This window comes from Lepisma saccharinum, chromosome 9, assembly GCF_977018435.1.
Source record: "Lepisma saccharinum chromosome 9, izLepSacc3.1, whole genome shotgun sequence".
NCBI classification, from domain to species: Eukaryota; Metazoa; Arthropoda; class Insecta; order Zygentoma; family Lepismatidae; genus Lepisma; species Lepisma saccharinum.
Genome location: NC_139237.1, coordinates 25,199,692 through 25,271,780, shown reverse-complemented (window position 1 = coordinate 25,271,780; position 72,089 = coordinate 25,199,692). Strand labels below are relative to the sequence as shown.

At 36.6% G+C, this 72,089-nt stretch overlaps 1 long non-coding RNA gene across 1 annotated transcript; it reads right to left on the bottom strand.

Annotated features, from left to right (window-relative positions):
* Nucleotides 1–52,896: 52,896 nt before the first annotated feature.
* Nucleotides 52,897–58,514, bottom strand: LOC145992597 (uncharacterized). Its single transcript, XR_014442179.1, has 2 exons — nucleotides 58,456–58,514; nucleotides 52,897–53,062 (listed from the first exon to the last, which is right to left on the bottom strand). It is a non-coding gene; the product is annotated as an uncharacterized LOC145992597 (long non-coding RNA).
* Nucleotides 58,515–72,089: the final 13,575 nt, after the last annotated feature.

Here is a 72,089-nt window from a genome sequence, read left to right as displayed (position 1 = left end):
TTACATCAATGGTTACAGAAATAAAATAACTCAATCTTGCAGGCTGCAGACCTCTTGGACTTGTTTCTATCTATGATGTAAAAGCCATTCATTTGTAGAAGGACGAAATCGAATTTCTTGCAAACCCGTTAAAAAAAATTCTCGGAGGTTTTATGAGTTCATATTAAAATACTTAATATTTCTATGGAGGTATGGCGTACATGGCCCTTCCTCTCGTATAGGCTTGCTTGGTAAGTAAGTACTGTCCGTCTCAAAATCGTTAAATGTTTTACAGAAACTAATTTAATAGCGACACCAAATTGGAAACGCAGTAAATATTTATTTTGTCAATTTTAAAATATTAAAAATTATTGATTTCCGTATTTTCCCCTCAAATTCCTATCTTGCTTCCGTAATAAATTCTGCCGTTGAAATTTTCAAGCATGTAAATTTCGGGGCGAAAATAACCTTTCCTAAAGTTCCCTAGCGTTTTAACATGCTTGTAAATGGTTAACACCAAACATGTCAAACAACGAAAGCATTGTTACACCTCTAAACATTTCATTAAAACAGCAATGATTGGGTTATATTTGTATCTTGAGTAATAAGTTTGACGTAGATGTTTATCTGATATCTTGGTGGAATCTTCTTATGTTTGTGCTGTGTGATGCACGTTTTAAACTAGGAATTGGATCATCTGCGTATTACTGATATCGAGGTAAAGTATGATAAAAAAAATGCTGTATTTCTCAACTGGAAACTCAAAAATGGCATTAGGGATTTTAAAAATGGGATATTTTAGCATTAGAAATTTATTAAATGAATACATTTAACTTTTCTCGCGTTTTGAGTCTATTTCGTGGGTTGTCGTAATGGAACCTCTTTCTTATGTTTTGCATCTAGCGATTCCTTCATGGAGAACCTTTATGTTAATGAGTGAATTAGTGCAAATGGTACTTTATGTAGTATGGATCAATTTTTTATATTAATGAGAGTAAACCATGCAGAAATAGCGATATATATGATGAATACATAAATCAATATCTTATTACTTAAGTGCAATTTAGAGAATGCCTCTTGATATCATATAGTATATATCTTTAATTAAAGGGAATCCCCATAACTTACAATGGTAGACATGCAATCATTTCAGACCGTAAAACACGTAATCATATGAGTAGTAATTTCCTTGGACCTCATTTCCATGACATTTAATCCATTTCTCTGTCATTAAGCATGAAATATTTACATTTTCTTTACAATGTTTACAAATAATCGATATTATCTCTTTCTGAATACACATATTGTGGTACTCTCTTTACTCATATTCGAGTATTGAATATTTTTTGTACATGTCCTGTCCTACATTCCATTGTACTTGTGTTAGTTAATTGCCACCATTAGTTACAAACTTCAAAATTTTTATTTAACCGTACTGTGGAACAATAACTAATGCAGGGTTTTATTTTGAAAATTGAAGGGAGAAAACAAACGAAAGGAAACATAAGTTGAAAATACGTAGAATGAAAATATTGAAGAAATTGTATTCACATGCAGTGGAGAACATACAGAACGAGAAATAAAAGAAAGATATCTTTGGAACAAATTTTAAAAAATGCATAAATAATATAGATGCAAGTACAGAGTATGTATCAGCAAATCACAACTAGTGCTTTGAAGAATATAGAATGGGTGTATTGAAAAATGACAAAAGAACCGAGAATAAATTACAAACAAACTACATAATTTGTAAGTTATTATATTTTCTGCAAACTTCATTGTGACAAAAAGGAGTATCACTTGATTAGAGCATGTATAATAACGTAATTTTCTTCATATCGATAGCAATATCGATATCCGAATTGATGTTAAGTAATTGCACATCCATTTCAAGATTACATTATTCTGAAGCTGTTTAATGTTATGCTTTTTCATATTATGTCAGTTCGATATAACAGGAATTCAACATATTTTATTTTTGTCTGAGTCTTATAGGAGAGATCATAAGGAAAAAAGGGTTTTCTGTGCAGCGTACTTTACTTGTACGTACAAGAAGAGTTGGGACAATGCCAATTTATCAAAAGCTTAACACACGAAGTACAAAAGGGGTCATTTTGACCCCTCAACGTAATTCACCATTCTTTAATTTGAACATTAATTAAAATATGCTCAACAGGTGGCGTCACATTTCTTCTCTCTAATCATTGTGATTACACCAAAAATATGATATTTAAATTATTATTGGTTTTCTTTAAAAATTATGATTTTCCTAAAACTACCAGGGGGGTCATTTTGACACCTGCCTATTTTTAACCCTGGATAAAAAACACGACTTTTTCGATTCTTGTAGATACCTTTTTATGAAGGTGTATTATAAATGCTCCTGAAACAATTGTTAACAGCCATTGTTGTTTTGAAGCAAGGTGTTTTAGTGTTTGTAATTTATGGAGTCTGCAGGGAGTAAACGACTTACAGGGGCAGAGATTCTAGCACAGTTGCAGGATATTGACAATAGTGTTTCTGGTGATGAAGGCAGTGACAGCTGAACTGAACACCAAGATGTTACAGACCTTGACAATGTTGATGTCTCCAGTAGTTCTGACGTAGATATCGAATATACTGATTGTGATTCAAGTGAAGAATCTGAACAAGTAAATTCTACTCAAATTAGTGGTAGTGAAGTGACTCCGGATCAGACTGTGTGGACGGTATTGGATGTAAACAACAACCCATGCGGAAGATTACAAAAACATAATATATTTCGTACCAAATCAGGACCCTACGCGTAATGTGGATGATACTTGTGCAAGTGTATTCAGACTGATTGTAACTGATACCCTGCTGCGAAATATAAAACAGTGCACAGAAACTGAGGCCCGTCGAGTTTTAGATGATCCTAACTGGTCGATTTCTCTAGATGAGCTTGATGCATTTATTGCCTTGTTGTATTTTCGTGGAGCAATGGGGATGAATGGCGTAAGTGTAAAGTGTTTCTGGTCTGAAAACTTGGGCTGCAGCTTCTTTCGGAATGTCATGCCCAGAAATAGGTTTGAAGAAATAATGAGATTTATAAGATTTGATCTTAAATCCACGAGAAGCGAAAGACGTAAAACTGAGAAGTTTTGCTTATATTCTGATATTTGGTATCACTTCATTGAACATTCCCAAAGGTGCTACAATCCCGATACTTATTGCACTATTGATGAGCAGCTCTTTTCTATGAAATCTCGTTGTCCGTTTATTCAGTTCATGGGTAGCAAACCGGACAGATATGGCGTCAAATTTTGGATGCTTTTTGAAGTGAAAAACAAATATATTGTAAATAGTTTTCCATATCTAGGAAAAGATGAACAGAGGCCAACAAACATGTATCTTTCTGAACATATAGTTCTACAGCTTGTGAAACCCTTCGTACACTGTAACGTGTAGCAGTGTTCACGTTACAAATATGTGTATAAACTTAAAATTTTCTTTGCTTTGTACTTATAATTATGTATGTAAATGGTTAATTACCAAGGAATGTGGAACACAGCTCGTATATAAAAAACTATTCATCATGGAGTTAGATATAGACTACGGCCAGACGTGCGATATTTACTGCCAGAATTCTGCCGTAAATGTCGCAACTACAATTATCGCAAGTGGGTGGTCACACGGTAGCTGTAAATGTCGCTCTACTCTGCGTTAAATATAGCAACCAAATTTCTGCGCCGGCCAGACGAGCGACATTTACTACGAAAAGCATTGTGTTCAAAACGTGTCTTGAGTTTGCTGAAAGAAATTGCTCCATTCATAGTGGCATGTAACAATGAATTGCCAGTCGAAAGCAGCTCTGTGCTTGCTTCTGATTCGTCGTCGTCGGCAAAAGCGTAAGAGACAGTGGTGGATTCATCCTATTATTAGTAAAAGATCGTACAAAGGAAAGTTTGTGCTTCTTCATAGGAAACTGAAAGACTATCCAGATAAGTTTTTTGAATATTATAGAATCTACAAGCTCCTTTGAACTGCTACTTGCAACTGTGAGTGGTAGCCTGAAAAGAGAAGGCACAGTTATGAGGGACTGCATAAGTGTGGAAGAGAAACTCGCAGTTACATTACGGTAAGTTTAGAGTTTAGTTTAATATTACTGAAAGTAAAAAGGTAATACATACTACACAGACATTGATAAAACTAGAACATAAGATAAAATGTTCTCTACAAATCAAAGAAAGATAACACTGACTCTGATTCAACATCTGATTCAACGGTAGTTCTGGATGATGATGATGTGCATGAAGTTTGGGGAAGCAAATTTGTAGGGGAAACTGCTTGAAATGAACCCCTGCGTTCAGCAGCATCATCGTAAGACTTGAGCAACTGCATGACCTTTATCTGAAATTCTAATTTATCTGAAGGATGTAGTGTTTTCACAGTTGGTAGCAATGATAATAGAAACATTTTGTCAGGATCATTTTCATGTGGGTCGGGCCAGTTTTTTCCAAGAACGTCCAACAATTCCCTCTCAAATGAATCTCCAAATCTCCTCTTTCGTTTGGCAGGTACAGCTTTAAAGTGTTCCGTCGAAGAGGTGGCATTGCTGGTATTGGTCTGCGAGAGTTCTTCCTCTGTTTTGTGGTCAATTTGGTCATCAGTTTGATCCATGTTTCCGGACGTCCTGCAGAACAATATTGAAAAGAAAAACATTCATGTTACAAAAGCATAATACAGAAGAACAGATCAAGAGACAGGCGGGGCATAAGTGTCCAGCCATCAATTTCATCATATCATCACTCATTCCCATCATCGATAATGCAGTGTAATGCAAGGAGTGAAAATATAAACCCAGTCCATCAGGTTCGTTCTCAAACAACATTAAATAAAGGAACGTAACGTGGACCGAGTATTATTCCATGTCGTGAACACGAGACATTACTTCCGACAATCTTCATCTGGTATTTTTCTTTAGCATCACTGCTCAATTTACAGAGATGTATACTCGTGACTGGCATACAAGCCGAAAAATTACAATGTTGGTTGGGTTGTCACACGGCGCATGATGGTTAGACATGGAGGGCTTACTTCAGTGCTTCTTCAATAGGATCGTTACAACCCAGCAGTGCCCGTGACTGTACATACATACAACTTTGTTAGGTCCAGAACCTCCACCCCATCCCCCCGCTCTCCAACAAGTTTCAGATCAGCTGCGTCTCTGATTTTCACATATGAAATATAGCAACCCTAATCATACCAAAAGTTAACTCCCCCCCTTACGTGAACTATATATACGCCCATGCTTCAAGGAAACAAACGCAAACTGTTGATTTGAAATTTATATATTAATGTACTGGAATGTGAAACAAAATCTATGTCCAACAACAGTTTAGTGTAGTAATTAAATAAGGTAGTACTTACTGCCTAGATTGCAAAGTCGGAAGAAGAAAACACATTTGTTTGTGGTAAACGTAAGGTTTCCTTGTAGTCGCATCACTGCCACTACGTCCATCTTGTGATTTCACAGATCTTTCAAGCTTTTCCAACGTTTTTGAACCTCCTTACCTAAATTAATCATAACATTCATGAGGAAAATTCGAACTCTGTTCACACAATTGTTACAAGCAAAATGCTATGTCACAAATGTAACTTTAAAGGTACAAACATTTCAAAACTAGTGGCGTCTCCTGTGTACGTAACTAAATAAACAATTAAACCTGTAAATGATCAGTCATGTCTTTGAAAACGCTTCTCAAATCACTAGTTTCTACAGTTGGCATGTGGCGAAAGTACAATAACAAAGCTATTTGGATTTTAGTTTGAACATGTATTTTATATTGCGTTAACCTAATAAAATCGCCACTAGCTTTGAGATGGTTATAGCTACAATATACCACATGACAGTGTCTGAAAACAATTTATGCATAATTGTAACTGAAAGCAACTCTGTAAACACAACGAACATACTCATCTCAGTTTAAATCACAGGACATCAACTAGATGGTACTTAGACATTTGTTTTTACAATTAAATTACTCTATATTTAAGATCACTTCCTGCTTTTTTTCAGATACCTGGGTTCTGTATGCTCTTTCCGGACATTGCATTTCGATTTTCTAATTGGTCGTGCCACAATTGCTGACATTGTCAGAGAAACCTGTGTGGCCATATGGCATGGTCTTCATGCTGAATACATGAAACAACCGTCTGTGGAGGACTGGCTTCAGATTAGCCACAAGTTCGAAAGCAGAGCTAATTTTCCGCATTGTGTTGGCGCTATTGACGCCAAACACATCAGGGTTATTAAACCCTGGAACAGTGGGAGCGAGTTCTTCAATTACAAAAAGTTTTTCTCCATAGTACTAATGGCAGTAGCTGATTCTGAGTATTGCTTCACGTACATAAATGTTGGAGCTTATGGAAAAGAAAGTGATTCAAATGTATTAAAGGCTACAGATTTGGGGGAACAAATCTATTCTAACACATTATCTTTACCAGAGCCCAAGACATTTTCAAGTGAACATGCAGGTGATTCAATTCCATATGTGTTTGTAGCTGATGAGGCCTTCGCACTCTGCTCAAGTTTGCTGAGGCCATATCCTAACAGAAACCTAACACCTGAAAAGAAGATATTCAATTATCGACTTACCAGAGCAAGAAGATTTGTTGAATGTGCATTTGGCATATTAGCAAATAAATGGCGGCTGTTCCATCGCCCCATTGATGTTAGTCCGGAGTTTGCCGATTGTATTATCAAAGCATGCTGTGTACTACACAATTTTGTTAGGAAGAGAGATGGGTACAACTTTGAGGATACACTTTCATGTCCACTAGAGAGTATACCTGCTCAGGGAACAAGAGGAAATAAAAGTGGTGTTCGGATGAGAGATGCTTTCACTACCTATTTTTGTTCTGATCAAGGATCACTTCCCTGGCAAAACGATTGCTTGTAAAGCTGTTCTCAAAATGTTCAAAACTTTTTCTATACTATGCTCCCCCACCCCTGCATGGAACACACCATTGGCATTGGCTGTAATTATTTACTTTCGTTTAACCCACTTATGAGCATAGTAATACATTATACTATGTTTTCATTTACTATCAATATCATTTCATTTCGTCTTGTTCATTGCAATGTTTGTAGTAAACAAAAATCCTAACCTGCTAATTGACGTAATAGTGTAAAAAATAATAACTATGTACTTTGTATTTTCAATACATTTTGATTCGTTTCAAGTATTTACCTATGTCGTTTCTTTCTTCAGAGGTCATATCTCCCCACTTCTCACCAACCACATCCATTGTCACTTTCATCCACGCATCCATCTTCATGTTTCTGTTCTTGTAGTCCTCACAATTCGTGTCAAACAAACAGGGATACTTTTGGACTTCAATTATTACATGTTCACTGTCAATATAATCCATAGTTGTACAGTTCGACAGTTAAATTACCGCAGTAAATGTGGCAGCTACAAATATCGCTACGCGTGGCCACGCTCACGCGGCAAATACTGCGGAAAAAATGGCTCCCGGCCAGCGTTGCCAACCCCTCAGCTACGAAAAGTGCTGTTCGAACTGTGAAATTATGCTAGAATGCCACCCAATTGTGCTAGGACAGTATTATTATTATTATTAACAATATCTTTTGTTACTATTTTCAGATGTTATATTTTATCCAACTCTAAGATCTATATATTTAAAGTCCCTTTTATATTTTTGTCTTAGGGTCTCTGGCAGTAAGTACGACAATGAGGGTGAATGAAGAACTGATGAAATGGTCTATGGACTATGGGATGGAAAAAACATAATTACATGTCCATACCTTGCCAAGGGTCGAACTAGGTAATGTGGCTCAGTAAATTTGTAAAAATACTTCAAATATTTTTTTCTAGCAGATGGGGAGAGGGAAGATGACATGACACAGTTAAGCGTCGTTACCTTTCAATTACTCGCAGGGTGGGGGGTCGGGGGGGGGTGTATAATTCACAAATATCTTTCATATACAACAGCATTTTTTTGCGTTATATGGAACCCATTTCCACCTCCAACAACACCTTGTTAGAGACACACACTTTTGTGATAGTTCTTTACAACTTTCAAATGGTCATACAATGCATTTCTATGTAAACTAACAATTTTCAAAAAAAAAAAAAAAAAAAGGAAAGGAAAAAGGTACTCACCAAACGATAAAATAAAAACTGCCTCTTTCCCACTCGTTTCTATATTTCTGTTTTCGGGAGTTTCACAGTTACTTCTTTTGCTATTGGTACCCATTTTTCGAAATTGTTTCAAATGTTTATATTAAAAAAATTAGAAAGCAGGGAAAAAACGCTCGCAGATACACTCAAACATACGCTCAAAAATACACTGAAAGACGCACGCACGAAGAATTAAAATCATGGACAGGAACAACGCTTTTTTCGCCGCGGGAGACGGCTTCCGAAATGGTAAGTTACCCAAGCTGAAGACAAAGATGGTCAAGGGAGGGCGCCACATGAGCTTTATTTGTCAATCCAACTTTCTACTAAATATTCCTGGCGAAAATACAGGCACCACAAATGGCTGGCCCCTTGTTCCGTGCTGAGAATGGACAAACTTTGGAGGGTGTGCCGTCCCAACCCTCCTTTTCAATTTTATGGCAGGAAGATGCGGAAGAGATAAAAGGCGTTGGTGGGGGACGGGATCACTGGGCCGGTTTACTCTCTTTTGTCGGAAACATGTCCACTCCTGAAATAGAGATGGGCAGTTACTTTTATTTTTACATCTTCAGAGCACTTTCCTTTGAGTTCAATATCTACCGATCGTTGCACATTATGCTAGATTTGGCTGTTATGCCAAATACAGGGTGCTAGGTGCCAAAGACGGTTCAATTATGCTAGGTTTAGCACCATTATGCTAGGGTTGGCATCGCTGGTCCCGGCGCATTCCTTCGCGACACGACCTTGAAGACGCGCCAAACTGGCTACAATTACTGCTGCTTCTGGCCACTCCCATTTACGACCTAACGGTGCTTTTCTTCAGCTACATTTACGGCAGAATTCTGGCAGTAAATATCGCTCGTCTGGCCGTAGCCATAAGGTCCAAGAGTTTGTTTCTTTCTGCCAGCAAGCTGAGCTGGAAGTTTATTATCGGTGACAACAATGCAAGAAAACTAAGCCTATTGTGTAAGAGCCAGGCAGACTCAACCTTATGAAAACGTTGTCACAGGGAAAAGACGAAAGATTATGCTGTCTTTCCCACGCTATATCTGTCGTGTCCCTTGGCGGACAATAATGAGATTTATATTATAATAATCCCTGATTCTTTTACTGCAAGACAGTGTATTCAGAATTTAGTTATGCCTTCGCAAGACAAAACCTGTCTATAAATATTTTTATTTGCTTAACATTTTGACGTTGTAAATTTTCTTTCTTTTTCTTTGTTGTCATATCGCGTGGCCGTTGCAGGGAGAGAGTAACAATTAAAATTTTATTGCATATTTATTATTCACAAAATGTTAAAAATAGTAATTTTTACATGTAGCTAATTATGTTCCTCATTGATATTTAATTAATTTGTATTTTATTGTAATTTAAAATTGATGTTAAGATAAAAGTTGGTAAATCCTTCACGGCACCTAGAAATGCTATATAAGCAGCGAAGCTCGGTGGCCCGTGGCCTTTGTATTCGAACTTCTTATAAATGCGGAACTCGTATAACCGTCTTTTCTTTCAACGCTCGAACTTCTGCGTTTACTTCCACTTCGTTATTAGGAATTATTTCATTCTGGGATTACCTTAGGACAGTTACTTAGCTCTTCTGGTCAGAAGGCTTATATTCTCTCTGTTCTATGCTCCTGGGCAGGAGATATAATTGAGAGGGTTGTGATTTTCTTGAGATATACCGGAATTCGGGATCGGCCGATACTGTTGGTAGTCAACGTTTGTGACCCTGGTCAGGGTACACCTTTTCTTATTCTGTTGTCACGGATTAATTTTCGGTTCTCTGGTCAGAGGCTGAAAAGAGAAAAGGAAGTTGGATACTTAACTGGATATCGACAGAACCTAGTGGGAAAAAGGATTGTTGATTGCTTGTAGAATCTTGGTCAAGATCTATAAGTAGATTATGAACCTTTGACCAAGAATTACGAGGGACCTTACATCGAGGACTGAAGCAGCCGGATTGACCCGAACTTTGAGCCGAGGAGACTGAAGCCCCGAAGAGATACTGAGCGTGAAGCCGAGGCTCAATAGACCCATCAAACCAAGTACGATCAAGGGCTGATCGTTACAACACTCTGGATTGCATGTAACGTGTGACAACATTTTTACGTCTCTACACCTTGCAAGGGAACTAAACAATAACGAAATAAGTTTTCTTGGTACTATCCGAAGCATCAGGAGGGACATTCCAGCTTCAGTACCTTCCCATAATAAAGATTTCTATACCACAGATGTACTCAAAACCGTGGACCATATTACACTAACCGCATATGAATGCAAGAAAAACAAAAACGTACTGATATAGAACACTCTATACACTGACGTACAGGTAATGACTGCTCAGGAAAAGAAGAAACCAAAAACAATTTTGTTTTACAACCAGCAGAAAGTTGGTGTATACATTGTAGACCAAATGGTTCGTAAATATTCTGTCAAGGCTGCTAGCAGAAGGTGGCCGGTACAGCTCTTTTATAACCTACTTGATTTAGACGCCAAAAACTCTCATATCTTGTACAAGGAATAGGAAAATTAGTAGACAGAATTTTCTTATCAAGTTGGCTAAATAACTTTCTAAGAAAATGAGACAGTAGATATACTTGTACTACAACCAGGACGAGAAAGTACGAACTCCTCTCTAGCAGCTTTGGCCATATTTAAAACTTGTTCAATATGTTTATATGAGTTTTTGTTCAAGTGTGGAGCTCTTATAATTCAAGATTTTTGTAAAAAATGCCCTCGGGAATTTTTCAGAAAGTACGAATTTCTCTCTAGCAGATTTGTTATATTTAAAATTTGCTCAACATGTTTATTTGTTTAAGTGTAGCACTTGCTTAACCCAAGAATTTTATAATTCGGAAAATATCAAATCCCCCTCAAGCAGATTTATAAAAATTGCATCAGCCAGTCTATAAACTTGTATCCATACCCACCTATACATATTTACTTCAGGTTTAAGTTCAATTGGATACCATTCAATTTGCTTATCTAATATTAAAACAAAACAATATGCAGAGCTTACCTCTAGAATTGCTTCGTGCTTGCATGTTTCCCCTCTGTGGCAATGTGCGCAATTCCCGAGACGGTAGTATTGATTTTTTTCCTCAGCGCCAGTATTAACAGAAATTCCCGATTATTGCATCAGCCAGTTATGAGATAGTGACTGAGGGGAACAGACGTGTTGATACAGTGCTTCTCATACTTACTGGTTTAAATTCATATTGAACAATATAAAATCTGTTATTTGTTGTAATCCATTCATATTTAGAGTCAAGCTTATATTTGTCCCAGCCTGTTATACATAACAAGATTATTGCCATTCTATACATGCATGTTCGTGCAGGCATTTGCACCGGGTCAGTGTGAATGATTTTCCACTTGTAAGCTATTGGCTTTACAACCTGTCATATTATTAATATTAATCCATAGAGATTAGATTTGAATCCCAGGAAATTTTATATAAATACCAAAGCCAAAAATATTAAGTGTATACACACGTACATACATACACACACATACAAATCACAGTGCTGAACCCAACTGATATTTTTTATTCAGTATAAAGTTTTGAATTGAAACCCAGGAAATTGTATATAATAAACAACAACAAAAATGCCGAATCAAAAATATTGCAATCAGTGCAATAAAAATATATCCAGCTCTAATTGGGCCAAGCATCAAAAAATTTGTAATCCAGACAAATACAAAACTCCCACAAAAATTTGCCCCAAATGCAATAGAAAATATAATATGGAATATTTCACATATAAACATAAAGATACTTGCTCTGTACAGTCATCAGCACAACCATCTACATCTGGTCTGAAAAGAAGGCACGAAGCACCTGTTAATGCTAGAGCAGCAAAGCAGCCACGCCATGAACCTACCCGTAGCAGTTTTAATGGCCAATTAATAGATTACCCGTTTGTATCAGAGCCAAGATGTGGCATTGAGAATTTCTTGAACAGTGTAAATTCTGATCTGCAGGCAATTCTAAATGCACAAAATGGCTCTTATAAACTGTCCCTCAAATTGTTTGTACAATATAAGAAGCCAAATGGCACAAAATTTACACAGCCCCACATAACAGAAACTGTACCGGTATATTCAAATGCAAATTCAGACGGAATAATAAGTAGCTTGATAAATCAATTGAACATTAAACACTCTGAATTTGCAGCAAAAGAGTCAGGATGGAGCCTATGCGGCTCTCCGCACAAGTTATATGTTCATATTTCTGAATTCAGCCCATTACAAGGTTCCACTTATGTGCCATTGCCTGCTAATATCAAAAACAAACAAGCCGTGGTTAATATAAAAAATGCCGACCAGAAATGCTTTTTGTGGTGTATATTAGCTGCTTTGTATCCAGTTTCAAGCCATCCTGAGAGAATAACTTATTACAAACAGTATGAACATCTTTTTGACGATGTAATGGAGGGTTTAGAATATCCAATGTCAGTTCAAAATATTGATAAATTTGAAAAAAAGGCCAAGCATATTAATGGCAAACAATTATCTATTAATGTATTTATTTGTTCCACTGGCAATTGCCCGATAGCACCTCTCAGAATCAGTATACTTGATGATGAATCTGCTATTCCAATTGATTTGCTTTTAATTGAAGGAGATGATACATATCATTATACTCTGATACATAATCTTGAAGCTTTAGTGAGAACACAACTAGACAAAACTTATACAATATTCAAGTTGTGCAGAAGATGCTTAACTGTATTTGATGGTAGAAAAATGGTGAATGGTGTTTGTGAAAAAAATGCAGAAATTGCAAAAAATAAGTTAATTGAGCATCTGAAATACTGTGGGAACCATAAACCTGTTCATATGGTGATGCCCAATCCAAGTGAAAATTGCAAATTCAAAAAGTATGAAGCCTTGTTGGAACACCCAGCATATATTGTCTGTGATTTCGAATCGAACCTCAAACCTATTGCATTCTGTAGCCCAGATCCCGAAGAATCCTCAACTACACCGTACCAGCAACATGAACCTTCCAGCTTTTGTTGTGTGGTTATACGGGATGGTGTTGTTATTAAAAAATATATATACAAGGGACCAAATGCCATCAAAGAATTTGTACATATAATAAAAAATGTGTGCCGTGACATAGCATCTAACAACATATTAATATCAAAACCTATGTTGCCTTTAACAGAGAAACAGATTGAGGATTTCAACAATGCAAAAAAATGCCCGATATGTGATTGTGAATTTTCAGATACAAATATTAAGGTTCATCACCATTCTCATACAGATGGTAAATTCTTAATGGCCCTGTGTAATAGCTGTAATATTAAGATCAAGAGACCAAGATTTATCCCCATATTTTGTCATGGAGCATCCAATTATGATTTCCATCATCTGATCAGGTACGAGGGGTTTAAGAAGCAGAATTTAAATATTTTAGCTGAAAATGATGAGAAATATATATCTATTAGCAAGATAATTAAAGTTAAAGATGTTCCTTTTCACATAAGATTTCTTGATTCTTACAGATTTTTACCTGCTAGCCTGGCTATACTGGCCTCTCAATTATCTGATGATGACTTGAAAATCACACGTGCATTGTTTCCAAATCTGGACCTGAAATTAATTAGGCGGAAGGGTGTATATCCATATGACTATGTTACAGATTTTTCTAAATTTGATGAGTGTTCCCTGCCACCACAAGAAGCATTTTACAGCAGAATCAGAGGATCTGGAATCACTGATGATGATTATCACCATGCTCAGTTGATGTGGAACAATTTAAAATGCAAGACATTCGGTGATTATCACATGGCATATTTGAAACTTGATGTCACCCTCTTAGCTGATATAATACAGGCATTCAGAAAATCTTCCATGCAAAATTATGGACTGGACCCAGTGTATTTTTTCAGTGCCCCGGGCCTAGCATGGTCTGCAATGTTTTTCAATACCAAAAAGCAATTGGATCTGATCCACGATCAAGATATGTATCTGTTTATGGAGAAATGTATAAGAGGAGGGATGGTGCAATGTTCCCAGAGATATGCCAGAGCAAATAACAAGCATATGCCTGATTATGATCCAGCACGGCCATCAAATTATATACTTTATGTGGATGCGAACAACCTCTATGGTCACGCCATGATGGATAAACTGCCATATGCAGAGCTTGAATGGGTTGAAGATTTCAATATTGAAGATCTTCAGAATTTTGATGACAGTAACTATGGCCTCTTCTTAGAGGTTGATCTGACAATTCCTGATGATTTGCACAATAAATTTTCTGATCTGCCCCCAATTCCCGAGGTTCAGTGCTCACCTGGCTCTAAACAGAAGAAGCTCATGATGACTCTAGAACCCAAACAGGATTATGTCATATATTACAAAAACCTCCAGTTCCTGATGAAACATGGTGTTCAAGTGACCAAAGTTGGAAAAGTCTTAAGGTTCAGGCACTCAGAATGGTTGAAACCATACATTGATACAAATACAGAGCTTCGAACATCTGCAAAGAGCCAATTTGATAAGGGCTTGTTTAAATTGATGGTGAATTCAGTGTATGGCAAAACAATTGAAAATGTCAGGAAACATACCGATGTTAAAATAATTACTGACCCCAGCCGGAGCAAAAAATTGGTTGCAAAGCCCAACTTCAATTATAGAAGAATTTATGATGAGCACATGGCACTTTTCAACATGAAGAAAACAAAGATCAAGTTTGATAAACCTATTTATGTAGGGGCTGTGATATTGGAATTGTCCAAATTACATATGTTAATATTGTATTATGATGTGCTGAAACCTTTTTATGGTGATCGTGTAAAATTATTGTACATGGACACGGATAGTTTTATTCTTGATATTCAAACAGAAGATGTTTATCAAGATATGTCACAGCCTGAATTGTTTCAATACTTTGATACCAGTGAACATACAAAGATTCAACCCCACAACAAAAAGGTGCCTGGCAAGTTAAAAGATGAGACACTTGGTGATGTTATTGTGGAATTTGCTGGGTTAAGTGCCAAGATGTACAGTTTTAAAACATGTAGTGCTGTTGCCAAAAAGGCCAAGGGCATTGGCAGAGTAACTGTGGAAAAAGATCTCCAATTTGAAGATTATAAAAATTGCATCAAATCACAGAGTTCAATTAGAACATCAGAAAATAGAATTCAGAGTGAGAATCACTTGCTGACTTCAAATATTGTAAGAAAAGTGGCCCTGGACCCACATGATGACAAGAGATGCATTTTATCATGTGACATACATACTCTACCATGGGGTCATTGTGACCTGAGAAGTGATAAACAATGCCCAATTACAGAGCATGATTTGAAATAAATAAACATGCCTATGAACTTATTTGGGTTCAAAAAACAGGCTATTATGGACCTGCCTACACCACAACCCTCTCCTGATTTACAATCTGTAATGTCTAAACTGAGTGGCTTGTTAATTATTCATCTGAACAGCATACTTACAGATAATGATGAAGAAACAGGCAAAACATTGTACATATTTAACAATAATTTAAATCATTACCAATTACCTGTAGGTGGGCAATTGCAATTTATTACAACCCCTAAGGGTGATGTCAAGATTTCAGTAGGGAGAAATATTTATAGAATTAAGCACTCAAACATGGTTTCTGGCACTGTATATACTGTTTCTGCTGGTGACTGCTTATATATTGAGGTCCCGGGATCTTATGACAAGCTTATACCCTTTTTTATAGAATTAAGAATCAGATACTCTATAATAAATAACTAATAAACAAAATGCCTAATGATATATTTGGCCATACAAGACATGAAGATCACAGTGATGAGATTCTGATGCTTGATGTCAGAGTCAAGAAATTAAGAAGTGATTTACAAGCTTTACAAACCACACTCAATGCCAGTCTTCAATTAGAAATTACAAATTTACAATCACAATGCATGGACCCTCTTCTTAAAATTGATTCAGAACTCAAAGTGTTGCTTCAGAAATATACTGATCTGGCAACATTGGATAATTTTCAAAGTTTGGAAGAAGCTGTAGCAGCTCTTCAAGCCAGATTTAAGACCCAGGCTAACAACTCTGAGCAATTGAAACAACAATTGGAAGAGCAAATAAATAATGTCCAGACACAGCTCCAAACAATTGTCAAAAGCATAAAATCACAAGAAGATTTTGATCTAGTCATTTCCACTCTAAAAAAACAGATTCAATCACTCCAGATACCTAATCTGGATCCTCTGCACAATGCCATAGCCGAGGTTAAAGAAAAAATTGAGACACTTGAAAATTTTATGAACAATTTGCCATCTTCTGATGCTTTGAATGCAATAACTCGGAGTGTAGCAAACATCAAGCTGCAACTTGAAACATATGAAGATTTTGGCAAAATTCAAAGTACCATAACCCATCTTGAAGGTACCATAGCAGCAGTGCAAAGTGATTTGGCAAATGTACAAGAAACTCGCCTGCCCGGTATTGTAGATACTCTTGTTAGTGTCCAGCAACAAATCACAAAGCTTGAAAACCTCAACACTGAATCTGAGCTATCTCATTTTCATCACTTGATAGATGATATCCAAACAAAGCTTGAAATTTTACAACAATCAACACCCACTCAGGCAGATATAGCCCTGCTCCAAAATGCTATGCAAAATGTGGCTGATGCTTCTGAATTAAACAATGTGAAATTGGCACTTGAATTTTTGCAAAATACAGTATCAAATCTTCCCACATCACAGGAACTTAAAAATATTAAGAGGGCAGTGAATAGGATATTGAAATCAGAAGATATCAAGAATATCCAGACAGAGATCAAACAACTCACTCAGACAGTGGCCACTCTACCAACCAATCAACATATTAATGAACTGCATGCCCTGTTTGAGGATATCAGAAGACAGGTCCATGATCTTACTGCTCAAAATTCAAAATTGGCAGTTGTTGAAAATTTGCAACAAATTGTAGCCAATATCAAGCAACAGCTAGGAACCATGGAATCCAATCAAGCAAATGCTCTGTCTGTTTTTGCCACCCAGCTACAAGAGATTGTGCAACAATACAAGAAACTCGTTGTGGACATAAAAATTAAGCCAGGCCATGACGATGTTGTTAGAACTATCAATGAGCACCTTGAATCTGTAACAAGTAGATTGCTCACAGCAGAAAAGGAAATAACAGGCATAATCGAGAATCCAAAACATACAGTAATTCTTGAATTGTACAGCATCCCCAACAAAGAATATGATTCACCATTTACACCAGGCGGCAAAATATATATGCTGTCCCCTGCACAATTTTATTATCAATTTTTTGTTGGGGGCACGTTGAGACCAATCAAGATCAAATATTGGCTTCAACCACAGGCACACCACTACCCCACCTTATCAATAACAAATGCTGACAACAAACCAAAAATCACCAGTGTAGAGTTAGAAGATTTTACAGACCCCAATACATTAGAAACAGCATATACTGAAGATGATGGCTCTCTGGAATTTAAAATACAAATAGGGGACAAATTATATTTAGAAAATCCTGTAGTATCAGCTGCTGAACACCCCATAGTTGCAATATTCTTGTTTACATATTATGTCTAGAGAAATTATTGTTGATGAATTACACAGACAAGCCAGACATAATTATAAGAGACTCCCAGTAGTCACAAAGGGCATAGATGATTTATGGCAGAGCGACTTGATTGAGTTGTCAAGTGGGCAGTTGAAAAACTTAGACAAAATCAACAAGGGCTACAAGTATCTACTTACTGTAATAGACACATTTTCAAAATTTGCCTGGGCTGTGCCACTCAAATCCAAGACTGGAACATGTGTTACAGAAGCCCTCAGGACAATCATCAATCATTCAGGAAGATCACCGCGCTATTTGCAAACAGATAATGGCAAAGAATTTTATAATTCAGTGTTTCAACAATTTATTAAAAGCCAGGCAATAAAACATTACTCGAGTTACAGTGACCTCAAAGCCTCAATTGTAGAGAGATTCAACAGAACCCTAAAAAATCTTATGTATAAACAATTCACACTGCAAGGTAATTATAAATGGATTAATATTCTTCCAGAACTTCTACATAAATATAACAACTCGGTTCATTCCACAATCAACATGAAACCCTCTGAAGTAACTTCATCTGATGAGCAAAAATTGATCAGCACTGTTTATTATCCTAGATACCAGCCAACAACAAGAAAGGCCAAATACAAGGTGGGTGATCAAGTAAGAATCAGTAAATATAAGCACTTATTCAAAAGAGGCTTTACAAGAAACTGGAGTACTGAATTATTTACAGTGGTTCAAGTTAAACCCGGGACTCTTAACACATATATAATAAAGGATCATCGAGGAGAAATTCTCAAAGGCAGGTTCTATGAACAAGAGCTCAGCAAAACTAAACAGCCTGACACATATCTCATAGAAAAAGTCATCCGCAGAAAAGGCAACAAGTTACTTGTCAAATGGCTGGGTCATCCGGAAAACAGCTGGATCGATGCAAACAAAATAATAATATGAGCACCTGGGATGTTATAAAAAGATTGCCAGAACCTGAACAGCAGAATAAGATAAATGGAGTGCTGCTACCTGATAATATTAGGTGTCTTATTGTTGGGCCATCTGCTTGTGGTAAAACTACACTAATGGTTGATAATTTTTTATTGGCACCCAACTGGTTAGACTGGAAAAACAGGCACTTGTATGTCTTCTCTAAGAGCTTGGAACAATTAAAATATCAGCAGCTGATGAAGCTATATGATGGATTAGATATTGCCACTTTTGAACCAGATGTTAAGCCACTTGATGAATGTCTCGATAATTCTGTTGTTGTGTTTGATGACGTTATACTGGATAATCAAAACAAGGTTAGAAATTTCTTTACACAGGGCCGACACAAAAATATTGATTGCTTCTACCTGGCACAGACTTTTTCAAAAATACCGAAGCAGCTGATCCGAGACAACAGCAATTTTATATGTGTGTTTCATCAAGATCATACCAACCTCAAACACATACATGATGAATATGTAGGTGGGGACTTGAGCTACAATGATTTTTCCAAGTTTTGCAGCAGGTGCTGGAACCAGGACAGTTATGGGTTTGTCACTATTGATATGACAAGAACACCTAATACTGGAAAATACAGAAATAAAATCAACGATTTTCTAGACGTTGAAACATATATAAATAACCATGAAACGACCAGTTATTGATGATCTTAAGTTAAGAGATTATCTTGTAAAAAGATTTAAGGGATGGAAATCAGAGAACCGAGGAATTTATGAAAAACACAAACAAACAGAACAGCCTGTAATTGATGCTATTAATAATTTAGGTAAGAATATCAAAACTGTTACAGAGCAAAATCAAGATTTGATCACAGAGCTTGTACCTGTAGCTGCAAGGAACATATTAGATTATCCATTCACCCCACTTTCCAGTATTCATACACCTAGTCCTGTTGCTCCTAGAAGAATTGAGGCTAGTCAGGATCCTATTGAATTGGGTCTTCTTGCTCAAAAATATTTAACCACACCTAAAGACAACAAAGATGAGGTGTTTGGCTTATATGCTGACACAGAGCTTGATGGGAGCATCATTCATAGAATTGGCAATTTCAGAGTAACATTTATGGGAGATGATATAATTGTTTATTCAGAATCTCGTCTCGGAGAAAAAGGTGCTTTTGTTAAGTACACCGGCACACCTGGATTGTGGGAACTGATAACTAGGAAAAGGCCTGGCAGCTATACAGAGCAAGATTATGAGGATTACAAAGAAATATTAATAAAATCAGATGCTCTATACCAGAACAATGATCCCACACAAAAAAGAGTCAAGTCTAGCAGTGGAGCAAAATACAATAATTTAATCAAGCCCATATGGTCACAGATCAAGACAGGCAGTGGAATCAAACAGTACAACACCCTGCCTAAAGAATTTGTGTGGGTTGATGATGTCAGGAAACTTGTAGATAGGTTGCTGGTGATAGCTGGGGAGGAAAATGCTGGGAACCACAATTTTTACAATGAAAAGGTTGGAATTATGGACATGATAAGCACAAAATTGTCTAATTTTATAGTGAATGACCCTAAGGGGATTGGATACCTTATAAAAATTATTAATACTCTACCACCTAAATTTTGGAATATTTCTGAGGGTCGGGGCTTGGTTAATGACATTATAAACAAGCTGCCATTTGAACTACATATTCCAGGCTATCAGTATTGTGGTCCAGGCACAAAATTGGACCATAGATTAAACAGAGGGGATCCTGGTGTTAATCCCCTAGATGCTGCTTGCAGAGACCATGACATAGCATACAACACACATACTGATCTTGACAAGAGACATGTTGCAGACAAGAAATTAGAAGAGGCTGCATTTGGTAGATTTGTAAGCAAAGATGCTTCTTTGAGTGAGAGAATATCAGCATTGGGGACCACCATAGCTATGAGCACCAAACAAAAACTGGGGTGGGGGCTGTGAATATGTATATAATAAACCTACGATGAAGGCCAAGGGTGTTATGTATCAAATACCTTATGCAGGTCTCAAATCTCTTAAAACTATTGACAGTCTCTTGACCAAAAAGCAGTGCAAGAAAAAATATTCTTGTCTTGCAAAGGGACATGGTATGAAATTGTTGCTCAGTACCCCCCAATTAAAAAAATTACAGCAATCAAGAAAAAAATCACATACAGGGGGTTTCATATTTACCATCCCTGCCATCTTAGCTGCACTTGGGGCTGTTGGGAGCTTGGCTGGGGGTTCAGCCGCCATAGCAAAAACAGTAATAGATGCCAAGAAAAATAAGGCAGAATTAGATGAGCAGAGGCGCCATAACCTGGCCATGGAGAAAAAAGGCAAAGGTGTTAAGAGAGCCATGAATAAGTTTAAAAAAAACAAGAGCCGCTTACAAACCAAGATATTGAAGCTTTAATCAAGCCACTGGGCATCAAACATTTTAGAGGTGTGTACATGTCTGATTCTTTACCAGAACAACCACTCAACAAAGAGTGTGGCATTGTTAATTTGGATGAGTACAAAAATCAGGGCACTCACTGGATTTGTTATCTTAAATATTTAAAAAATGAGGCATTTGTGTTTGATTCATTTGGAGGTGTTCCACCTGAAAATTTAGTAAAATATCTAAATTCAGCTAATCTCTATTACAATAATGCCCGTGTTCAAAATTTCAAAGATGTTAATTGCGGACATTTGTGTTTATCTGTTCTCAGATATATGTCTCAAATAAATAAACCATCAATTGAAAATTTTCAAAAGGCCTTGTGGTATTTGAAACATCATGGGGGTATTCCATCTCACCAGCCAAAATTCAATATTGAAACTCAAATTGCATGATGACATAGTGTATCCCAAAACAATAGCTCTCAGGGCATTTTACGGCATGTACTTGATCCCTAATATTACACACCACAACAACAAAATTGCAATAGGGGATCAAAAAATTGTCATCACTCCAGGGCAATATAATCTGTCCACTCTAAATGCTCAGTTACCCAGAGGTGTAGTGTTAAGTCAAAATTCTGTCACTCACAGAGTAGAGATTGTATCTGCCACAGAGACAGTGGATCTGGGTAGTATAGGAGAGCTGTTAGGCTTTGAGAACAACACAAAACTTGAACCAGCCATCAAACACACTGCTATGAATATACCTAAATTCTTAGCCATAGAGACTCTGAATATTCACTGTAATGTGGCTGAGGGTATGATCACCAAATCAAATGGCATAGGCACTCACAAACAAACTGGCATCATTGCAACATTCAAACCTAATTCCGAATTCATGGAGCCAATCATCTACAATCCATCCCCAACATTATATTTTCCTGTGTGCCATAATAGAATAGATAATATTGAATTGATGGTCACTAATGAAAAAGAAGAATTAGTTGATTTTGCTGGAGCCACAACAACTGCTATCATAGAGATTAATATTTAAATAAAAATACATACAATGGAAAATATTGAGAGTTATGAGCTACAATCATTCCCTCCAAACAGAAGGACATTTGCAAATTTAAATCAACCCAACACTGAGATCGAGGTTGATCTTGATGTAGGGGACGGCTTTATACACCCCCACAGAGCAGATCTATACATCAAATTTGATGTTGTAAAGCTCGATGGTACAGATTATCCGGCAAATTCAAATATAAGATTGGTAGACAATTTTGTGCCGCATCTGTTCTCTGAAATTGAGATCAGAAAACATGGTGTTGTTATAAACAGAGTGGATTATCCCGGCATTACCTCCACAGCTTTTGCCACACTAAAATTATCCAAAACCGAAGCTTCTTACTACAAAATAGGGGGATTTGAAGCTGGTGAGAAAATATTATCCAAGAACCACACTGTGCTGTTCCCAATGCGCCTGTTGCCAGGATTCTTCTCGGATTACAAAGAAATTATGTGGAAAGGCGGGTTAAGAATTACATTTAGAAGAGCTGCTAATGATAATAATGTATTGATGAGGTACAGTACATTAAACCCTACAGGGGAAGCTATGCCTAATACCTTACCTGATGCAGGCAGATGCATTATTCAAACTTTGGAGTTAAGAATTCCAGTTGTTGAATACGAAGCCAGTTACGCTCTTAAATACAAAGCAGATATATTAAAAAATCCACAGATTCCTCTCCAATTTTACACATATCAAGCTGTACAGAAGCCCGCCACTGGTACCTATTATGAATTTGATGCAACAAGTTCATTCTCTAGTATTCAATTTGACATGCCTGATTTTGTGGTAGTACTGTTTCAGACTGGGAGACACAATAATCAGGAAAAAAATTCGAGCAAATTTGATAACTGCAACATCAAAAACATATATCTTAAAAATGGCAGAAATGAAGTCTTTCCTAGAGAAAATTATAATTTAGACATGTCAAAGGATGATTTTCTTAAATTATATGAAGCTTTTTCGGCTTTCAAAAGAGTCACTATTGGCAATACTGACATGTACTACACGCCAGATGAATTCAAGACACGTAGACCCATGTTTGTAATTAACACTTCAAAAAGGAAACAAGTTGTGGTGAATGACAGGACAAACATTAAAATTATCTGTGAATTCCACGAGGCCTTACCTGAAGACACCATATGTAGTGTCATTCTCATAGGGGAAAAATCATATCTTTATGATGTAAGAAATGAGCGGGTCACAGAGCAGTTCTAGAAGCACGATTCAGGGTTTCCCCCATGGCGCAGTGGTAGCGTCATTGCCTTGTAATCAAGGGGTCCCGGGTTCGATACCCGGTAGAGGTACAAGTGGTTCGGATCCCACTTTAAAACTGTAGGGCCAGTCCCGATTAGCCTTACTGTGCATAAAATGGACTTAAAACAGCAACTCGAACTAGAAGCACAATTCAAACACAGAAACCCTTTGGATATAAAACAATACTTTACCGTCAGAAAATATATTACCTACACATTTTATTGCACCTATGCTTACGAGCAGAAAAGCTTTTACCTACTAACACAGCACATTTGCCATTACAATTATTCAGCTGCGACAAGATCAAACCTTTGCAATGGCAATATCCGAGAAGGCAATTTCTCAATATGATAGATGGTCCCTAAAAGGGTACATAGTGTAGATAAGAATTTCACTTTGAGTTCCATGACAAATGACATATAATTTCCCTCGGAAAAGGCACAATAGAGGTAATATCAATAGATATAATCACTCAGGCATACTGAAAGAAGGCAATTACTATTTGATGATGAATAACTCTGAAAAGACGCAATATAGATTATATCTGGTGGCATACAATTCCCGGGCAAGCATTAATTCCTGGAAAAACATGCAATGTTTACTTGACCTCCATTCGTATGTATGTATTGATTATGCAGTTTCGGCCGTACTCTGGTGATTCTTAATAGAGAATAATTTTGCTCTGTTGTATAACATTTTTTACCAAATTTAAGATCTGGGAGCTATCAACAGAGCAAAATCTCACATATGGAAAGCCACATCTATCAGGACTCGAACCCAAAGCCCCTTTGTTTACAAAACAACAATATTAACATTTTGCCATCAGATTTTATGAGGACTCAAACCCAAAACCCTCCTGATTACAAGGCAATGCACCACACTCCACTCGGTCTCAGAACCCAATAGATATCTTCAAGATTCCTGGGATTTTGACAGAAAAACATACTATAAGCTTAATTTCTGGTGTAGCCAAAAATTGACAAGTTTATAAACAAAAATCTGGCTGATGCAACTTTTGTAAGTGTAGCAAATCTGCTAGAGAGAGGTTCGTACTTTCTGAAAAATTCCCGAGGGCATTTTTTACAAAAATCTTGAATTATAAGAGCTCCACACTTGAACAAAAACTCATATAAACATATTAAACAAGTTTTAAATATGGCCAAAGCTGCTAGAGAGGAGTTCGTACTTTCTCGTCCTGGTTGTAGTACAAGTATATCTACTTGAGACAAAGCGTGTTTCGAAAGAAGATTTGCTAGCAGCATCTACGACTTCTACCGGAAAAAAGGAAGAAGTGCCTGATCGGGAAGTGTAAGGGAAACAAAACTCCCGATCAGTGTTTCCGATGCAAGAAATTTGTCTGCGGATCATGCACTAATGTGGTTCTAAAGTACATGCCCTGAATAAAGAGGGGCACTGCGGTTTGTGATTTTTGAGGAAAGTACTAGAATATCTTTATGTTTTTGATTTTGATTTAAAAACTTTATTTTAGGAACAAAGATGTTTGTATTGTTCAGATACGCATTGAAATATATACCTATATGCCTCAACATTATCGTATTACTATTACTACTATCAGAACTTAAATTTCCTCTTGACACTCTAACATAACTTAACCTAACCTTGTACTCGTTTATTTGCTCATATCTTATATTTGTAACTAAATGTATAATCTATTGGTGTAATAAATATTCCTTAACTTATCTTTAAAAAGATTTCAACTGTATATATATACACATATTGTTCAACCGCCTTGGGTGTGGGAGACCAGAGTTTGAAATCTGGTAGAAGCTGGTGTGGTTTTTAATTCATATTGATTTTTGTAACCAGTCACATCAAGTCTTGGTTGCCAAAGGAAGGCTCAATTACAACCTAAAAAAAAATTTATAACACGAGAGGTCAAAATGACCCTTTTGGTAGTTCTTGTATAATCAATTTCCTGTTAGTGCTAGTTTTAAGGAACGCTTCACAATGTATTGTAAACTTACGTCGTTACATATCTGAAATCACATGAACCTACCAGGATCAAATTTTGTTCATTAGAATGTAGAGAATTGAAATGAAAAGCAATGGGAAAAAACAGAACTGGATAATTTTTAGTATCGTGAAAAATGTTTCTTTTCTTTCTTTCCAACTGAGAAATTAGCATTTTTTTGTATATTTTAAGAACACAATAGGTAGGTTTCATTTGACGACAGAATTCCGCAGAGTAGCCATGCTTGCGGTCAATTTTATTTGTCGTTTTCCAAGGAAATATCCACCACGTAGCTTTCGTTACATCTTCACCAACTGCACGTTTGATTTAAATCACAAATGTCTGTGTTATATGCTTACAAGAACTGGCCTGAACCATGGCTGCTCGAATACATAATACAATATTTTGTGACGAGGTGAAACACAACCTATAGCGTTTTACAAACAAGTACATATTTTCGATTCCATATTATTCCATAAACTTAAATAAATTAAACTAACAAGCATGTTTGAAAATTTATAGTTTCTTAGGATAAAAATAATAAATATAAACAAAGTAACCACAAGAATAATACAAATACATACAGGTCTCTACTTTTGGTATTTAAACAAAGTTCCTTCTAACTCTCGAGAGCTTAACTTCCGAGGAACCACAATACTTTTTACATGGAGGGTACACTAAACTTGATAAAACATCCCAGATCAAATTGCTGCTGAATACCAGTTTTTCCCAAGAGACTTAAACTCAAGTTAGATAATGTTCGAATCTTATTAAAATACTTATCTCATTGAAAATGTATCATTAAACTAAGTAATGGACTAACAGTAACTTAATAAGTGCTCCTTGTATTTCATTCATGTAATTAATATAACTATTATTGTAATCATATTATTTTGAATTTGAATTTGAATTTAACATTTTGGTTGCGTCAGCAGTTAGGCTATTTTGCACCCGTCACATTATACGGGGGCCATCCCCTTATCATTACACATAACAACTCCAACGTTGCATAATTAAAATCATAAAATATTAAAATCTTCTGACTTTCGTTAAAAGCTGAGGCTGTAAAGGAGCACTCAGCACACATAAGGACAAAACACAGGACAACACAAACGAAATTATACTGGCCATGGAGCCAGTCGCCAGAGCCTCGTTAGTCTTCATTCCAGGGTGTACTACGTGGAAGTGAGGTTGACTTTTGGGCGCCAGCGTGGAAGGTATCCCTTACACTCCTAATCATATTATTTGTATCATATCATTCCGCAATATTAATCAAAATTTTATCTATTTAAACTATATATCTATTATTATAAATAAATAACAATAAAGAAAGGAGAAGGAAGCGGAGGAACCGATAAATTTGGAGCAAAAGACGTCCTGGTTTATTTAATGGTACCAAGACATAAGTGCATATCCTCGAATGTATGCGGGTGCAGGCGGGCCTGCTTCGGGTGTTCCCCCATTCACTCCCTTTTCAAACAAATTCTGCCATAACTCAAATAATTTAAGTGTTGGAATTTACTATGTGTGGTAGCCAGCGATGAAAAGTTCATTAAGTACGAAATTTGTCAACGGAAAAGATCATGAGAAAAGCGCGGTGAAACGCTAGTAACAGTAAGAACCCTAAAGCTACAATCAAGAAACAGTTCTTGTGTTGTTCGTGGAGAGGCATCAAGCATTATGACCGGCTGCACGAAACTTTACGAGAAAATGGTCTATCCAGTGGTGACGATTGTATGCGAGAACTGGGGCAATTTACAGTTTACAGGACAGTTTACTTTTACTTAGTAGACGAGGCTTTTCATTAAGAGGCATTAGTGAGGGCAAAAGGGGACCACCACCTCCCTTGCACCTCTAATCGCCGCCACTGGATTTAGCATTTCTGATCCGCCGTTGTGTGATTCTGCATTATTGCAATTCAGCTCTCCAACTTAATTTTATACCAAAATTGTGCTTTTCGGTTGAAGCAGTTTCTAAGATACCTGTAATATACCCATACCACTGTAGAGATGGATGAATGCTATTTCTAATGTTCATTTTTCACTTCATTCATTCGTTTTATTAGTATATACTTGTTGGCTATTCTGTTTTTGCGTTTTGATTTGCCAACTGTTAACACAAATGTAAATCTTAAAATTTAAAAATAGAAATGCTGTCATGACAAACATACGAAATGGAAATGAAAACAATATAAATTACTTATTGAAATTCAATTGAACTCTAATAATTACAAAATATGATTTGTTACAAAACAGAACTAGTGTTTGTAAATGTTGACGTTAACAAATATAAGGTATGAAACTTTGTTTTTCGTAATATTTTGTATTGTACGTAAAGTCCAAAACAGCAAAGTGGCTAAATGTATAATAATCGCAATATATTATTTGGAAATAATTATTAAAGTATTTGCAACGTTTTACACATCAAAAAGAAATACATGGTGATTGAAAATTTAACGAAGCTTTTGTAAACTTGCTACTTACAGATTCCTGCGGTTCACAGCCTGGTTGATGTAAATTGTCATTGCAGTTATTCTCTCGTTGTCAACTTAACGGAAAACTAGTAAAAACCCAATCGGAATGACAATCGTGAATACTCCGAACACAGTCATTTTTCCAGCTGTTGCAATTTTTCCGTGGTGTTCCATAAATCACACTGAACCAGAAGTTATAGAGGAGTAAATATTTAAGATGTCAACGATTAACAAGTAATGACTAGTTTACGAGATTTAGTGGTATTAGCAATATAAATACAGGAGCATTTATGGCACAAAGTATATTAAAGATATAACAATAACAGCAAGGATAATTTACTGTTGACGAATGCTTTTATTTCTACATACGAAAGTCCGACCATCACCAAAGTACGTTAGTTTTTCAAAGTAAGCCACCACTGTAATCGTTGTTGAAGTCCCCCGACTCCTTTGGTGTAGAAAACAAGGCCTGATGTCGTAGCCACACATGACATATTTCTTCAGTGCCTTTAATTTCGTCCTCTCAGATGTTTCTAGGGAGGCCCAAACAAAATATAATCACTGGGGGCTACGTCCGGACTGTAAATACATGAGTGAAAACCTCACAGCCCATTTAGTGGAGTGTTGTTGCTCTCAAATTGGTAATGCGTGGACTGGCATCGTCATGGAGAAGAATCACATATCCAGACCACATCCAAGATCTTCTCTTCAGAATGCCATTATATCTGACTCCATTTCTCCAATATACCCACATGAAAATATATTACATTTATCAGCTAGTGGAATGAGTCAATTCGTCACCAACTATCGTTCTTCATCTCTTGACATCATCCGTACAGTCTTGCATGTGACTTTGCTTGTTCCTTATACTGCTTCCAATCTTTACACCAACTGGTTTGACGTCCTCTTTCACAAGAAGTAGGATTATTTTCTGCTGTTCTTCTACTATAGGCACATTGCTAGCTGCCAAATTTACTGCAACTGATATTCATGGGTTAATACGTCATTAGGGGCAATGGATAATCATGAAGGATTACGTTACATCTTCAGCACATTTTATCGTGTTACAGTTATTCATAGATTTTATATGCTATGAGAAATACAGTAATTTATGAATATTATAACTTCGTGGAGCTGATGCAATTAAGATGGAATTCCCTGTTGACACTGAAAATATGAATATTTTACATTTTTTACAATATTTCAGTAAATTCTAAGCACATGCTTCTAATTACATAATCCAAAACTAGACACAAACTGAGGGTGTTGATTTGCATCTAGTAAAATTGGATGGATTAGAACTCATAGACGGACAATAGTCGATCTCTGCATTTTTATTAGATATTAGTAGCAGATGTGTAGTGACATAACTTCTACCATCAAGTGTTGGTGTCAAGTAAGGTAATTGTGCGAGGTTAGCAAATGTCTTCAGGGCACGAAAGGAGCAAACGTGCTACGTCCAAATGCAGCTTCCTCTTAGTGATTCAATCATTGTGCTAGCAAAATAATTGACTGATGTGTTGAGATGGTGTACAAGGTTATCTGTTTTAAACGAACGGGGTATGTAAAACCATAGAGAGACAGACACAAAAAATGGCAAAACACAAAGATTTGAAATACTAAGTGCATAAGTAAATAATTTTCGTAAATATAAATTTCCCTTTGAGATTTATCTTGAATCTTTACTCTTATTACATATTTTTTAAAATACTTGATCATCTATAACATTATTTCCTAGGCTTTCCTCTTCACCAAATTTTTCCAAAGATACAGTAAGAAAAACGAATACATTTTCTCAATTGCTAATTAGAATAAAAGTTATTTAATTTAAAAAAACGATATAATGTATGACTTCACTTCAGTTACTCAAAAATGTTGAAGGACATTACATTTGAACGTACCTTCATGTACGCACGTGAAAGAGAATAATATCCCACTGATAGTGACAATATGACAAATAAATGACTGTGCAACTAAAACATTAATTACTTATTGAAATTCATCTTTATTGACAGAAACTAGCAATACATTAAGTAAACTGTGCGCTTCATATTATTTTAGTATGAAATTTTCCTCACCGTCCCTGTTTATTGTTTAAACTATTTTCACATTGGCTGCGGTAAAATTACAGGTTTTCACATAGTCGACGAAAATTGTAAAAATCGGCCGTCACTTGTCCATTCCAATATCCAGGTTGAGTTCCAGCGTCATATACGATTGGCATATCGGTAATAACATTGGCGTGCACTTAGGATTAGTGAGTCTAGCAGTGATATATCACTCAATGTTACAGTGTTTGTACGAGTAAGTGCATAGACGTAACTAGTGGGGAGGTCAGGGGTCCGGTCCCCCCGATATGTACGCGACTCTCCCCCCTGGAGAAGGTTCGGACCCCACTACATTAAAATGTGGGGGAGGGGATCTGAGCAATTGTTAAGATTCAAATCCTCGCTAATTCGAAAGACGAATACAAAGAATTAGATATTTGAGAAATTATTTCATATTGCAATCTTTCTATGTGAAGCAACCCTGTTTTGCCTCGAAGTAATTCTACGATGCAAGGCCAAGTACATTCACCCCCGTTAGGCGAAGGCGTCCACATGTAGTCTGGCATTATTCTGGAACAGAGCAGTATCAGATTTCTTCCGTCCTTGTGTACTAATATATCTCTAGGGACTCCTGCGGACAAACGTACAGGCCGTGCGAAAAGTTGCCCTAGGAATTTCAAGTGCCTCAGCTGATCCCTCCACTTTGCAAATTTAGACTTGGTCAGAGGATACAATCATTGTTCGGAGTAGAAAAGCCTGCAAGTAATAGGTATGTTTCGGCAGGAGGGAACGCGAGAAAAAGTTTGCATTCATTGTATATAGAAACCCTTTACTGAAAGTACCATATATAAAGAAAGCGAAGTCACTCTGGAAGATCACTTTATTGAAGTCTGTCGCCATGATTAATAATCATTCCACTGATAAGTCTTACTCCTCTCCTTGTTCTTTACGATTTCATCTGTGATAAATGGACAAATTGGTGTCTTGAGGGTAGTGGCGCAGTAACTAATTATCTCGAGAGAAGAGAGTGGATGTCTCTCTTTTTGGTTCCTTGATTCTTTGTCGTAGACGTGAGAGGGAGATGTCGGTATTTATTCTTATTTTCATTTAGATTTTTTTTTTAATTGGGGATGAGTGATCGACTGATCCTTGAAATATATGTAAAGTTGCGAGGGGTGAAAAACTCCATCGTATAACGTTTTGTGTGACATAAGTTTTCGCATCAAACGTTGTGTTTCAGTTTCATCAATAAAAATATCATTAATTTTGCATTAGTGAAAATTGAGAAAAATGTGCAAAAACATGATCTATAACAAGGAGAGAGAATTGTGCTTGAGAATAACGCACACGTGTAACAAGAATCTACAAGACGGAAATAATCAACCACATTAGCATTCTCTAGCCCAACTACGTGGCCGACTGATTAACATTACGCACTACGACGTCAGGGACCCCGGGTTAGAATCCTGGCCTGAGCATGTGTGTTCTTTGTAAGAATCCCTTCATGAATTTCTTCATATCATCACTCATCCTTATCGTCGCATCGATTAGTCAAATGTGGAAGAATAGCGACGTAAAATAACCTAATTTAATCAATCAATCAATCAATCAATCAATCAATCCGTTGTAACTTACATCTTTTACTGGAATCTACATCAAATTTCGTTAGTTTTCTGTGTATGATGTTGTCTTTATAAATAAAGATAATGTTAACAACGTGTAGCTAACAGTATCATGCTACTATTTGCACTTGTAATTTCGCTTTCTAATAAGGGTAAAGGTACATTGCTTCACAATAAATTTCGTGGGTCTTCGAATTCACTCGTAGAGCCTCGCGTCCGTTCAGTTCTTGAAATCTAAATCACTCCACAGCACCAGGTGTATTTTCGAAAGGGTTGTTGCAAGATGTTATAATATTAAAGAGGGTGTCTACCAGTCACGAAAGCCATGAATGTCAAGACAAAGTAATCAACATGTAAGTCAAGAAGTCAATAATAAGTCAATTAAAAGAAATTATACTTGTAGTCAAGAATTTTTACTATCACAAAGACTGATTGATCGATTTAATTTATTTTACTTTATTTTTCTTCCCCTTTGGCTAATCGTGAAGATGAGGATGAATGGTGGTAAGATACGATAAATGAAAATATGTAGTGACAACAACATGAGCCCCAGAGCCTAGTTATTCTTCCAAATGCAGTGCGGGATGCCTTAATAGATAAAGCAAGTTTAATTCTCTTGCTAAATACAATTTTAGTTTTCACCTTATCTGGCCTTTTGGTAGTTTTTTTTTATTAAATAAATATTGATTTCCTTAATTGCTATTTTCCAGGTTTACCTAAGCAGGAGTTGCATAAATAAAGGTTCAGGAAAACGAAAAAGAAAAGGTCAACGAAAATGAATGAAAATATCAAGAATTTCGGATTTGTTATTTTGGGAACACCCTGTTAAATCGCCTTGACTAATTTCGTTGAAATGCAACAACAGGGACTTACTTAACTAATGTGAAAACTTCAGATGAAAACATCGAAATTTAAGGCAGGTGGAGTAACCAAATCGTCAATGACTTGTCCCATACCTACCCCTCCTGGCCCTCTGCAAACACGCAACAATTTATTTCGTTAGCAGAAATTGGAGCTCACAACATACAAAATTTAGAATTATAAAGAGAGTTATCTTTGGGAGAGAAAGCAGATATAAACAGGCCACATAAGGAGCAAAAAGTACACTTGATTTATTATTTCCATGAATAATATAATTTCCTTGAAGTAAATGACATAAAGTTTTGTATTTTTGTGGGATGTGATTTATTCCATATAAACACTCAAATAGTAACTTTATGAAATAGTGTTCAATATCGTTTTAGCTATTTACATAGTAGTATTCAACTTTGATGTCAATGTGCTTACACATTAATAAGAAACAGTACCTTTCTGAAGCATTGTGAATAAAACCTCGACAAAGTACAAATCATTCGAAATGCTCAGAAATATAGTTTGCTCAAATACCAGATGAAAGAACTGGAGTTTCACCACTAATATCAGACATTCATTATGTGTTTCCGATACTTTACAGAAGGCATTGGATCTCATATTTGCTTCAGACTCCAAACAAAGAATTTACTGAAATTTTTCATTGACTTGTGAGTTCTTTGTTATTGGTTTATGACATTTTGACATTTTACTACGCCAATTAGAATCAGGCTGCTTTCAGAGCTCAAGGAGAAGCACACGGCAACGGGAGTCAGTGAAGTAAAAGCAAGACAGAGATTCTCAAGTGTACTGTTATAAGGTAAGTACAGTTAGCTTAAATTAAAGAAAAATAGAATATACGTACAGTATCTAAGAATATCTTGTATTGTGACACTAAAGTGATTTCAAGAAAATTTGTTGCCTTTGCAAGGATCAGAATTGTATGGAGGTGTGGTTGCATTACGTGCTATGCTTCTAGGGTCTGTGACGTAACAGTGTGGTCAAACGCGATCGCTCAATGTATTTAATTGGAAACGACTGGGCTGCGATCGCGAACAAAGGTAAAAAAAAAACAACTTTAATGTCCACACTTCACGCTACAATTTTTTTATCTTCTTGTGTCGTACTTCCTGCACCGTACTGCGAGAGTTTACGGGCAGCAAGCACAAGAAGCACGAGACAAAAAGGGGGGACCCTGAAATAAAGAAACTTATGAATTACGCACACTTACGTCATAGTTTGAAGGGTTCGTCAGTGGATAGCAATACTTGCCTTCTCCGCTGTATTCTAAGTTTAATACTTGCGTTGTCCCGATGTAATATCCTTTCTCCTTTTCCAACGTTGCTAAACGTATAATCTAACAATTGTCTTTTAACGTTAACTTCAATTTCGGGCTTTCTACCAATCTTTTTTTTTATGTAAATCTAGTTGTTTAGAGCATGCAACCAATATAATTAAAAGATCCCCACGATTCAATTCAACAAATATATATATATTCAAAGTTCCAATAATAGTACACTTTACAAGTACACACAATCCCCCAAATGACTAGAGTTGGGAGCAATTTTAACAAGCAATGTGATATTAACAACAACCCACGCGACCTGCGCGCTATTTCAATCTTCTCACATAAATTTTCATTTTTTTATGTTAACAAATCGCGAGCATGCACATAAAATGCAGTTTAATCACAACCTTGTTCTCGGCTAGGCGAGACACTAGAATAGTTGGCGAGAACAAATTGTATCTATAAATTACCTTAAAAAAAAAGTACAGTTTATAAAAGAAGCACACCGCTATTATTATTTAGATCAAGGAATGCCTCTCTTTTATTCTTAATCAAATGCCTCTCTTTTATGCTTAATTAAATGCCTCTCTTTTATTCTTAATCAAATGCCTCTCTTTTATTCTTAATCAAAAGCCTCTCTTTTATTCTTAATCAAATGCCTCTCTTTTATTCTTAATCAAATGCCTCTCTTTTTATTCTTAATCAAATGCCTCTCTTTTATTATTATTAGTTATCGCATCGGTAGTGCTACCAAAAGGCGGACAGGTAGGTTATTAAACTACTAGATAGTAAATTGGAACAAGACGGCAAGAATCGCGATTTTCTACTAGTTTGACTATCAAGTGCACACGTGCGTGCATTTAACTTCACTGACACAACTTTTGGGCGATCAAAAATGATATGCTTCACTATCAATCTTTATACGCTGCCTGTGCGTGAATAAACTTTATTAAATAGTTCAATTATGCAGCTATTCACGTTTTGCGTAGGATTCTTTGAGAGTATGAGATTATAAAACGCGTCAGCAAGATATAGTACAAGTTCACGCGTGCATACACACGCCTTCCTTTCTTTGACTCCTTTTTTTTTTGTTTAACGCGCACTCACCAATATATGCATTGGTTTCAAACACTTATCAGAAAGTTCATCGAGAGCGACCAAAAAGGCAAAAAAGGGGGGGGGGACAACTGAAGGAGAACTAGCGTTCGTTTTATAGAATTCGTTACTCAAGGTTCCACAAAAAGTCAAAGCAAATTATCAATCGTTATCAGCGAACGGCAAGATCGTAAGATGTAATCTCCATTCCCATATCACGGTCAAAGAGATTGTTTTTGTACATACCTCCACTAACGTTCAAATCACACCAAGACCCACGCCTTCCTTCCACTATACTCGTTCGACAGGCTTCTGCTTATTAACGGTTGGAATGGCAGGCTTCACTTCAGAAAACTGTGGTGGAGTAGTGTCTCTTGCCGACGAAGGACAAGACGTCGTGCCCAAGGACAGGCACCTGCCGTTCGGAGCGGGAGTAGGAAGTAGCTGCGAGAGGCAAATCGCACACGCCGACTAACTGGAGCAGCATATTTTACAAGCAGGCCAGTGCGGCCGAAATCGCCGCTAGAGGCAGCACCAGAAGTCATCGTGAGGTAAAACGACCTCCGATGGCTAAAAAAAAAGGGAACGTCGCTTTCTCTTTACTTTTTTTTGAATGTGTAATGTTTGTAAAGTAAAAATAATGCAAACGTTACAAATACCCCCCACTAGAAAAGAGAAAGGAAAACCCACTGATATAGAGAAGGCAATGCAAATTACCAAGAAAAATGTTAGCAGGCAAGTATATACCCATTATTGACCAACAATATAAGAAATGGTAAAGCAAATAACACTAGTAAAAGAAATCCCAAAAATTAACAAAACACACATTAAGCACACTAAATCGTAATCACCAATCAGAGTTCAACTCTGACAATTTTTCATAATTAACACATAAAGTTCAAAATTTTGAAAACCAATTCTGTTGTCGATCCTCCAATTTGCAGAACATCGTGCACACCTCCCGGTCGAAACACCTCGATGTCTGACAAAATTCAACTCTCTCCTGACTGAAACATATCTGCTACGTTGTCATTCCTATGCATGCATGAAAAGGCTACGCCGAATTGTAAAGAGAGTTGTAACTCTGAACCATTTCCCAAAAGAGCACCAGTAGTATCTCACGTCCTCGTAGGAGTAAAAACATAGAAAAGAAAAAAACCAGGAATCAAAAACTAGAAAAGAAGGAAGGAAGAAATAAGAAATAGGAAAGAAGAGGAGGGAAATTACTACAACAGGGAAAAGGAAGGTAGCACTATTACAAAGATGCAAAAGGCAGATAAAACCATAGGATACACAATATATACAGAGTCAAAATTCAAGAGAGCATAATGAGCAGTATTAACAAACACCTTTACAAAGAATGAATAAAATCATTCATAAATACACAAAAAGCCTTAATTTTAAGAATAATACCTGAGTGCATAACAATAACCTTGGGAACAAAATACACGATATATATATACAAGAGCTATCTAAGAAAAAGAGCTAGGATATACATCGGATGAACCAAGCACCACCACTTAAGAATATCAAGGCCCGTTATGAACAAGGGACGGGGGAAGATTGAAGCGTAACAGCAACATCTGAATCCGCTAAATCGACCGATTGAGGAACAACCTCCTCGTCACGAATAACATATGGCTTGACATGGGAGACATGAACCTTACGGACGATTTGCTGAGTGTCAGGGTCAACCAGCATGGCGGTAACCGGACCCAGCATTTTAAACACCTGGGCCGGACCCAACCAACGCTCTTGAAGCTTCGAAGATATGTGAAGCAATGCATTACTATGGGGAAAGGTACGGTAAAGTACCATATCACCTTGTTTCAAAGAAACCTGGGATCTGGAAGGATCATATTTAAGTTGGCGAGAACGCCAAGACTTTAATAGATGTTGGTAAGCCTCTCCCCAGCGCTGTGCCCGCTCCGGCGAAGGAGGAGCTGCCAATTCGGAATCAGTTTGTAACTCCCAAAAAAAATTCATCGGGCCGTCTATGTCTCGACCCAAAATAATTTTAGATGGAGATGTATGAGTGCTATCATGCTGGGCGGTATTGAAGGCAAAAGCTATGCTTTCCAGATGAGTGTCCCATTTGGAGTGATCCTTAGAGTGGTAACAAATTAATGAAGCCTTAAGGTTCCGTATGAATCTCTCCGCTAAGGAAGGATTGGGGTAATAAACACTAGTGTAAATATGACGAATATTTGACTCGAATAGAAAATTATTAAAGAGGTTAGAACGAAAATAAGAAGCATTATCCGAGACCAACTCACATGGAGCACCAAACAACAAAAACAAGGTGCGTAGCTTGTCAATAATATGATGGGATGTAGCCGACCTGAGCGGAAACAGGGACACCCACTTGGAAAAGGCATCCACCACCACCAAAATGTACACATTACCCTTAGTAGAACGAACAAGAGGACCAACCAAATCGATATATAATCGACGCCAAGGGTGTCGTATAACCTCAGAAGATAAAAGGCCAGGAGGTTTACGGACAGCTAGTTTGGCCCTCTGACAAATGTCACAAGAACGGACATATTTGCGGATATCAGAGAAATAAGTAGGCCACCAGAAAAGCGTCGCTATTTTCTTGATGGTTTTATTGACGCCTAAGTGCGCACCACCAACAGGAGTGTCATGATAATAACGACATAATAAATGTCGAAGCACGTGAGGAACAACAACTAAAGAAGAAGTAGAACGAGGCGGCTGCCAAATCAACAGATCCTGATGCAAATGATAATGCTTAACCTGTTGATTATCCTTCAACTGCGTAATAATAAGAGACAAATCTGGATCCTGGCTTTGCAGAACCGCAATATCTGATTTATTGAAGGGAATGATATTGAATTTGGGAGCCGCGCAAGCCAAACTGGTACAAGACGGAGATGTTACCATAAAATCATCAGAAGAATGCATGCGTGAAAGACAGTCGGCCACCGGATTTTTAGCAGAAGAAATGTGTTCTACATGGTAAGAGAAACGAGACAAATACAAAAGCCATCGACCAAACTTACCAAATTGTTCAGGGTGTTTTAACAACCAAGACAGAGCCTGATTATCTGTTTGGAGAACAAAGTGTTTAGAAGTTAAATATGTTTCAAATTTCTTGAAGCCAAACACCACAGCACAACACTCCGCTTCATATATAGATTGTTTACGTTCCAAAGTCGTACGCTTTCGCGATGCGAATGCAATGGGACGCAAGGAGCCATCCACTTCACGTTGGTTTAAGGTAGCACCCAGTGCCAAACTGGAAGCATCCGTTTGAAGAACAAACTCCTTTGTAAAATCGGGCAAAGCCAGAACCGTATGTTCAATAAATGCAGCTTTCAAATTGTCAAACCGAGTTTGATCCTCGGCAGTCCACACAAAGGTAGTGTCTTTCTTCCGCTTATCTGTCAGAAAAGACGTACGATCGGCGAATTGGGGAAGAAACCGGGAATAATACGAGAGTAAACCTATGACCTGAGAAACACCCTTCTGGCTTTTAGGAGCCGGAATATCTTGGATGGCTGAAATCCGATCCGGATCCATAACCATCTGGCCCTTACGAACAATATAACCGAGGTACTTAATTTCTGACGCCATCCAAATAGACTTATCCGGGTTAACAGTAAGACCAGCCGATCGCAAAACCTGAAGGACCTCTCTAAGATGTTCCATATGGGACGATTCATCAGGTGAATATATCAATAAATCATCTGCATAGGTCAAAAGGAACTTGTATTTAAACTTTCCCAACACCTCATCGAGAACTCTTGACAATATCTGAGTTCCAAGGTTGATTCCGAACGGAACGCGAGTATATCGATACTGGCCAAAGGAAGTGACAAATGCTGTCAAGTCTTTACTTCTCTCATCTAACCGTATCTGATGGAACGACTGGCAGTGATCCAAACAAGAAAATACCGCCGCTGATTGTAGATGTTGAAACAATAAGTCTATGCGCGGTTGTGGAAATTGATCATACGCTATCAGGCGGTTAAGGTTCTTGTATGAGCATACTAGACGGTGAGTACCGTTCTTTTTGGGAACCAGAAAGGCCGGGCTGGAGTAAGATGACCGGCAGGACTCTATGATGTGCTGAGCCTGCAACTCTTCAATCTGTTTCCTCATTATGTCAGTTTGAACAGGATTAAGTTGGAAGGGTTTTGATCGAAAGGGGATATCTGAAATTACAGGTATCGAAACCGGATCCAAAGTGCAGGTACCAACCTTTTCCGTAACCACATCCTGAAGTTGAAGTAACAATGATTGTAAGGATTGGTTATCTAAGTGAACAGGAAGAGGATCGGTAATGACAGACACATGTGAAGTTTCCGGCGAACTCGAGGAGGAACCCGAAAGAGCCTCGGAGATAGGTATCTGAGTAAGTTCAGGGAAAGCAATAGGTATACCCTCCTGATGAAAAGGAAAAGATAAAAGTTGCGTCTCAAAAGAAATGGTCGCCTTGGTATGGACCAAAAAATCCGTGCCCAAAATTACTGAAAAGGGGAGAGCATCCGACACCCAAAAGCGCCATTGCCAAGTAAGTCGGTCGAGTCGCAAAGGTAGATAACAAAAGGAGGATAAGGAAAACGAATGATTAGTAACGTCTCTCAATTCGATGGATTGGTCAGAAAAAATGGGAAAAGAACCTTTAAGGGTATTGAGCAAGGAAGAAGAAATTATAGATACCGATGCAGCGGTATCCAGTAACGCCAAAACAGGCTGTTGATTAAGGAGCACCCGCATTGTGGGTGTTGAATGACCTTCAAACAAAAATGGATATTCGGCGTGTAACAAAACAAGAGGTGTGTCCAGCTGCATTGTGCTAAAAGGCAAATGTAAATTGGAACCGGGATCTGGCTGCGTTGAAGACGCTACCGCGGGCATACATGATTGAACAGAAGGAGGATCATGGGACGAAGTATCGCAATCCGCGGAATCGTCCGCCAAAGGCAAATGAGCCGGAATGGCCGCAGTGTCAGGTTGTCGCTGGAGATTCCATTTCAATTCCGACTGCCAGATATTTTGTGCCAAAAGGAATAGATCCCCCACAGTTTGAGGACAAGAATGGCCCAAAAGTAACGCGCGAGCTGGAAAATTGATACCCTCAATTATCGTGCGTAACAACTGAGCTTCAGACCATTCCACCGGGAGGGTTTGACAAGCATCGAAAATATCACGGACGAAAGAATACAAGCTTTCTCCGGGTTGCTGCACCCGATGTAAAACCTCATTCTGAAAGGGCAACAATAAGGAATATGGAACCAATCGATTCCAAACCATTAACTTAAATAAATGCCAGGGCAACTTTTGTAAGAGGCCTTCCATCCAAATCTCTGTAAGTGGGGGTAAGGTATACTGTAGGGCCCATAACAAAACAGACTCAACATCGAGCAATTCCAAATTAACAATCTTATGGAGTCTAAACATGAAATTGAACAAAAGGTGGATATCCCGTCCATGTAACAAAGGCAAATCCTTAAAAAGGAATTTGAAGGTATTAAAACGTACAAAATCACGCACGGGAGTATGTTGCTGGGGTAACAATAAACTACTAACAAAATCCAAAGTTGAAGGTGAGGGTGGAGGTAAAGGGGACGGTGCATAGGGAGGCGGAATATCAAAGGTCATCTCGCTATCCCAGAAAAAAAAACTAGTGAAATATGTAAACACACAGAAGTAGAACCTTCAAAAATATCTGTAAAAAAAAGGAGAATATTGAAAAAAAAACCGTAACGATGAAAGATCCAAAGAAAAAAAAAGGGGGGGACTGAAGGGAGGGAGAAAAAAATTACGTTACAATTGTAACGAAAGGGTACAATGTTGGTTGCTTAGATCGGAAAAAAAAACTGCCAATTTTGAACTGCACCCAGTTACAAATTGCACAAAAGATAGTGTAGCAAAAACAATATATGTGTAGGAAAAAGGGAGACCTGAAAAGAAAAATTCAATTACCCAAAAAAGGGGGGAGGGTCAAAAACAATCGGGAGGGAAAAAAAATTGTCAGGTTATATAATAACAACAGTAATGATGCCGCAATGAATCAAAGAAACGATGCTCTGGTACCAAATTTGTGACGTAACAGTGTGGTCAAACGCGATCGCTCAATGTATTTAATTGGAAACGACTGGGCTGCGATCGCGAACAAAGGTAAAAAAAAAACAACTTTAATGTCCACACTTCACGCTACAATTTTTTTATCTTCTTGTGTCGTACTTCCTGCACCGTACTGCGAGAGTTTACGGGCAGCAAGCACAAGAAGCACGAGACAAAAAGGGGGGACCCTGAAATAAAGAAACTTATGAATTACGCACACTTACGTCATAGTTTGAAGGGTTCGTCAGTGGATAGCAATACTTGCCTTCTCCGCTGTATTCTAAGTTTAATACTTGCGTTGTCCCGATGTAATATCCTTTCTCCTTTTCCAACGTTGCTAAACGTATAATCTAACAATTGTCTTTTAACGTTAACTTCAATTTCGGGCTTTCTACCAATCTTTTTTTTTATGTAAATCTAGTTGTTTAGAGCATGCAACCAATATAATTAAAAGATCCCCACGATTCAATTCAACAAATATATATATATTCAAAGTTCCAATAATAGTACACTTTACAAGTACACACAATCCCCCAAATGACTAGAGTTGGGAGCAATTTTAACAAGCAATGTGATATTAACAACAACCCACGCGACCTGCGCGCTATTTCAATCTTCTCACATAAATTTTCATTTTTTTATGTTAACAAATCGCGAGCATGCACATAAAATGCAGTTTAATCACAACCTTGTTCTCGGCTAGGCGAGACACTAGAATAGTTGGCGAGCACAAATTGTATCTATAAATTACCTTAAAAAAAAAGTACAGTTTATAAAAGAAGCACACCGCTATTATTATTTAGATCAAGGAATGCCTCTCTTTTATTCTTAATCAAATGCCTCTCTTTTATGCTTAATTAAATGCCTCTCTTTTATTCTTAATCAAATGCCTCTCTTTTATTCTTAATCAAAAGCCTCTCTTTTATTCTTAATCAAATGCCTCTCTTTTATTCTTAATCAAATGCCTCTCTTTTTATTCTTAATCAAATGCCTCTCTTTTTATTATTATTAGTTATCGCATCGGTAGTGCTACCAAAAGGCGGACAGGTAGGTTATTAAACTACTAGATAGTAAATTGGAACAAGACGGCAAGAATCGCGATTTTCTACTAGTTTGACTATCAAGTGCACACGTGCGTGCATTTAACTTCACTGACACAACTTTTGGGCGATCAAAAATGATATGCTTCACTATCAATCTTTATACGCTGCCTGTGCGTGAATAAACTTTATTAAATAGTTCAATTATGCAGCTATTCACGTTTTGCGTAGGATTCTTTGAGAGTATGAGATTATAAAACGCGTCAGCAAGATATAGTACAAGTTCACGCGTGCATACACACGCCTTCCTTTCTTTGACTCCTTTTTTTTTTGTTTAACGCGCACTCACCAATATATGCATTGGTTTCAAACACTTATCAGAAAGTTCATCGAGAGCGACCAAAAAGGCAAAAAAGGGGGGGGGGGACAACTGAAGGAGAACTAGCGTTCGTTTTATAGAATTCGTTACTCAAGGTTCCACAAAAAGTCAAAGCAAATTATCAATCGTTATCAGCGAACGGCAAGATCGTAAGATGTAATCTCCATTCCCATATCACGGTCAAAGAGATTGTTTTTGTACATACCTCCACTAACGTTCAAATCACACCAAGACCCACGCCTTCCTTCCACTATACTCGTTCGACAGGCTTCTGCTTATTAACGGTTGGAATGGCAGGCTTCACTTCAGAAAACTGTGGTGGAGTAGTGTCTCTTGCCGACGAAGGACAAGACGTCGTGCCCAAGGACAGGCACCTGCCGTTCGGAGCGGGAGTAGGAAGTAGCTGCGAGAGGCAAATCGCACACGCCGACTAACTGGAGCAGCATATTTTACAAGCAGGCCAGTGCGGCCGAAATCGCCGCTAAAGGCAGCACCAGAAGTCATCGTGAGGTAAAACGACCTCCGATGGCTAAAAAAAAAGGGAACGTCGCTTTCTCTTTACTTTTTTTTGAATGTGTAATGTTTGTAAAGTAAAAATAATGCAAACGTTACAGGTCCTAGGTTTGATTCCTCTGTAAGGCATATATATCATTCGCTTATAGTCAGCTTGAATGACTTTGGTTTATTTTGGAAGTTTTTGTAGTTTAGTTTATAGCTATCTGTTAATTTCGAACCTACTGCTGCGTAGCCTATAAAGAAAATTGTCTAGATGAATTTGAAAAACCGAAAACTCTTTCTCAATGTCAGTGGTATGTGTGGGTAAAATCGTACATACAAATATACAAATTGAAATTTCTGGATAAACTGTTGCTAATTCTGGCAAGTCGATTCCCTAAATAATGAAGTTATATATTATGAACTTTGTGCAATGTGAAACGAGTGTGATTTTTTACTATCATTTTCACTTTAAAAACTTTTTATTAGCATTATTTACTTATTTGTATGCAAAGACTCAACTTTCTTGCCTTATATGATGTAAAGTTTACAATGAGCTAGAGAGAGGAAATTCCATTCTCAATGGTGTTAATTATGAGTTCATTAATTCTCTCCTGCTACATATCTGATCCTGATTTCAAATAAGTTTTGATACGTTTAACTTTCGAAAAAAATATTTTGTCAACAAAATTCTGAATTCAAGGTACGTACGTGTTTCGAAAGGAGTCTGAAACATTCCGATTCGACAGTCATGGCTCCACTGTTTTGTGGTAATATTTAAAAAATTAATTAATTAATAACTGATATGAAATGAAATTGTAACATAAAATTGTGTTTAAAAATCTTATGAAAATGTTTTCATTACTACGACAAACAAGTAACGATGAATATCTTAACAATAAGTCTCTAAATCATTCGGTTACATTCGTTTTATTTCCACATTCAAATTGAGAAAATTATGTTATATTGGAGAGTAAACTAGACTGACGAAAAACGTAAATTTCGTGCCATGCAGAACTCTTGAAATGAAAACTCATATGAAGGATAATTTTTCATTCAGAAAATCGCATCAACATTGTGATATCGTTGAAATATTACGGTCAAAGTTGGGTCAGAGAAGGAAGTTGCTGCCACTTAATCTTTTATGTCCCGATCGGTCATGCGCTGATCTTTGGCCTTTCTTGCCACAATCTCATGCCTTGCAGGAAAGCGGACGTATGAGGAAATCATTTGTCTATTGTTCTCATTGTCAACATGCCGAGTCAGGTCATGGTCGCAAGGGAAGTGTGCATTTTTGTCTAAAGTGACTTTTCCTTCGTGCTCGACGTTTTGTTTCAGAAATGTTTACAACACCCCTATCTCCCGTGTGGAAGACCATAATGTATACAACCTGTTTACTACATATTTTACGAAAATATTAGAATTTTAGCTTAATATAACTGTGGATTGAATCGAAGGAAATAAAATATCTGTTTTATACGCACACTGGAACGAGCGCAGGCCTGCTGTGAGTCACTCCGGCAGTGAAGGTCACTGATCGAAGCAGTTAGTGCTTGCTTGCTACAAGCAGGCGCCTTATTTTTGTTCAAGGAAACATGGAAATCTTCGTTACTTTCTTTTTCGCCAGACAAATTGTGAACATTTACAGGAACGTAAGAAGTAGTATCGTATTCTATTCGAATTGAATTTCGTGATGTTTAAAAATATCATAACAATATGTAAATCTCTTTTGTGACCTACACTAAACTTATGTTAGTTTCATTGACATGTGAAAGCAGAAATTTGGAGGTCCTTCCTCCTTACGATTTCTAAACAACCGAAGAATGTGTTGAACGTGAAACTACTTTTTGTTCAAAACAACGATATGTATTATACAAATGGTCTCTCTAATCAAAAACCTTCTGACCCTGAGGCCAAGCGGTTAGCACATCGCGCTGCGATGCCAAGGATCCCGGGTTGGAATCGAGTTCGGGCTTGGTTGTTTCTGAATGTCCATTCATCAATTTCATCATTTCATCACTCATCCACATCTTCGCAAATTATCTAAGAGGCACAAAACGGGAAGTGAAATAAACTAAATCAATCAATCAATCAATCAATCTAATAAAAAACCCTATTACATAACAGGAAGTAATTTTTAAGACAATTCTACCACGTATCCAACGTAACCAATATTCAGATTGATTCCAAGCATCTGTTTGGCTCATTTTGTGTCGAATTTTTACCTCTTGCGTTAGTCGTGACGATGAAGATGATGGGTAATGATACGAATGCAATGATACATCTAAGCCTCAGCAGCTTTCGAACAAGGATCCCCTGGCTTTGTAGAGAGTTACGGTGATTTTGATTTCAATTTTCATTGGTATTTCTACTTTATGCAAAGTAAAGCTAATCGAGACCACCTACAGTTTAAAGTGGGATCCGAACCACTATGTGTCTCCACCGAGTACCGAACTGGGAACAACTTGCTCACAAGGCTACTTCGCTACTACTGCGCCATCGGGAAGGCTGAGAGAGAGAGAGAGAGAGAGAGAGAGAGAGAGAGAGAAAGAGAGAGAGGAGAGAGATGTAGGGTTACGGTTATTACGCTGATGAAGAATTGAAAGTAGCAAAACGACTAAGCTATTCTTTAGTCAATATTGGGATTGTTAACTAATATTATGAATGTCAGTTGAAAAATTGGAAAAAAGCTACAAAATTTCCAGAGTGTCGTTACAAATCGTTATTTTTTCTCTTTCCACACATTTCTTTGCTACTAGATATTTTCATGCTAAGATGTAGAAAGTGATACATTTTCAGTGTGTGGAATTGAGATTTATTTCTGAAAATGGAGTAGAATATCGGCTGTTGTTCTTACAAGAAAATATAACATGTATGAATTGTGCAAGAAAAATTTACATCCCCACGGAACTTGGAAGAAAGCCACGTAGAGATTGGGAAGTTCTGTTCCGACAAAATCGGGATGTATGGTAAATTAAAAAGCAAAGTGCTACATTCTGTTTTGCACCAAGCCATGAAGGCGTATAGGGGGTGTGGAGTTAGTGCCCCAAGCTTTCTTCGTCAGGTCGAAGGTGGGGATGACGTGATCAGCACCACGCTCCTGGCCGCCTTAACCCCCCCCCCCCAAAGTTCCCTCTAGGTACCCACTATATAAGACGCTGCGTGGACACCAAAGCAGCTTGAACAGGTGGACAATATCCCGATTCTGCCCCGTCGGTGATCGAACCCAGATCTTTCGCATGGTAATAAATCGCCCTAACGTCTAAGCTACTACTGCACATACAGTATAGTAGCTTATGTAATAAAGGCAAGAATTGTTTCAGAGTTTCGTTCAACGTTTTTAGGCGAATCATTATCGGAGATATAACGTGTAGCTCTTATCGGTTCAGCGACCTTGCTTGAGAAAAGGCGATTTTCTGATGAACAACATTCCACCTGACAAGTCACGTGACTTTCTTAAATGAAAGACGAGTTGCTCTTGAGACAGACAAAATCACCCGATCATGTGCGCGAGTCAAAATAGCAAATGTATATATCTTATCAAAACTATGGTATGGAGCCCAAATTTGGCCATGTGATAATCGTAACTTACCACGAATAAAGAAAAGTTTAAACCGGTTCCTTTGGGCAGGAAAAGTTTTCCGAGTGAATCAGCAGACACTTAGATCACAAAAACAGCAAGGAGGAATGAGTTTGGTGGATGTTGGTAAAAAAACAAAAGTTTTCTTTAATCATCGGTATTTTTCAATGATTGAACCTAAAGAAAATATCCAAGACATTCCAGGATATACATATATAAGAGATATTCCATTAGAAGCATCAGTGAATGAGATAAAAATTCCCACTTTCCAAAAGGTATATCAAGAAGCTATAATGGAATATTTATATGGACTTATAAAGAAAATAGACTATAATCAGTTAACAGTGAAATATTTGTATAATCAATACATTACTCAAAAAAAGGATACGCCGCATATAGTGCAGAAAATCCCTAAATACATTTGGAAAATAATTTTTACCAATATTTCGGCAAAATATTTATCCAATAGACAATGCAGTCAATGGTACCAAGTTGTTCACGAATTAATTGTTAATAAAGCAAAACGACATCGGCTGGGGTTTAGTACAGATCTAATTGTGAGCAGTGTTTAGTAGAAGATACAATAGCACACAGGATGACGCACTGTGGAAAGGCAAAACAAGACTGGCCGGTATTCCAAAAAATGATAGCACATATAAGTCGATCATCAGTTCAGTGTATTACTCCGAAATTAATATTTTTTTCCGGAATTTAAACCTTTTCCCTGCTACAAAGCATCGAGCCTACATGATATATATTGTTTTCAAACGACAAACAGGAGACAATATAAGGGACTATTACCGCAGTGAATATGGAAAACTTTTACCTCTAAAAAAAGTTATATGCAATCTATATTCAACATACACTATATGACTCAACAATATAATGTAATATTTTGAATGTAACTATAAATGAAGTATGGTTAAACCCTGTTAAAAGTAGTAGCATGTAATATAGTTAAATTGGTAATAAAAAAAATAAAAAAAATGGTAACGCGTCTGACTATCTTGCTAAAGGTTTCGGGTTCGACCCCCGGACGGACAAATCTAGTAATTTATCTAAAGTTGGAAGCGGCACCGGCGCCCACCCAGCGTCCCCTTTGAGCTGTAGTTCCAGTCCGGATTAGCCTTACTGTGCATAAAGTTTACATAAAACACCAAATCAGTCAATAAATAATCTTAAATAGAGTAAACGATGTGGTAGAATGATGACTGAGAAAAGAAAAAGCTGGTTCCAAGGACAACGTAGTTGTGTCACTTTAATAAATACTCTAAGAATAATTCTGGAACAAAACAGTGAATGGCAAGCCACTTTATGTCTTAGTCATCGATTTGAAAATGCATATATCTCACTAAATTGAAGAGTCATGTAACAGACATTAGCAGACTATGGTATTCCAACGAAAATATTAAATATAAAAATATATTCATACGAAGGCTTTAGGTGTAAAATCCTATATGAAGGCCACTTGACAGAATATATCGATTTCACAAATGGTGTGAGAAACGGATGCGTCCTAGCTCGAACAAATTTTTCTAGTAGTACTAGTTACAGTTATAAGGAAAACGATGGGTTGTAGGAAAAGTGGAATACAATGGGGAATCAATGACAAACTAGAATATTTAGATTTTGCGGATGACGCCAGCTTACTAGCACACGGACTTAGTGATATGAAGGAGAAACTAAAAAGACTACAGGAAGAAACGAAGATAGCAGGACTCACTGTTACAATGCAAGATGAAATGAAAAATGAAATGTTTAAAATGTCCTTGTTAAGAAAGTAGAGTCAATTACGTACTTGGAAAGTATCATTGCAAAAGAAACAGGTTCAGATGAAGACATTAAAAGGAGACTAAAGATAGCAAATCGGGCTTTAATACGACTGTGTCTAGCTTTGAAACCGTGCAATATTTGTAGAGAGACAAAAATATGACTTTTAAATACAGTATAAATCATTTTTATTGTATGCTTGCGAAACATGGACAACCACACAAGCTTACACAGAAGCATACAAACTTATATTATTCATTGTTTTAGGCGTGTCCTCAACATAAAATGACCAGAAATAATAAACAATGAAAAAATATCTAGAGATACTCAACGACTGTCAAATGCAATCTAAATAAAAGAAGAAGGTGGATTTGACTGATTGATTGAATTAGTTTATTTTACTTCGCGTTTTGTGCCTCTCGGCTAATTTGCGAAGATGGGGATGAGTGATGAAAGGATGAAATTGATGAATGGACATTCCCAAACAACCAAGCCCGATTGGGATTCGAACCCGGGACCTTTGGCGTCGCAGCGCGATGTGCCAACCACTCGGCCACAGGGTCGGGCAAGGTGGATTTGATTCGGACACACCTTACGAAAACCAACTTGAGCAATAGAGAAAACAGCATTATACTGTAACCTGCAAGGACCCCGAATAATAGAACGTCCGAAGAAAACAGTGGAGAAAGATCCAACCGAAAAGGGGAAAACATGGAGAGAGGTCAAAAAATTTGCTTGTCACGGAGCCAAATGGAGACTTTTCACTAATGTCCTATTCTCCTGATGAAGAAAAAGGAATTAAGACAAGTAAGACATATGACTTGCGTTAGCTCATTCTGTGATACGTCACCCTTTTCGTTCCCTCTCTTGTACCTATTCATTCGGCTTGTTTCTTAACACGTCATCATCACGTGATTTGGCTAGCTTATATCATAATACGCAGCTCTCATTATGCCGTTCATCCTCTTCCAAATCAAATTAGACTATCACATGACTTTGGGGTCATCATCACGTGATGTGGTTTAGCGTATAGCGTCATACGGCACTCTTGTCGTCTATGACATGATGTTGGCGTTACCATCACTTGACTTGAATTAGGTAATAGATTGTATGTCACTCTTCTCCTCTCCATCCCATCGACTTAGGTCAGTTTCTCATCAACATTTTCTCCCCAGGCGCCCACCTTAACTTCCCTAGCACCAAGACCAAGGAAGTCCAATCGTTCATCTTCCCGCATTTTGACTAATATGACTGTCTATTGCGTCGTATCAGATAATAAAGATGGTTTTGAACAAGACCAAAACCGTTGCGTTCGGGTTATGCCCCACCTGAAATACAGAGACCACATTTCACCATTCTATGAACAGATAGACTCAATAGAATGGACCGGTTGATTATGAAGCAATAACTCTAAAAGAACCCGCCTATCTGTAAACATATTGTTAGTAATTTCCGACTCCCCACATGGCAGTCAATAGGCTAGAGTGAGTGCTGTGGGGCCCAGGGATACTTCAATTTCTTACTAATGTAACATGTTTTACTAAAATGCTGAATTGAATATCAATTTCCCAGGTAGAACTAACTCGAAATATGTTCCTCGAAAATAAAACGTTCACATTAAATGCACATATTTTGAAAAAAAAAAATACATATATCTGTATATGGGTAACAGATGGATTTTCCTTGATTCAAGTTGTAGCAAATTTTATTTTTGAAGTAAATAGGATGAAATTATCACCCCTCCCCAGCGTACATAATTACCAAACTACTTACATTATGTTACCCACGTATTTAATGCGAGTTCAATGAATTGAGTAAGTGTATATCAATTTGTACTCAGAGAGGGCCCGGGAGAAATTTTTGCTACGTCAAGAGTGTAAAAAGTTATATTTCAAATATTAATAGGATGATTGATTTGATTGATGTACATTCTGATGTTTTAAGTCCATTTTATGCACACTAAGGCTAATCGGGACTGGACCTACAGTTCAAAGTGGGATCCGAGCCACTATGCCTCCACTGGGTATCAAACCCGGGACCCGATTACAAGGCGACAACGATGAGATTCCGACAGATTGCATACTTAATGATTAAGTATCTAGGAACCAAACAACTTGCATTAAGTTACTCACTCTGGAAGGAGCCAGTTCATCGTGTAAAAAATTGTTTTCCAAAAATGAATTGGTTGAGATTCCCAACCCTGGCTTATTTAATTTTCAGGTGGATATAAACTTGGATTACTTTTCCATATAGTAAAGATTAAAATAAGCAAAGCATAATAATTTCGTGACAAGGTTAGAGTGGTTTTATTTGACCTTCAATCAATGCCATGGTACAATTGAGTGTTGTTAATAAAAAAAACACAGAATACCCTTACAACCCAACCTAAAGTTCAATTTGGCTAAATTTATTGTATAACTAGGAGTAAAATGAGAGCATTCCGAAAATCCTCTAGTATACATTGGTGTGGAATTGGCATTTCATTGGTGCATATTCCAAACCATAGCATTCAAATCAATGGAATACTGTTCACCAAACCCCAGCTACTTAACCAGCACATTAATAACATTTTTTTACTTATCACGTTTTACAGTGAGTAAATTTGCTATGTGGATGGACAGGTTTATATTTGTTTACTGTCAACTATTGATGGTATATTCCAACGTGGCATACTTATATTCCTGCTCAAATTCTAAAAATGTTAAATTTATTTAAATTACTCTCGAGCTAATGCATGTGTTCTTTTCAAGCTGGAACATTTCTAGTATTTATCCCAGAAAACGGCGAAATGGATTTTATATTGCAGTCCATTTCATCTAGTAGATAGGATCTTGACGTTTCATTATTCGAGTTACGCGTCTCTAAATTGACATATTACTGAAGCATAATGAACATATGTAAATATTTCAAGATGACAGGCATTTTTTTGCTCCCTTGCAGCCAGATCTGGCTCTTTCGTGCACTCATTTCGCTGTTAACTGAGGAATCCACTCCCGTACACCACTACGATGCCACCACTTGCTCATGGAAAAATACATAGACCAACTTTGTACGTGACGTGATATTGTTATATATGCCGCGTCAACCCACCCCCTCTTACCTCCACATCTACTTTTTCATTGCAGCGCATTTGACGTGAATGACATAATATTGTTGTCCGAGATTCCTTTATTTTGGATTTCATACGATCTTCGGTAGATTATTAAGATGTGTGATACCGCCGGTTCTAGACGGTGAAAACTAAGAAAAAATTGCCATCTATTTAAAGTTCATGACATTTGGGCGACTACGTGGAAGGTCACATCTTTCACCCCATCACTCACGCTGGACTTCAGCTGACTGCTCTGTCTTTAACATTGATACAATGTTCTCTTTCAATTACCTGGACGGATTAGTATGTAGAGCAGACAAACGAACCAGTGTCTATTATCGCTCCCCGTCCAATAGCGATGCCATTGTAAGATCGTGTATAGCATCTTATTATAAAACCAATTGTTTAAGGGACAATTTTGGGCTGGGCAAATTTAAATTACACGTTAGAAAAAATGGCACTATCGGAGAATTCAGAAGTTATGTGTGACTTTATTTTTTGTCCAGTAATTGGGACTGGACCTACAGATTAAAGTGAGACACCAACCACTATTTGCTCCCCCCGAGTATCGAACCCAAGATGTCTTCGTTACATAGCGACGACGTTACCACCGTGTCATCGGGAAGCCTCCTAATGTTTTGGGTTGGAAATGAGCATGCCAGGTGTAATATAAAGAGTGTCAAAAGGACGGGAAATTTTGAAATTTTGAGCTATAGGTGAATAGAATAAATACTGCAAGAGATTTCATCATGTTAGTAAATAGTGCATAACATACCATTACATAAATTACGTACCGCTGACGAAATGGGTAGGCAAGATTTTGAATATGACGTCCAGTAGATGGCCGTTTTCGAAGCAGCGATTCCTGCAGTCATCGAGGAACATCCTTCATAGCTCGACTAACATGGTTACAGGAATCTGCGAAATTGCCTCACAACTACTTTCGACTAGACATGTTACAATTAAAGAATAGCTCATATTCCTGTGGACATGTCACGTCGAGCAACGCAGGATATCCCTCGACGATTGCAGGAATGTTTGCTTAGTATGTGTAGTCATCTACTGAATATTTGTATTATGTTTTTAACATTCCCATCTCATCTGCTGTATCTAATTATGTAATGGTATCATCTACACTATTCATTTCCATGATTAAATCTTTTGCAACAATTTGTTTTTTTCACCTACAACTCCGTTCCAAAATTTCCCGTTTCTTTATTTTTAGAAATCCTTTATTAATCCTTCAAAAATGACCCACATCTCGTAAGAACGCTACTTTTATTACTTATAAATTATCTTAGAAGTCACAATTCCTATATTTGGTATCAAGCAACATATTTGCATTAATGATATCTCATTTTACATACACGTATACAGACAGCCATACACCATGCTCTATGAACGCCAACGGGGCATAAGCAAACCAAACTTGTCACAAATACATAACTCGTCAATATACCAAGGTATATTGTTTTAGTTATTTCTGTCACTTTCTGATATTTAACATGCTTTATCGGGCATCAGTAAAACCTGCAAAAAGAAGTGGACCAAGAGGTTATTGTCCTACGCATCACAAGTAATTGGATAAGGATTTTTTCACCTTGGGAGAGCAAGATATGAATCTATCAAAAGTTAAGGTTGGGGGAAAATATTTGGAGTTGTTAAATTTATTATAATTTATTTTTTAATTACATAATCATACTAGTATTATTACTGTAAATTATTCTTTATTGGTAACCTCGTTACAAGTGAAATATGTTTGAAAGAAAAATATTAAAACTGGAAATCTTTTAAGATTTGTGTGTTCCATTTTAAGTAAGTGCAAAACGTGTGTGAATCTCTGAAACTTCAGTTTCATTTTTAAACTGGAAACCTGAAAAACAAAATACACTCTTATTAAAATCAGATATGAAAGCTGTAACGAATCATATTTAATGTTATAAATAACCAATTTCATGTTATTTTTTTTAAACATAGAAAGCATGCAAAACTTCAAAACATATGTCACATTCAATTTGGCTAAGTCTACAGTCTCAGGAAATTTTGTTGGCAGCAATCGAATTAGAAAACGATGCAAAAAATTGAATCTGCCATTCAAATTTAAGTTGGCTTCAATGGAGAAAATAGCTTTATTCACAGTTCTTTTCAAAGGATGATCAACGCAAGGTTATTAGTATTTGATATGTAATCACCATTGATTAAATGTTGATTTACTAACGCTAATAACTAGATAGAATGATTTGAACTTTATATTGTGTATTGAAATCGCAATGAATAGCCTCAGTTATCTTTCACCAACTTTATACATGTAATAAAATGTATTTTCGGGTGTGTGGGTATGTAAGTATATGCATTCGTATCCCTTATTTGAGCATATTTCACATTATTTGCCTTACATGAGATGAAATTTTATTAAATAATTTACATATTAAAATTTAGTTGTTGAATTTATGATTATATTAATTTGTTTATTTCGGTAACAGTGGTGATCGTAGCCGAAAATAATGTAGAAATTACGTTATTTAGATCAACAGCTTGTTCTAGCATCAATTTATGCACTCATAGGCTAATTATATCTCCACGTACGTTTAAGTTTATTGCGTAATGTTTGGAACCTGAAACATTACGCAACCTGATTGAAAAACAAAAAGCGCATACTGATTACAAGACGTTAATATTTTACCAGTGTACTCTTGAAAACACCTATAATAATGTTGTAATAAGGTGTTTTATTTTATGTTAATTATTTGCATCACAACATTCTAAAACGTTAGGTTCACCACACTCATTATGGTAACTGCATATTCAAATAAAATGTAGAAAATAAATTAGATACAATTTCTACAATCAATTTATTTTAAAAATTATTTCAGAAAGGAACATACAAATTTACCAATATTGTCTCATATAATCATAACTAAAATCCCTCTCCACAAACTGAAGAAAAACAGAATAAATTCTTCAAAAATAATAACACATGCAAAAGGAATAAAACTCCTAGTCTTTAGAAACAATATTTCTTTAAATGTTTTTAAGACTACATTTTTGTAAACTATAGACTCATATTGAAAAAACTAAAAAAACTGAACATTTAGTCAACTTTAGTACTTGTAATGACATCGAGTTGATCATTATAATTATTTGTTATATATTTATTTAACGAAAAATGTATAAAGCTTATACATTCTCACGTGTTTATTATTTATTATTAGTAGCCATAGTTTCATATATTTTATCGTTAATAAGTATATATATGAGCTAAAAATATCATATTAATATTAAAATTATAAATATTTTTCAATGTGGCCTACTTTATCGTTGTTAAGTACGGAGCTCCTTCATACTGATATATCTACATGTGTAAATATCAACAAGTTTAAGTTATATCCATATATAAAACAAAAATAGTTTTATTCGCATTTGAGTCTCACTGTACTGTTACCATGAGGTTTGTTACAAGAACGACGTGTGAGGACAGGAAATTTTGCTACGTGTGACTGCTGCGAGGAGCGGAGCATATTCTTTGGCGTCCAGCGTCGTAGCATCCTGATTCCTATTTAGTTTTAAATTTGGAGAAGGTTGAGGGGAAAGACAAGGTAAGAAAATAATTAATATTTATTCAGTAACCATCCGATCGCATACACTATGAGAGCTAACTGTGTTAGGGAAAAATCAATACCATAGACATCGTTGGGGGTGGGGGTTACTAGCAGTTCCGTATGCTTTGTCACTTGAAAAAAGAAGTTCCAGTTTGTTACTATTCTCTTCATGTGAACAATTTATCGGCCAGACACATGCATATGTTTTTTTTTTAGATATTAAAAGAACTTTGCATCATTGATATTTTGTAGAATTAAATTTTCCAGGGACAAAGCGTTCCATTCCCAATATTTGTAAATAGTGGCAGGCCGAATGAGAAAGTTTAGTATTATTATTTCTCCTAGCAAGTCAAAGTTTATAAGGGTAGAAATTTCAATCTTAATCCTTATATTATTAACAATGGGAATTAAAATTGACCTAGTCCGAATCGAAGCAAATAAGCAAATACAAACCCATAAACCTTTCTCGAGATGTCTTTAAATTGGTATGAATTCTTGCATATTTTTCTAAATTCCTAGCATTAATTGTTCTTTCAAACTATTTGAAAAAATGAAATCTAAGCAAAAATTTGTATGCGTCCTTTAAGCAAAACGCATTAGAGCAAGTTCAGATTTCCTTTCAGGAAAGTATAATGTTAACATCACCAGACACGAATAAATAACTATTTTGTAGTTCAAGCTGGTTATGGGCAGTCCTGTAGAAGGAATACGAGATAGGTATTTAGTCCCTTGTAAAAGTGGTGATGTTTCAAAAGACTTAGGAAATATATGTTAGGACTTTCAATACTCTTTTGTACTAAACAGTAAGTAAATTATGTTAGAGGTATTATGTAGACATACTTGGTTCCCTACCAACCTTAAAAGATTTTCAGTATGTAATTATAATTGTCGATGGTATATCTAAATTTGTACGTTTAGACCACTAAGGAAAAGTTGATCCAAAAGTAATTGAAAAATTATCTAATTTATTTTTGGACACCAGGATTTGTGTGGATGTAATTATGATAACACTTTCTCTTTTTGTAATTAACTTCCCTTTTCTTTACATTAGGCATGAAACATATTACTTTTTCACCTTATGATATTCAAAGTAATTTGGATGAAAGGTATAAAGCTTTGTAGCACTAGTGTTTTTTTTTTAAAAAAATACGCTCATGAACTGAATCAGCCAAAATGTGTATCCTCTCGAAAAGGATCTGGACCGGTTGGATAGGCATGAAGTGTCCTTTGAAGAGGATGGAAATTTAATCTTTGATGTGCGCAAAGGAGAGCTCCTGGAAGTTTGTGCGGTACTTTATATCTTCCAAGAAGGGCAAGGTAGGATAGGAACAGAGGTAACATGTATTTTTCTTTAAATCGTGTCAATTTAAGCTTTTCCCTACAGATTGGCAAATAACAAATATACCACGCTGTTTACCCCGCTAAATAGTGATGGGAATATTGCTTGTGGAAGTACCATGATGGGGTTGTGAGTTTGGTTCTTGAGAGTGCTCGTCGACGGGTAAGATATTTTTCTTAATTTTTTGGAATTTCAGAAATTGCTTGTATGCATGAAGGGTAGTTCGGGAGCGGGTGATCGGAGCAGCGTGTTGTCGTGTCTGACGGAGTTTGAGAAGGTGCTGTATAATCAGAGGCAACACTAAGGAAATGATCTAAATATTTGTCTAGATCTGTGTGGAGCGAATCATTCTTCCATGACGGACGGTGGACGGGATTGTCGAAGACTTAGCGTTAGTTAATAGAATGTAAAAAAAAATATTTGAGCAAAGAGAAGAAACATTATTTCACTGAGCAAAAGAAACGCAATTCCAATGTAAATTCGGCATTTCAATTGCAAGTGGGGGAATTTTTGCTGAGTATCGGGTGAATAAGGAGACTGAATTTACTTCCAAACACCGTTCGCTGTCGGGAGGTTCAATGTCGCTGAAGTCGCCTTATTAGGTTGTAGCCAATTGCATACTTTTGACTGATTGATTAGTTGGTTTGCTTTACTTTACTTCACTTTTTGTACCTACCTGGCCTTGTAGCGGCATGTACCAATTGCATACTCAGTCTGTTTGCATGATTTTGAGTGTTCGCTAAGTCTCTCTCATCAGTGTACAAACACACAGAGACACAAACACTCACGCACATGTACACACTGTGTGAGTACATATGGAGAATTCAATGTCAAAGTAACGTTGAATTAAAATTTTGTAAAATTTTAAAACTTTTAACCTTAAACTACTTGTGAGTTAACAATCTATTTTTGTTTTGTATAAAAACTCAAGTATTATACTGAATTAAATAGAATGTTAGAAGGTAATTTACATATTGTACGTTTATTTTAATTTTTAATTTATTTATTTTCTACTGTGTTCCAACCGGTACATACAAAGACAGTTAGTTTCTTATCTTATCAATTTATCTTTTTCACCACTCGAATATTTAAAGGTAAATTACCTTCTCTCCTTGTCTTACAGATTACCCACAAAAGTTGAAAACCATTAATTATATTTGCCGGAAGTGAATATTTTGTCAATCTCCGTCTGGTGCTCTCTAACAGTGTGCAAAATAATTATTAGCAGGTTCTCTTCAGTGGCGAGCGGATTGAAGCGCGTCGATAGAAAAAAGCATTTGATCACGCTGAAATAGCAAGCTCTGTCCAGGGAGAGTTAAAGATAAACTTTTCACCTGTACGAGTGGAATTTTTGACGCCACCTCCATTATACTTTCCACTCCCAATGAAAACCTTGATCATGTTACTGTTATTGTCTTTTATTTTTAAACATTTTAAGAACTGCTGGAAAAATCGTTTAATTGTATACGTGCACGCATTTAAATTACACCTCCTTAATAATATCAAAATAACAATGATGGTACAAAAGAAAAAAAGGGCAGTATTGAGCATTTTTTCATTCTTGAGTACTTCCTTGTTGGAACCTAACAATTGACTATGTATTTGAACTTACTTAGCATGAAATCCACTTTGATATTTTCTTTGGATGCAATATATTTTCTATATACATGTCTTACATCTCACTACCTCTCTCCACCCCATTATTGTCAGTAAAACCACACTTAATCTCTTACAATAAATTGATGTTCGTTCACTCTGAGTTTCCATCTGTTTTTCTTTTTCGAAACTTCTTTCTTTCCATCTCGTATAATTGTTTCCAATATGAAACATATGGTTGTAATAAAAAAAAAAAACACGCTTTACCAAAATTTAAGCTTTGGCGCTATTCACCGAAGGCATCTCGATTTGGCCCTCACCGAGGATATCGCCTGGTGTAGTCGCTCAGCCCTTCATCCGCCCCTGGCGCTGTAGACATCACGCTCTTGCGCGTAGGTTCACCTTCTCGCATGTGCGTCTTTATCGAGAACAGACAATACCAATTCATGAAGTTTGGTTCATGCAATTGTTCTTGATGAAATAGCCACTGTATCCAAAATGCTCAGATAGTCTCACACTCGAAATTAATTTGTGTGCTTATAAGGAGTTAAACGAAATGAGGTAGGGCTAAACGGGCATGGACTCTTTACACTCTAATAACTAAGAAATAGTTATATTTTACAATTTTACTTCACACTCTTAAAAGATACAAAATCTGCACAGTGGTCGCTTGACACTAATACTCCAAATATATTACATTGTTATATAATGTATTTATATGTATATGCTTACCTATATACCCATACCCGTGCATTGTAGAGGTACCCAACAATCTTCATCACCTTCACTCTGTAATTGTACGGAAAAAATGTGTTTTTAGTTTCGGCTTCCTAAAAGTTTTATCACTGCTAAATATCTAATTGAATTCTCTAAACTTGTATAATATCTTAAGATATCGTTATTATATATCTATGAATATTATTATTACATTTCGTGGTTTGTGTACACACGAAATGTGAATATATTGGTACAGGTACGTGCTTAAGGAACCCTAAACACATTTTTAAAAATTACTATGAATCTCTTCATTGAAAATTAAAAATAATGGTTGGCATACAAGGTGTGAACATTCAAGGAACAAACAATAAAGTACAATTTTAAAACAAGGAGCGTCTGTGTTAAGATAGTGCCATAAATCACATGGTGTTGCAGTGCCTATATGCCAAGCATGTTCTGCTCAACGGACATATGACCGTGGTAAAGGAACACTAATCGATTTAGAAACTATCATCACGGGAATATCACACGAAACATGTTTCATTACAATTCGCAGATTGAACACTCTAACAAGTGCACCAAGATTTGTTCATGTTTGAACACATCCTTGCTCACAACGCACACGCCATTAGTGGCGCCTTTATCCAGGTTTGATTATCTTAGGTCGCAGTCGCAGTAAAGGGTTAGATCCTAAAATATGCTTTAACTGTCAGTTCTGATTTTGCCTGATATTGATCATGCACTTCATTTCCAGTTACAGGAAGAAATACATACTGAAACAGGCGTTGTGAATTATGTGGATATATTCCATACGTAACAAAAAAACATATACATATAATACGCACTGAACGCACGGTTACTTTCTTCATCAAAAGTGCTGCAGAAGGCCAATTGATTGATACCTTTACCCGTATATTTTGTATTTTTCAACACCTGTGTTTGTAAAGTACATTAGTATCTCAAGCAAAAAATTAGCTGCCATTATTCAAATGCAATGCAATAAATGCTTGTAGGTTTGTCCACACAAAAGGCTGTCAGTTTAAAACTATTGTAGCACTTGACCATGAACAAAAAAAGATTGATTGATTTGCTATTTTAAGTCCACTTTACAGAAACAATAATCGGGACTTGACCTACATTTTATAGTGGGATCTAAACCACTATGTACCTACACCGGGTATCGAACCCGGGACCCCTTGATTCCAAGGCGATGACGCTACCACTGTACCATCGGGAGGTATATAAATAGCAGGAGCGTGCTGGTAGTCTCCTTGCACACATAATGGAAAGTTTGTTGTCACAACATTTGAGAGTGGAACTTCGGATGGATTAGCATAATCAATTTAATCTTCGTTCACAACACCATTTTTTAATGTTAGTTTTTCTGATGTATCTTTTTGCGCACCGGTAAGTAATTAAGGCTGGATTTGATTTTCATTTTCAAGATTTGTACAAAATCTTGTTATATGTAAATAAATTATGACGTTATAATTGTTAAATTATTACGTTATACTGTATAAATAAAAATGAGATCATATCTAAAATAAATACATCTGTTTCTCAACATATCGTACTTTCTACTTCATATTCAATCATTTTCTATGGAAACTATAAAAAATTTAGCTTTGTTGGATGAATAAACATTGAATTCGAGAAAGGAAAAGTTTAAAGGTGCAAATATTTTAACAGGGGTTATTTCACAAATACAGTGTTGCTTTCAGTTCATGCAGAAAAGATGTAAAATTTGTTTATCGTTGCTTCTAATTACCACTCAGTCATATGTTTACAATTCTGCAGAATTTTATGACTTGTTGAGTGTAACAAAATGGTTGAAGGGAAGCCACGAATTGTAATTATGAATGCAATAGAGTGTCCAATTTTACATTTTAAGTACGGGGGAAAATTCGGGGGAAAAGTTTGAAAAATTATATATCCAAATACTACACTTGGGGGAAAGCTTACCTTCATTTGGAAGCAGGATAGAGTAGATGATTATTCTTGTAGCCCCTCACCCACTCACCCACTATTATAAATTAATAGCACAGTAGACATTCAAGATGAAGACGGGAGGTAATAAACAAATCTCATTACTCTATCTGGAACGACCACAATGGACTTTAGGATCTCATTCGTTTCTTTTTTAAGTATGTGTATTTCTTTATACCAAGAAATTGATCACACAAGTAGGATGATAAACCTCGCAAAATTGATACAGGCTGAATTAATGTCTTGAGAGATTCCTGAATAATGATTCTTCGTCGCAAAGTCACATAGCAGAATTTGCTGTGTTAAAGAAAGCTGGCTGACCTTCGAGGTGGAGTGTATAGCATTGCGTGTAACGACCATTTCCTTTCATGTCACGGGCATGAAAACCTTTGTGAAATTTTTAAGAACGGTCAAATCGGGTGACTTGTCTCTGGCAGTGAGGTCTATTTCAAGGGTGATAAACTGGAGAAAGCTTACAACAGAGAAAGAGAAGAAAACTTTATAGAAAAAAGATACAGAGAGGAACAAACATAATATAAATGAAACACAGAAACTAAGGGAGAGATACAGGAACTAGAGCATTACATGTTTCCAAGTTGAAAGTTACTGGCATAATTTGGTGAATTTGGTGATTTGAACCTACAACGTTTCGTTCTTGACAAAAAAGTAAAACAGGAAGTCCATCCAAACAACTTTCCTTTTTATGAAATACCCTAAGCGGTAGTATCCCACCTTTATTTTACTTCTTTCCCTCAAGTTTTACATTTCTGAGTTTTTCAAAGTTTTCAGTTTTTCTCATTTGGACAAACAGAAATATAAATGATTGCAGAATCGTCATTTATAGCGGCATTTCAGATCTTTATGTCGTTCGAGGTCATCGATGACCGGGAGGGTATGAACAGTAAGGATTGATGACGATAGGAGGTTAGGGAGGGGGAATAGAAAAGACATCCTGGATACTGGATATCGGAATCAGGTGATATGACTACAGGCTTATCTGGAACTCGGTAACCCTAGAACAGGCCCGCTGGACACATATGTAGACCAACCGATTTGTTTGACACGCAATGCCATCTGAGGAGTCAGGTGCATGGCTCCCAGTACCTTCCTACCTCTTCTCTTTCTAAGTTTTAAGTGTGCTTACACATTTCTAAGTGTTAGGTACTCTGCGTTGTTAGGGTCAGGGCTACATAATAGCCCGCGCGCCAATTCGTGACATCGAGGGAGAAGAATACAAACCATCAATTTCAGTGGTAAACTATGTATTCTGCAATGGCTTGACGACAGTTCGGAAGCTGAAGACGATATTACAAATGATAATGATGATGGAGGAGAAGATGACGTCATTGAGGACATTCGGTAAAGGACAATGCAGAACATATAAATCAGAGCGATAACCTGGGGTCCAGTGATGAAAATTGAACTGATTTGGGTAGATATTTTCTTGTCAAAGATAATTTAACTTAAAAAAAATACATCCCTGGAAACTCCTACGTCCACAAACGATCACTCAATATAGTTTTTCGCTTGCCTGGAGAAAAACGGAAGAAGAGAAACCCAGTCGGAACTGTGGTGTTTTGAACTTTGTCTCAACAATGACATTTTGTAAATTAACACCTTGTGCACTAGTATTTATATTGATATAGTGAAAAAAGGTATCTTCATAGGGATGCGAAAAACGCAGTGCAAGTAGATATGCGCGTATTCTTTGGTATTCTTCTACAGTGTCCTTACCTATCATTCTTTCAAGAAAATAAGACTTTTGTTTGGACTGATCTACTACTCTTTAGATGCAAATTTTACATTCATATTTCTTTCTAAAATATTTGTGTGTGTTTTTGTATTTAGTTAAAAAAAACTTGAATTTAAGGCTCGACTGGACTTTTGGCATCCGAATGGGAGATTTTTTTTTTTAAATTTTCCTCTCCATTCGAGAATCTGCTGTGATATTCCAAGATCTGAAAAATAACATCAGCTTAGAATTCCTTCTAGAGCATTGGAATGAATTTTCGTGTAATTTGCTTTAACTGTTATCTAGATAATATCATTATTTTAATAGACTAACTTAATCGCTAAACTATTGATAATATCGAGATAACAGTTAAAGCAAACTACACAAAAATTCACTTTAGTGCTCTAGAAGGAATTCTTAGCTGATGTAATTTTTGACATTTTGGAATATCAAAGCGGTTTTTGAAAGGAGAGGAAAATGTTGAAAAAATTCACCCATTCGGTTGCCAGTGGTCGATTCAAGGCTTGGACTACAGAAAAGTCGTTTTCATGCAATGTTTTTCCTTTCATCGCAATATCCAACTAGCGTAATAAATCACATTATGATGATTACATAACATTTATGCTTATATTATACATTTTTGTACACATTTGTCTTTACTAAATTGATGCTAACAAAATTTTGAAATAAATATGTGAAAACTGCTTAAGTATATTTTATCATAAATTATCGAAGGAACACTTTTTTTTAAAAAAAAAATACACACTACGTTCTCTTGGAACTAAACTCTCTTTTAACAGAACGAAAATTTGAAATCGCCATACAACCTGTTCAAAACGACCAAAAAATTGTCATGAAACAAATTTCACTTTAATTTTGAAATATTGTTTCGATTTTTTTAAAAAGAATGCCATTGGCTACATATGTAGCCCTCGCGATTAATAGTGTAGCAAATTTTGGTGCGCCTGTTCTATGGTTAACTAAGATCAATCTATTTGTTTTTTTCTTTTTGGCTCTTGTGCCTGTATAATGTATAATCCTTCTAACCGTTATGGGAGGTGTATCAATGGTTTTCTTGCCTGCAGGTCTCTTCCCACGAGCCGCAAATGTTGTTAGTTATACGTTGTTGCCTTTAAGGTAAAAGTAACACTGGCTCATGTAATGATTTGTGTTTCACAGTACATAGAGCGTGGTGCATTTTCGTGGTACAGAATCAAATATCCTCTGAAATTATCTCGGCGGCGTCAATTGGCTCTCTTCATTCTATGATCATTTCCATTCCTTCTCCTATTGGTTATCTGGAGGAAGAATAGATGAGGAAGTAAACTGAAGAGGACAAATGGGTGATAGAATATATCAAAGCGTAAAACAATTAATATGGAACAGGAATGTACCTCTGAAATGCAAGAAGGCAATATATAACACATACTATGTCCCATTAAGCAGAAACGTGGATAATGACAGAGATATACAAGATAAAGATGCAAGCAATGGTGATGAAATTCTTAAGTAGAATATTTGGGAAGATAGAAAGGTTAGAATAAGGAATGAGGAAATCCGACAGACTGTGGGTGTGTTGAAGTTTCAGGGAGGATAGATCAGACACAGATGAGATGGTTTGGACACATGAAGAAGATGGATGGAGAAATATAACCAGTAAGAACTTCAAATGCACAAGGAGTGGGTTTAAGGTTAATGGAGAAACGAAGATGTCGGTGGAAGGAGGAGATGGCGGAGATTGTTAGGAGAAGAGGACAAGATTAGAACACTGTGGAAAGAGAGTAGTGCTGGAAGACCAGGAAGAAATGAAGGGGATTGACTTCTATGCAGACGGAAGCAAAGGCAGGGGACCGCGAAAGATAGTAAAGTAATGATTGTTAGGGGGGAATCGAATTGTTTACTTGATTTTTGTCTAAATTTGTTTTTCTAACTACAGTACATTGTGACATAAGGCAAGCCTTTGATTCCTATCTTAAATTTAGTCCGTGAGAGGAAAATTATCCAGTTGAGAGGAAAGCTCTTCTACAGTATATGTGGTGTGGCCGATAGGTGTCTGGTTAGTATTGATCTGTTTCATATGGCTAGTGGTTGGCTCCGCTCTGCGGTCGATCTGGGAACTTGAAGGGATTCGTCGCGGCGAGACAATGTGCAGGAGGAGAGGTAGTTGTGCGAGTGGATTGAGTGCCAGGAGATCAATTGTTTGAATGTTACTAGGGAGACAGGATTGAGCAGTGGGAGAGAGAAATCTAGGAGGAGCTACTACCGTTAACGCGGTTGCTTGGACATCTGCTCCTGTCAGTAAAGGTTGCAGGAAATTTGGGGAACAGAGAAGGAGAATACAAAATTTGTAGTTATTTTGCTTGGCTTATGGAGCTCTATTTCATTTCGTTCTTCTGTAAAGCAGGTTGGGATGAGCTGTTTCTGTAAATCATAAATTTGTACGCAACTTTTCCAAGGAGTTGGATTGGTAGGGTAGGTCCAATCCCGTGGCCTGCAAACTGTCCTGACTTGTCTCCTGTCGATTTTGATGTGTGGTGGCACATGAAGGCCTTAGTTTACGCAACACCAGTGCTTTCCGTGGAAAATATCCAACAAAGAATCGTCAATGAGACTGAAGAAATGCGACGCTCTTTCACTTCAAGAGTAACTAAAACAGAAGTAAGGAACGGGTTCGGTTGTGTTTTCTACATAGAAGAGAAAACTTTGAGAAACACTTGTGAAGAAAATCATTACTACATACAAACTTTCTTCCATTTAATTGTTCTTTCAATTTCCAATTCATAGCAGCGCTCTACTTGTCCCATTTTTATTGAACTTTTTCCAGATTTTTTAATTCTTTTGTGAACATTATAATACGTCGTCAGAGAGCTGAAAAAACAAGGACGTTTTTCTAGTAGTTTTTACGCTTAGTGTCTTATTGCTAGTTTGAGATATTTGCTGTTTTTTGGTAAGCAACAGCATTGAAAATTTATACATCGAGTAAGGTGTGACCTGCTCTTTGAAAATGTTTGGCGCTCTTGATTATTTTACTGTTCATAAAACATTGTTAACGTGGTAGCATGACATACAAATTAAAACAAGGTGAATTCGATTAACACATTTTGTTTTTATTTTTAATTTTGAATCTGGAATTCGGGAGTTTTTCAACAAAATCAATAAATGTGGAATATGTCGAAAAATGACCCACTTGGTATAAGGCACTTTAGGGTTCATTTGTTTCAAATTAGCTGTGCTATAATGCATTCAACGGAATGCGTCGGGTTTGAAATAACTCTGTTACATTCAAAGAAATTTAGGGTAAGTTCGGGTAGTAACAGAGGAAGCGTTTTCTTCTTTATATTGTGCCAAAGTAAAGCTCTTGCTTTGCTTTACAATTTGGCAAAGAAGTAATCTACATCTACATCTACGGGGTTTCCCCCGCTAAACAGGTTTCTATATGGCGCTTGTGGAATAATATTCCTTATTACGTTCTGTGCTTGTAGATTTGGTTCTTGGGAGTGATTGTCGTGGTATTGGGTGTTTCTGGTGGCCATTTTGGGATTCCTAAAGGTTCTATATACGCGGCAAGGGGTGCACGGGAACATGTGATCGGAGGGAAGGTGCTGCTGAGTTTGATGGAGTTTGAGAAGGTGCAGAGGTTAGATTTGATCTAGATATTTGTATATATCTAGATCTGTGTGGAGTGAATCATTCATACATGCGAGACGGTGGACGAGATTGTCGAGGGCCTAGCGTCAGTTAATAGAGTGTACTGAACATTTGAGCAAAGATAAAAATATATTTCCGTAAACATAAGTAAACCCAAATTCCAATGTTAATTTTGGCCTACCAGATGGCGTAGCGGTAGAGTCGTAGCCTTGTAATAAAGGGGTCCCAGATTCGATTCCCTTTAGAGGCACATACTGGTTCGGATCCCACTTTAAACTGTACGTTCAGTCATGATTAGCCTTTCTGTGCAAGAAGTGGACTTAAAACACTAACTCAATCAAGAAAGACAATGTTATAATTCAACATTTCAATTGTAAGTCGGGGGTGGTCGATGAGTATCAGGCGAGTTTAAAGCTGAGTGTTTCCCTTGTCGTGTGGGTGGTTAGGAAAAGTCTTATTAGGTAATAGTTCGAATGCGTTTTATTAATGGGGAGTGTGATAAGAATTCACTAAATCAGGATATTGTTTAATTTAGCAAACAAGTCGAATCTCTACCACGATGCGTTAGTCTCCACACTCACCTGGTCTAATCACCGCTCGCTGCCGGCAGGTTCAATTCAGATGACGTTGCCTTATCCCGACGCTTCAGGTTGTAGCCAATTTCATACTCTGTTTCGTTGCATGATTCCCAACGTCCGCGCCTTCTCCCTCATCAGTGCACACACACACACACATACACCCCCCCACACACACACCACGCACGCACACACACACCACACACATACACCCCCCACACACACAACGCACACACACACACACCACACACACACACACAGTGCATGTACAAATGGAGACATCCTTGTCAAAGTAAACCTGAATCTCTAACATTTACAAATATGTAACATGTGTAACATGTGTGTTTTTAGAAGATAATTTTTCTACCATTGTACACTAACGATATACTCCTACTTTAGATATGTTTAAAATCATAGTAAATTTACAATCTAATCCAAGTATGAGTAATTATCAATAAAACATTCTATCGATGTTGGTATTGTAGCAAAATAAATTATGGTAACTTAAGAGAAAATAAAAATGTAATACGTGTTAGTAAAACTGAAAGAGTTTTTTCAGCACTCATTCTGAATAGATGTGTTACGTCTATTTTCAAATAGAATAAACGTAGAAGTAAATTTAGCAAATATATGTTAATATAAACTAGTATAATAAGTATAAATAAATGCATACTGGATAAGTATCAGCAATTTTATATCAACAATATAGCAAAGTTATTTCACAGGCGCAAGAAAACTCACAAACAAGAGTACATAATTCCTCATTTACCCATTTCGCTATATGCCTTATCAGAATGTAAAAATCGGTTGAACTATAGTGGTTAACTTTAGGCGAAAAGATACATATGTTTTCGCCTTAAAACTACAACGAATGAAATAATTCATTAGATGTATATTAGAGGAAAGTTTTGGGAGTTAAACATCAACTGGCTTTACCAAATCCGTTATGCATTTGAATGCAAAGCATTTGTTTCTCGTACATGAATTTTCAACACGGAAACTCAAATATTAAACACAAATAAAATACACACATACGTAAAGTATGCAATAATTACAATACTATCGTATCTCCATGATGAGCACAAAAGGGTACTACATCAATATAATCGAACAAACACATCATCCCATTTCTAAGATACTCTTTAAAAAGGGAAGTTTTTTTGTTCAGAGGCTTTCACTTCAATTTGTGAAGCAGATCTTGATTTCCTGCTTTCAACGTCTTCATGAAAGCTTCAATTTCCCTTTGCCTTGTGTCACTATCTTAATGAGACTGAGAGACTGGATATGTTAGAGTAATCCTTAGGTGATATTCAATTTGCATTGAATACCAGAATGCTACATTGTTGTTTGCATTTCAATTTCGTTATCATAATGATTTCCCAGGCTTTTGGAAAGCAAAATTTGTGCAATGATTGTTTTTAAAGCAAACTGCTGTGTATAACTTTTCAAATATTACTGCGAAATAATACTAACGGAAGAAACAAGTCATACATCTCATTCCCAAACGTGTTTACCATGTAATCAATAAAAATATCTGTGATAGAAGCATACGATTAAATTACACGTAAATCTCTTCCCTTGCAAATATTGGCCGAGTGGTTAGCACATCGCTCTGCAACGCCAAGCGTCACGAGTTCGAATACCGCTCGGGCTTGTTTCTTTGTGAATGTCCATTCATCAATTTCATCATTTCATCACTCATCCCCATCTTCGAAAAATTAGCCAAGAGGCTCAAAACGCGAAGTAAAGAAAACAAAATCAATCAATCAATCAATCTTCCCTTGCAACGAGAGGGACATAATAGATTAGTTCATTCCCCACATGTTGCAGTCTTCTTACGGAGATCAGACAATACCAATTCTTGAAGGTATCTCACTATATGAATGTTCTTGACGAAATAACCAAAATATTGAGATAGCGCCCCACTCGAAATTTGCTTATGTGTTGATAAGGAGTAAGGCGAAATGGGAAAGGGCGAGACGAGCATGGACACTTTACACGCTAATAACTAAGAAAGAACAAAATCTTAGAATTTTCCCTTACATTGTAAAGAGAAATAAAATCTACACTAAATACTTTACAAATTCATATGATGGATCAAAATTTACTTTCTTACCTACGTACAAATGTCTCCCAAACACATGTTACCATAGCAGCAAGTTCCTTTTCCTTCACCCTCACACTGTAATTGACGGAAACATGTATTATTATTTTTTCTTCCCAAAATTTGAATCACTGCTAATTGCCTAATTGAATTACGTAAACATACATGTTACCTAAATAATATTTTATTATATATTGGTGATCATTATTATTAAATTTCTTGGTTAATAAATTTATGTAAAAGTAATGAAACAAATGAAGTTTGAATCTTAATATTAATATTCTTTTTCTATATTCATTAGTTGTAAGTTGCCTCAAGGACTGGCAATCGGAACTATAAATACATTATTCTAAATTTCTCTGAATATCTTTATGAAAAATTAGAAAGTATGGCTGGCATACAAGGTTTGGACATTCAAGATAGAAAAAATACAATACAGTATAAGTATTTTAAACAACGAATGTATGTCTTAAAATTGTGTTGTAAATCACAAGGTGTTGCAGTGTCCATTTACCCAGCATATTCTGGGCAAAGGGACTAAACCATTTCGAAACTATAATCACAGGAATATCACACGAAACATGGCCCTTTCCATTCGCAGATTGAACACTAACAAGTGCACCAAGATTTGATCATATTTGAACACATCGTTGCTCACAAGGCACATGCCATTAGTGGCGCCTTGTTCCGGGTTTGATTATCTTAGGTTGCAGTCGCAGCAAGGGGCTTAGATCCTAAAAGCTTCCTTTGAAAAACACGTCATCTTCTTTCGCTGTAGGTTCTGATTATGCCTGATATTGATAATGAACTTCGTTTCAAGTTACAGGAATATAGGTATATGCTCAAACAGACGTTGTGAATTCTATGGATATATTCCGCACGTGTATAAATATACACACAGGACGGACGATTCTAAACTTTACCAGAAGTTCTGCAGAAGGTCAATTTATTGATACTTTTGCCAATTTTTTTCACATGTGTTATTATAAAATACGCTAGTATATCAAGGAAATATTGCCTGCCATTCTTCAAATTCAATGCAATTCATCAATGTACGATTGCTAAATTAAAAGACTGTCAGTTTAACCCTACTTTACGATGTGACGATAATTTTAAGTAAGAAAGGGCCAAATGGCAGGCGCGTGCTGGCAGTGTCCATGCACCTATACAGGAAGGAGTGTTGTCACAACATTTGAAAGCAAAACTTAGGATGGACTAACATAATCCATTTAATCCCTACGTTCACAACACCGTATTAACTCTGTTTATATGTACTTGCACACGTTCTGATTCAACTCACAATTTCAACATATGCACTGTTACCGATGCCAACGCTTAGTATTGTACTATTCTTACAGGTTATCCGTTTGCCCCGACATACCATACGCTACTTCTTCCTAAAAGATAATTTTATGCAATACATATAAAGATGCAAAACATTGTAAATTTGTATATACATCGTCATAAATTCGGTTTGTAATATGCGATAGTACTTGTGATTGTAGTTGCGATGGTATGATATATTTCCAAATTAGTTTGTTTTTTTAGAGTTTATTCTTTCCAAAACCATATTATTTGGTTCCTTTTATTAAGGGGTAATATTTTTTCTTTTCATGTTGGAAGACAAAATGCCTTTATATTTGATTTTTTCTGAAATAAATGTTATAGGTAATTCTCAGCAAACTTGTATACAATGTTGTATGTTTGTTTAATTTCATATTTTAAGAGAAAGACAATATCAGTGAATTAATTTATTTGTCAAATTATGACGTTATACAAGATACATGAAAATGAGATAATTTCTTAAACATTTACGTGTGTATATCATAATATCTCCTTTTCATTAAGGTATTTCCTAAGTAAACTAAATAAAAAGTTTGCTTTGTTTAATGAGTTGACTTCCAGTTACCACACATTTTAATTTGTACACATCTGTTCATATAAAGTGGTACACTCGTTTGAGTTAAAATTCAGCTTCGGTGGCGATCGAAGGTGCCGGTGCAACCGAAGTAAACGAGGACTAAAAGTGGTAAACGTTGTAAGTGCCAAGATCTAAAGTGTCGCATCATTTCGCACATCAGCGCGTAAGAACGTGCACACTAGTGACCTCCTTGCATGCCCTTTGAACTACTTAGAGGACTACCAGCCACTTTTCACGTTTACCACATTATCAAGAATGGCACATTTCACAGTTTAACGTGGAAAACGGTGTTTGAATCATTGTGCACTTACAGCGTTTACCAATTTTAATGTTCACATTTTCGCGAAATTTAACTCTGCAGTTGCTGACTCTCAAAGATTTTCTCCGCGTGCAGATAATTCTATGAATTGCCGAGTGTAAGTAAAAAGTTTAAGGAAAGCCATGATTTGTTGTTATTAATGCAAACCAATGTACAATTTTACATTTAATAACAGGGGAAAATGCCGGAAAAAATGGAAAAAATAAATATCCAATTAATAAAGAAAAAACTGCGTCAATATCTCCACTTGGGGGAAAGCTCATCTTCATTTGGAAGCATAATAGAGTTGTTGATGGTTGTAGTTGCCCCTCCCTCACTATTAGAAAATAATACTAAAGTAGACGTTTAAGATAAGAACGGAAGGTAATAAAAATGCAAGCTACTCTTTCTGTAACGACCCCAATTTACTTCAGGTTCATATTCGTTCTCATTTCTTATATATGCGCAGTGCTTCTCTACTATGAAATTGATCACGCAAGTAGGATGATAACCTTACTGGCGGAATTAATGTATTTGGAGATACCTGGACTCTTTTTCGCAAAGTCACAGAGCAGAGTTGGCTGTATTGATGGCAGCTGACCGACCTTCAAGGTGGAGTGGAAAGCACAGCGTTTTCCTTTCATGTCATAAGCACCTTTAATTTTCTTTAAAAACTGTCAAACCAGGTGACTTTTCTCTTGAAGTAAGGTATATTTTTTAGGCTGCTAAACTGGAAAAATCTTTCAACAGAGATAGAAAAGAAAATTATACAGATATATTATCCAGAGAGGAAAGAAAACAAGTCATAGAAATGAATCACAGAAACTAAGGAAGAGAAACAGGAGAGGGGTTTACATATTTCCAAGTTGAAATTATTGGCATAGTTTGGTGAATATGAGAAGATTCAATAGACGAAGAAGAGAATGGGGAATGGGATGAAAATAAAATGTTCGAGGTTCGCAATTATTGTTAATTCACCTTTTTTAGAGGAAGGTTCCCAGCGGGCACCAAAAGTAAGACAGATGATAAAATGTTAGCATGAAATATATGAAAAATAAATTTTCATTTTATGATAATAAATGAATCATTTGATATTCAACAAAATTAATTTTCACTTGTTTTCTAAAATTAAAATCAATAATTGTCTTCTAATAATTGTACGAGAACGTTTTGAAAGTATTATCCTCATATGTAACAATTCTGGCAACACTGCTCAAAGACAGGAGAAATTGGTGAGATAATAATCGGTGATTTACTGAATGTTGCAAGATCTAGCGGCGATCGCCTGCAACATCACGCATGCGCACAATAGTTAGCAAAATAGTGACGTACAATCACGGATACTTCTGGGTGGAAGGGACTGGAGAATCGTAGCTACGGAACAA